At 40.5% G+C, this 72,089-nt stretch overlaps 1 protein-coding gene across 1 annotated transcript; it reads left to right on the forward strand.

Annotated features, from left to right (window-relative positions):
- Positions 1–231: 231 nt before the first annotated feature.
- Positions 232–47,528, forward strand: impa1 (inositol monophosphatase 1). The gene is made up of 9 exons (XM_069922051.1): positions 232–507; positions 7,436–7,533; positions 26,966–27,099; positions 35,943–36,047; positions 36,229–36,274; positions 36,672–36,780; positions 43,124–43,232; positions 43,577–43,728; positions 45,831–47,528. Exons 2-9 carry the CDS (start codon positions 7,453–7,455, stop codon positions 45,947–45,949), a joined length of 855 nt encoding a protein of 284 aa, XP_069778152.1. The 5' UTR covers positions 232–507; positions 7,436–7,452; the 3' UTR covers positions 45,950–47,528.
- The last annotated feature ends 24,561 nt before the right edge of the window (positions 47,529–72,089 follow it).

A 72,089-nucleotide genomic window follows, 5' to 3' on the forward strand; every position in this document is an offset into this window, starting at 1 on the left:
AGGCTGATCTGGTGCTTCTGAGCGCTCTTGTGAAGCAATCCTTGAGAAGAATCTCTGGTGCCTGTCTTGCTTTCACCCCGGTCCTTTAGATTCAGAGGTGACTAATCAGTCCTAACTCAGCAAGATGAGCCGAGAGTTTGTGCGGCTGTTCGATCACCGAAATCCAAGGTAATCGGTATCTTTCCCGCAGGTCACGGAAGTTGAAGGCAACTTTTTCCAAGGAAACTGGGAAAATCCTTAAAAGTTTTCTCCATTCTTGAACTGTATTCCACTGATGGAGTTCAGGATTTAAGGCTCCTTTCAGGCGTCTGAGCGCAGTGCAGTCTGACAGCACGAAGGGCAAGTCTCGTATCCGGCTCGCCGTGGAGAGGAGGTTCCGTTTTCATTTCGCTCTCGCTGCCGATTTGGAGACGCTCCCTGAATGCGCGCATGGGCAGTGGGTGTTGCCGGAAGGGGCTGGTGTGGCAGGACCACTTCGAGAGGACAGGCAGAGGGTTGGTGTTGCAGGTAAGCTTACAGCGGGCTGGAGCGAGGCCAGGACAGGCCCGACCTGGTCCTAACAGTGGCGTTATTATGGACGGATGCCTCCCTTCCTTCAGTCTGTGGCTTCCGTCCAACTCGAACGGTCTTTACTCGTTCAGTGACAAGAGCAAAGGACCTCGATTGTTGCTGGCCCTTTCATCTCAGAGAGGAGGGTGACCTTGACCACCTCCTGGACCTTGAGACCATGAAAGGCAGTGTGGTCTAAAAGCGCCGAGTGTGGGGGTTAGTTAATTAGATGGTGTTTCAGTGATGGATCGTTTGCCCCTAACTTCCATACCACGAGAATGTTACTGTGTAGGGGACACTGCAGTCAGTTGGTGTATTTGATGAAGTTAACCAAATAATATGGACGAGGCGGGAATGTCCTGTAAAACCATCCAACTCAATGAAATGCCTTTTGGAGAATCCAGCAAAAATATTTTGTACACGGATAGAAATGGTTTTCTTGGAGAAAACTTTTTTTTTCTTTCAGATAATGCTTCAGAAATGTTGGGACATCAGGAAAACTTTTTATTTTAAATATTTCGTCATGGTAGAGAATTTGACCCATCAAGCTTGTACTAGCGAAAAGGCTTAGGATCTACATCTGCCAGAAAAATGTGCTGTACTTTTATTTAACACTAGCAGGATACCTGGCGCTGCCTTGGAAATAAAACATTCAGTTGTTAACTACATGGTTGAAACAAAATACCCCAAAAACTTCATGGTAATTCTCAGCAGATTCTTGCTGTCTGCTCATAGAATGCCTAATGGGCCTGGCAAGCTTGGCCCTGTTGTTGTTGTTCCTCAGTTTCCTGCTGCCTGTCCCTTTGTCTGGAGGCCTGAGAGCTGAGGCAGGCCTGGTGTTGCTGTTCTGTTTGCTGTTGCCTGGCTTGTGAAGAGCTTCTGCCAATGTTGCTTTGCTTTTTTGGGGCCCATATTGAACTGGGTTTGGCCACTTATTTTTATTCTGAATTGATGCACAGCCCTGTAATTAATTGAGGTGTCCAGGTGCAAGTTCAATTTTCTTTGAACTTTATATGATCTTAAAGGTTAAATTCAATATGGTCATGACATTCAGCACCATAATTATGGTAAACAGTAATGAAAGTCAGTGCTAGTAAATATTTGTATAACAAACAGTAAAACAAGTCAGTGCAAGCTGGTCAAAAGGCACTTAGAATTTAATCTTTAAGATCATGTGAAGTTCAATGTAGTCATGACATTCAGCATCAAATGTTATCCCTACTGAACTTCGACATTTCTAGAGTGTTCCACATTGATTTGAATGGAGAACAGACATGCATGCACAAATATATACTAGATTTCATTCAAAACATTACATTCTCATGGTGTCATTCTCTCTCACTATGACCTCAAAGAGCAGCCTAGCTTATATGTGCAAGTCTCTTGAATGAACTGTAAAACCTAGCACTATATTATAAGACCATAAGATGTAGACATAGAAATGGACTGTTCAGCCCATCAAGTCCATTCTGCCATTCTTTCTTGAGCTGATCCATTCTTCCACTCAGCCCCACTCCCCTACCTTCTCCCCATAATCTTTGATTCCTCGACTATTCAGATAGCTATCAATCTCTGCCTTAAATAAACCCAACAACCAAAGTACATTGACTTGCATTAACTCAAAGTGGCACTTGAGTGATAGATTTTATATATTAAATGCAAAAACCTTTAAATTCCCTTGCTGCTTTATTCCCAGTCATCACTATTCCACAAATCTTCCTTATTTTCCATTCTAGTTTGCTTGTACTTTTCACTAGAATGCTGCAAAAAAAATGCAACAAAATGCTGGAAATTGATTAAATCCCACACTAATGAATTATTAACATCATATGAAAGAGTTATCCTTTAGTGTGGTTATTCTTTAAGTACAAATGAAAAGAAAAGGTGCATGATTGAACTCAGTTAAATTCCATAACATTGTATTTAATCAGAAACCTGAAAATGAAGCTGCAGTTTAACATAATTAATGGAAACTACTTTTGTACTGCTTGGGGTTTCAGTGAAAAGTTTGCTGCTGAACTGTCTGTAGTTTATGCAGATCTTGCAAAGGAATTATTGCAAAATCTGACCTGTTATTAATGAAGCGAGAACCAACAAATGTTGTTTTCATTGCTCCTATATTTGTTGATTTGGGGTTAAATACATTTGCTACTGCTCAAGACCAAAGATTTTTCACCGTTTTTGCAAACTGCCAATAAACTGAATTTTGACCATAGGGAGGCATGTCTGTTTTGTACATGTAGCATGAAGTACAGTAGTTCTTGTTTCCGCCACATCTTTGCAGAAGTTAACAAGTATTTCAATAAACTATGTGTTGCATTGCAATGTTAATTCTGCATAACATCAAAGTGGGTGAGGCAAATTCACTGGAACACAAGAACAATAAACAAATGTGAGATTGGTCCTCCAGTTTTTGTGTTTTAATTTAGTACTTAAGTCACCTTTAAAACTTGTCTGTGTATACATGACACACAACTTGGAGGCATGATAAATATTCAGTAAAATCATGACTGATCCTGAGATGCATTCATTTTGTTTCCAGATTTTTTTTTAACTGAAATCTCTGATTCCATTAACATTTTACCCTGACAGATCTCTGAACCACAAACTGGTAGCAAACCCTCAAGTCCCATCGTGCTGAGCACGGGCGCACTTAGGCCTGTGTGCTCAACCCTGCTACAGTTTATGCTGTCTCACAATTCCACTGCCAGATTCATTTCCAACAGAATCATCAAATTTGCAGGTGATAGAACTGTAGTTGTCCTCATCAGCAACAATATTGAGTCACATTACCAAGAAGAGATTGAAATACTCATAAAATGGTACGAGAACAGCAACCTGAGTCTCAATGTAGGCAAGGCAAAGGAGATGATTGTGAAGTTCAGGAGGTGGAAGGGCGACCATACTCCACCCACATTCACAGTTCCAAGTGAAATGCAAAAGGCTGCAAATGATGTGATTGTGGTAAAAACACAGAAATGCTGAAGGAACTCAGCCAGTTTTGCGTGGTCCATAGGAGATAAAGATATATTGCTGATGTTTCAAGCCTGAGTCCTCCTTCAAGGAATAAGCAAAGAACAGGAATGCTCAGAATAAAGACAGGGCTGCTTGGGAGAGGAGTCCAGACCAACAAAAGGTGTTGATTGGAGAGAATTTATTTTTGGCTCTGTGAAAGGTGACAGAGGGAAAAGGGAGAAAGACAGAGCTGGGGAAAGGATGGGAAAAGGGGGGCTGGAGTTGGTTTTAACTAAAGCTAGAAGAGTTGATGTTAATGCCATCCAGTTGGAGGTACTCAGATGGAAGCTGTTCTTCCAATTTGCGGAAGGTCTCAGACTGGCAGTTCATGAGACGGACAGACATGGTCTAGGCTGAACTCTCCCATGCAATTTGGAAAGCAAAGCTGGGGTACACACAGATTTACCATCTGCTGTGTGACAGTAGCGACACAAGGCGCATGTGGCAAGTTATCAGAAATCAACCTTGCGAATTAAGGACAATAACACTTCCCTTCCGGACAGATTGATCACCTTCTATGCATGGTTTGATGAGGATAACAGGATGACGCCATGATGAATGGGCCCCCTGCATAGCCACAGCCAAGATATGGAGAACCCTATCCAAGGTGAACCCACACCAGGTGGCGGAACCAGACAACATGCCTGTGCAGATCAATTGATGGAGGTTTTCACGGAAATCTTCAGCACCTCATTACAAGAGTCCATTATTGCCGCAAGTTTCAAGACAGCCACCTAAGAGAGCGACAATAACAGGCCTCAATGACTACTGATCTGTGACACTGACCTCCATCATTATGAAATGATGACCTTCTGGTAATAGAACACATCAGAGCACATCTCCCAGAGATATTGGATCCATTTCAATTTGCCTAAAGAAGAAACCATTCCACAGACGATGCTATAGCCTTGTCTCTTCACTCCGTCCTGACCCACCTGGAAAATGATGCATCATATGTCAGGCTGCTATTCATTGACTTCAGTTTGGTGTTTAATACAATCAGTCCCCAGAGGCTGGTGGAGAAGCTGCCTCTCTGGAACTCAACATCCCTCTCTGTAACTGGATTCTGGATTTCCTAACGGAAGTACCACAGTCTGTCCATGTCAGTGTTGGAATATCAAGCACAGTCATGCTGAATACTAACGCACTTCAGATCTGTGTGCTCAGCCTGCTTCTGTTCACGTTACTGACCCCCGACTGCATCCCCAGTATGCAGATGACACAGCAGTAGTTGGCTTCATCAGCAACATCGTTCGCACTCCAAAGAAGTGGAAAATCTTGTGAAATGGCGTGAGAGTAGCAACATGAGTCTCATCTTTGAAACGATTAAGGAGATGATCTTGGACTTCAGGAGGACTTGGAATGACCACCCTCCACTAAACATCAACAATTCTAGTAGAGACAGTGGAGAGCACCAAGTTTTTTGGAGTTCACTTAACTAGTGACCTATCATAGACACTCGCATCTCCTAGTTTGTGAGGAAGACACAACAATAACTATATTTCCTGAGAAGACTGAAGCAGGCAAGATTACCAACCACCATTAAGTCAACCTTCTGTTGGAGTATCCTGGCTGGCTGCATCACACCATGATATGGTTGCGGTAGAGAAATGGAGCAGAGGTCAATCCTCAGGACCATAAGAGTGGCAGAGAGGATGAATGGAGTTCCCTCTCCAATCCCCCCCCCCCTCATCCCAATGATGGGGTTGTTGTCTTTCAACTGCTCCCATCGGGGGAGAGATGCAGGAATATCAGACCCAGCACCACCAGGCTGAGGATCAGCTTCTTCCTATGAGCAGTGAAAATGCTGAAGGACCAAAAGAACTGCTCACACTAACCATCTGAGACTCTCATATTCATGAAACAATATTTATTTATATTGATTAATCTTGTCCTGCATAAGTACAGTTTGTCTGTATGAGTGTTTTTTCTGGTGGTAGGTCTGCGTGTTTTGGTCCAAGGTTCGGAGAACACTGTTTCATCAGGTTGTACATTCAGGTGACAATAAATTTGGCTTGTCTTGACATGTCAGCAAGGGAATGGGATGAGGAATTGAAATGGATGGCAACTGGGAGATCCATGCTATTCAGTGGACAGAACCAAGGCACTCAATCTCTGAATCTGCGTCCAGTCTCTCTGATGTAGAGGAGACCAAATGGACACACTGGATGTAGTAGATGACTCCTGCAGATTCACAAGTGAATTGTTTCTTCACTTGGAATGACTGTGGCTCCGAATAGGATTAGGTGTGGGTGCATGTGATGTATCTCCTGCGGTCACAGGGATAGGTACCAAAGGGCCAATTAACATCTTTTGTTGGTCTGGACACCTCCCCCAGCCAGCACTGTCTTTGAACATTCCTGTTAAATTTTTTAAATGTTACATTTAGCCATGCAGCATGGTAACGCCATTTCAGCTCATGATTACTTGCTGTGCAATTTACACCCATTAACCTACATCCCCGGTATGTTTTCTTTGCTTATTCCTTGAAGAAGGCCTCAAGCCTGAAATGTCGGCAATATATCTTCATCTCCTATGGACGCTGCAGGACTGGTTGAGTTGCTCTAGCATTTCTGTGTTTTTTTACGTCAGTGGTTCTGCCATGCAGAGAGTGGAGAGCACAAAGTTCCTTGGCATGTAGGTCAACCTGTCCTGGACTCACCACACCTCCATGTTAATCAGGAAGGTGCAGCAGCACTTACACTTCCCAAGGAAGATGAGCAGGGCAAGGCTACCAGCCCCCCATATTAATAACCTTTTACAGGAGCAGAGTTGAGTCTCCTGTCTGGCTGAATCATTGTGTGGTTTGGTAGTTGCAAAGCATCAAAACAGAAGTCTTTGCAGAGGATCATTAAAATAGCCTAGAGGAACACTGGAATCTCCCCTTCCTCTATAGATGACATTTACTGGGAATGTTGTCTAAATAGGGCTCAGGGAATTATAGAAGACCTTTTCCATCTTTAACAAGGAGGTAGAGGACCATCAAAATCAGGACTGCCAGGCAGGGGAATATTTTCTTCCCACAGGCTGTGGGAACAGAGTAAATCATCCCAAATATTTATACATATTTATTTTAATAGTTATGTGATCATTATGCACTGTGCATTGTGTGTTTTTGTGTGTGCACCATGGTCCAAAAAGATACTGTTTCATTGGGTTGTATGTATACAATCAGATGAAAATAAACTTCATTGTGATATTGACATCACCTCTCATTCTTGTGAATTCAAATAATTATTGGACATTTGATTACAAGATTAAGTAATGCAGATATGATAGAAGTCAATGATTTGACTCACAGAGCCCAAAAATATTGCTTAACCTCAGAATACAGAAGAACTTCGATAGGTATATGAATGGGAGAGATGTAGAGGGTTATGGGCCAAATGTGGGTCAGTGGGATTTAGGTGGGAGAAGATGTTCGGCACAGATTAGTAGGGCCGAACTGGCCTGTTTCTGTGCTGTAAATGGTTATATGATTATATATTTGTTCTGCAGATTTGTTCCTCGAGGCTAAATAAGGAAATACTTACTAAGCACAAACATCTTTCTTGGAACATTTACATGAGCATTCCGTAGGAAGTTTAATAATATGCTATGTGAGCTTAAAAATTGTTAAAAGATTGGGTATTGAGCTAATTGGCGGCATTTGTAAAATGTGATGATCATTAATACAAAATCAGAGCTTTTACTGAACTAAACATTTATAAGTCATATTTTACCAAGTCTGAACTAACCTTCAATGTTCAAGGCCAGAAGTATTTCCTTTTCAATAGTTGACACCATTTAGTGAGGATCTTCTTTTCTGGAGCTAAAGGAATGTCAAATCAAAACAATTGTTCAAAATTTCCATGATTTTTTTTTTACATAGGGATTTACTCTTTAAAGATGGCAAATAAATGTGGACCTTCTGATCCATGGAAAGAGTGTTTGGAAGTTGCAATTGATGTTGCCCAGAAAGCTGGCGCAGTGAGTAAAGAATGGAATTTTAATGTTATTAATTTTTATATCCATTCATATTCTTGAGACCTTGCCTATTAAGTTTTTTTTTGCATTTTAAAGTATAATCATTAATTATCCAGCCTAAGATAATTTCATATGGAAAATTAATTTTGGACTCTTACTTTTGGCTTATTTCATTATCCTAGCTCAGAATATATATAATTCATCCTTAGCAAATACAATGCTAAAAGTCCATTGCTTTTGGAAAAAAATAGATTATTTTTAAAACCAAAATCAATGATGATAAGTACAGCAAAAGCTATATGCTTGCTGTAGGAAGATATGGTTTTCTTTTCCTTTCCAGAAAATGTTTTTGTGATTTTATAGTTTCATACCTTCCCCAACTCCTCTATTGTTCTCTTAGTGTTTGGCTCTTTTAATTCATTTTCTTTCAATATGATTGATTTCCTGGTGGATAGTTACCTGCCTCCCAGTAGCACACATGCCTTTTCGTCAATTCTGCAATGCACACATCACCGACATTCTTGTTTTCTCAATATTATACTTGTTATACAAACTTTTAAAGTAATTTCTTTGTAGAGTTTCATTGATAATTGAAAATATTGTGTATCGTATTACCTGATGAATTACCAACCTCTTTCCTCAACACACCCCTGGTCCAAGCGTAGACCAAAGAGCAGAATTTCAGAGATCAGGTAAATCAAACCAGGGTAGGACTTGTACAGTAAATGGTAGAGCCCTGGTTTGATTTACCTCATCTCTGTTGTTGAACAGGGAGATGTGGGATGAAACTGGTGACAGAGCAAGACAACATGGTGTTAAAGGCATTCATCGGAAGGCTATTTGTATGCAGTTTTGATTGCCCAATTGGAGGAAGGATGTCATTAAGCTGGAAAGGATGCAAAAAAAGATTCACAAGGATATTGCCAGACCTGGAGTGATAATGCAGGAGGCTGACGAGTGACTTTATAAAGGTATATAATATCTTGAATTGCAAAGATGAGGTAAATATTCAAATAATTTTTTCCCAGGATAGAGTTGTCCATCACTTTTACAGGAATAATTAAATAAATGGTCTACTGGAAGACCTATTGACACCTATAGGACTGGATAGGAAAGGCTTAAGCCTTAGAGGGATATGGACCAAACTTAGACAAATTGGATGAGCTTATTGGGTAGACAACTTGGTTAGTGTAAGTGTTGGGCCGAAGGGTCTGTTTCCTTAGGTTGTACTGTAGATCACCCAATAGTCAGAAAGAATTGGAGGTGCAAATATATAGAGAGATAGACTGATGTAGGAAACAGAAAGTTGTGATAGTAGGAGATATTAATTTTCCACATATTGACTGGGACTCCCATACTGTAAAAGGGCTGGATGGCTTAGACTTTGTAAAATGTATTCAGGAATGTTTTCTAAATCTTTATATAGAGGTATTGCGACAGATTATGTTGTGCTTGATTGTATATAGATGTCTTTGGGAGATAAATTGGGGAAGGTTTTTTAGTGTAGGTCACATACAAACACTTTAAAACAGATCTTATTTAAAATACTGGAGCTCTGCTCATGCTAGACATGTCAGCCCCAGAGCCTTTGCAAAAGCTTTGGAGAGTCCCCAAGAGACTTCACTACTGGATTGTTGTTTACAAAAAGGCAACAGATGAAAGAACTTGTTGGAGCTCCAGACTCTCTAGAGTGGAACTTTCTGTTCTAGGAGGGTCATGTGGTTTTGCAAGCAGAGAGAGTAAAACAGGTTTTCTCTCAGAGAGAGAGAGAATTCAGTTTTACAGTCAGCAGCAGCAGCTGGCACTGAAACAGGACAAGCTGGCAAGCTTGTGGAAAACCCCATTTGGAAGATGGGTTGTGACATCTTAGTTCAGCCTGGTCAAAGCCCTTGTGGTTCATGCAAGAGGAGAGGACTGGCTGTCTAATGTTTCACTTGAAATAAGAGAAACAAAAAGGAACTCTGTGGTGACCTGAAAGAAAGAGGTTATTATCTGGAGAACCCTGAGGGGGCAAGTTTCTTCGACAAGACACTGAAGTGGCTGATTAAAAAGGAATCCATTGTGGGTGTCCAGCATACAACAAATCTCTCTCTGAAAACGGACAAGAACCTTACTGAGTGGTAACCATGTATCTTTCAAGCACCAAAGCTCGGTGAGCTTTATAAATGTTAAATTCTGTGCAGAGTATAAGAATTGCCTGCAACCAGTGAACTTGGAGGAAGGAGAAGTGAGATTGGACTGTGAACCAAAGAACTTATCTGAACTTACATACATAGAAGTGGATTAAGTTAGGTTAGTTAAATCTATAGTGATAAATTAAAATGTGATTCTGTTTTCATATTCAAAGATAATTAAAAGCAACTTTTGTTTTAGTAACCATTTGCCTTGGTGAATATCTATTGCTCCTGGGTTTTGGGGTTCTCTGGGCTCGTAACAGTATCAACAAGAGAGAGTACAATACTTGATCTTCTATTAGGGAACCAGACAGGTCAGATGACAGAAGTGAATATTTTGGATCCAGTGACCATAATGTCATTAGTTTCAAGTAAATTATGGATAAGGATAGGTCTAGTCCTTGAATTGAGATTTTAAATTGTAGAAAGGCTAATTTTGTGGAAATGAGAAAGGATCTAGGAAGAGTGATTTGGGATAAGTTGTTTTCTGAAGAGCATGTGTTCAGTAAGTGGAAAGACTTCAAAGATGACATTTTGAGAGTGCAGCATTTGCATGTGTAGTGGCCCGCGGCCCACTCCACAGGCTGGCACAACAAACAGTCATTGAACACGACAATCAGGCAGACAGTACGTGGGATGAGACGCCCGGTCCCACAGGCTGCAGGAATAGTGGTGGAATCAGCCAATCATAGCCAATGGATCATATGGGGTCCACTCCGGGCCTGCACATCCAGGACAACCAATCAGCAGCCGGCCTCACACAAGCCATGCCGCAGTGGTGACACGGCTGGCTGGCTATAAAAGGCACTCCCTTGGTGTGCAAGTCTTCTTTCTACCTTGAGCTATAACCCGAGCTTTAACCATAGCAACCCCACTGCAGTGGTGACCCCAACTGGTCCAAATGGCGCTTTGGACCCAATGATGGAGGGACAGCCTAAAATCAACGCTATAGTGTTGAAGCTGCCGAGCTTCTGGACGTCGCAACCAAGGGTGTGGTTCCAACAGGCCGAGGCACAGTTCGCCATTCTCCAGATCTCCACAGATGACATGTGCTATTATCACGTGGTCAGCAGCCTCAATCAGGAAACCGCAGCCCGTGTCATCGACTTCCTCCAGCAGCCCCAGGAGCACGGGAAGTATGTGGCTATCAAGGAGTTATTAACCTGCACTTTCAGGCTCTCAGCCATTACTGGGTGCCGATTTCCTGAGAGCCAACTCGCTACTGGTGGACATTAAGGGACGTCAGCTGGTACACGCCGGACATTTCAGACACTCTCGCTTAATGGCATCGAATTTTCTAACCCCCATCTACACTTGGTGAGTACTGCCAACAACAAATTCACTCAAGTCTTAGCGGAATTCCCTTCCATCACTACACCCCATTTCAACTCAGTGGAACCCAAACACTGGGTGAGACATCAAATTATTATGGAGAGCCCTCCCCTCCTTGCCAGGATGCAGTGTCTTTGCCCCAAAAAACTCAACCTGGCTAGAGAAGAATTTTGAAAGACGGAAGAACTCGACATTGTGCAGTGTTCCGATAGCCCATGGCCTCCCCCCTCCATATGGTACTGAAGGCAGCTGGATGTTGGAGGCTGTGTGGAGTCTACTGCTGCCTTAATGAGGCCACCACATCCAACAGATATTCTGTGCCCCATATCCAGGACTTAACCACTAATCTGCAAGGGGCACGGATATTCTCTAAGGTGGTCCTCATTGGGGTTATCATCAGATCCCAATCCACCCTGATGACATTCCCAAAACTGGCAACATAACCCCCCTTTGAATTTTTCAAATTCCTCCGCATGCCATTCATGCTAAAAAATATGGCTCAGACTTTCGAAAGGTTGATGGATCTGCACTTTTCCTTTGTCTACCTCGATGACATTTTAATAGCCAGCCACACTGCTCACTTAAGACTATTGTTCTCCAGGCTAAATGAGTTCAGTTTAATCATCCATCTGGCAAAGTGCCAGTTTGGCCGAGAGACGATTGATTTCTTGGGCCATCGTATTGACCAACATGGGGCCAGGCCATTACCCACCTAAGTGGATGCTATTCGTTCCTTCCCCAGACCAATGACCATGAAGGGACTGCAAGAGTTTGCAGGTATAGTCAATTTTTATTTTCACTTCATACCTGCAGCGGCCCACATCATGAGTCCGCTATTTCCCCTCATGGCAGGGCCCAGTAAAGATATTCAATGGACACAGAAGGCAACCGAGGATTTCCAAGCAACCAAAGATGCCCTAGCCAAAGCCACCCTCCTTGTGTATCCCAGGACAGATGCTCCGACCACCCTCACGGTAGATGCCTCCAGCACAGCGGTCAGGGATAATTTGAGCAATTGGTGAATGAACAATGGCGACCGCTGGCCTTTTTCATTAAACACCTCAGGCCACCAGAGCTCAAGTACAGTGCCTTTGATAGTGAGCTGTTAACGTTATACTTGGCAATTCGGCATTTCCATTACTTCCTGGAGGACAGGAAGTTCAAAATTTACACAGACTACAAACCCCTTACCTTTGCTTTCAGCAAGGTGTCAGATCCATGGTCAGCCAGGCAATAGCAGCACCTGTCCCACATATCTGAATTTTTGACGGACATTGAGAATATCGCTGGCAACTCCAATGTGGTAACCAATGCCCTATCCCATCCAGCTATCCTAGCAGTGCACGACCCCACCCCAGGTATCGACTATGCAGCCCTGGCAGATGTGCAGCAAGCAGACCCTGACATACCAGTGTACCGAACAGCACTAACCAGCCTGCAACTGGAGGACATCCAGATTGCCCCAGGTAACAACATGCTGCTCTGCAACACCTTGAGTGGTAAACCACGCCCTGTCATTCCAGTCGCATGGAAGAGGCGAGTTTTCTATTCGGTTCACAATTTGGCTCACCCCACTATCAAGACTACAGTTAGAACGGTGGCCAACAGATATGTCTGGCCCAGCCTCCGTAAAGAGGTCACTCAGTGGGCCAAAACATGAACTCAGTGCCAGGCACCCAAGATTCAGACCTACATTAAAGCCCCTCCGCAGCCTTTCAAACCAGCACGCCACCGTTTCAGCCACATGCACATAGACATTGTGGGACCTCTATACCTGTGTCCAGAGATACATGTTATCTATTGACCACAGTCGACCGGATGACTGGATGGCCGTAGGTGGTGCCACTACCTGAAATCTCTACAGAGACATGTGCATATGCATTACTGAACACCTGGGTGGCACATTTTGGGGTCCCTGAACACTTAACATCTAATAAGGGGCCCAATTCACTTCCAGCCTGTGGACCACTTAGCAAATGCCCTGGGGACTCAACTGCACCACACCACAGCATACCACCTGCAGGCCAATGGGCTAGCGGAAAGGTTCCACAGGCTCTGATGGCCCAACTCACTGGACCGAACTGGGTAGATGAATCCCTTGGGTCCTGCTAGGCATCCACAGCACCCCAAAAGAGAATCTTGAAGCATCTTCTGCCGAGTTGATTTATGGCGCTCCCCTAGTCATCCCAAGCGAATTTGTGGCAGCTTCCGAGGACTTGGGGGAGCTTCCAGCAGCTACATTGTCTCGACTGTGCGAGTGCCTGGGCTCACTAGCCCCAGTTAAGTCAAGAGCTCACAAGCAAGCCAGCACCTTTGTCCCAAAAAAAAAACATTGGAGATTGTCACTACGTTTTCGTCTGACACGGGGCCCACTGGCCACCCCTTCAATGGCCTTATGAAGGGCCATATCACATTGTCAGACACAACAGCTCCACCTGCACGTTGGATAATGGTGGCAGGGAGGAGGAGACCTTCACGCTTGACCGGCTGAAACTGTTGTGGTTTTTTGATGTCCAAAAATGAGTCATGCAACGCGGAGAATTCTTCAGAAAAGTTTAAGCCTTTATTTGCAAACAAAGGCTGAAACAAAGCAAAGCATGGACTCTGAAATACCTGTTGCTATGAGACACTGTCCTTTTTTTTATTATATTATAGTCTTGACTTAATCACATTTCTGCACCCAATCATTCATAATCTCATATCTTAACAGGACATCATCCCTTGGCTCGCCACAATTATTTTCATTATTTTCCACCCCTTAATCTAATCATGTTTAGAACCTCATATCCAGCCACCTGCTGCCTTCTATTCTTTACTGTAGCCTTGTGTAGTAAATACATAATGGATTATAACTTTTGTAACATAGTGTGTGTAAATTGTTGCATGGTAATGGATGGTAGTTCATGTGGTTTATTTTCCATAAAACTGCCCATTTGAGCATTAACCAGCTCATTACTCACCCAACCGTACGGCACAGGAGTCGACTACCAAAAGGCAGTGTCCCAATTGCCAGTTCTGGGGGGGGGGGGGGGGAGGGGGAGGGGGAGGAGGGGGAGTGCGTCATGTAGCGGCTCGTGGCCCACTCCACAGGCAAACAGTCATCAAACACAATTGGGCAGACAGCACACGAGATGAGACGCTCACTCCCATAGGCCGTAGGAATAGCAGTCAAATTGGCCAATCACAGTCAGTGGATTGCAGGGGGTCCAATTCAGGACAACCAATCATCAGCTGGCCTTGCTCAAGCCTCGCCCCAGTGGTGACATGGCCGGCTGCCTATAAAAGGCAAAGCTGCAGCCCAATAAAGTCAGTGTCGATTGCACTCCTTTGGGTGTTCAAGTCTTCTTTCTACCTCGAGCTATAACCCAAGCTATAACCGTAGTGACCCCACTACTCATGTTCCTGTCAGAATTAAAAGCAAAGTTAACAGGCATAAGGAACCTTGTTTTTCAAGGGATATTAGCAATCTGGTAACAAGGAAGAGAGAGGTGTATAGCAAGTAAAGGCAACAAGGAGCAAATGAGGTACTAGAAGAGTATATTTTTTTTTCTCACAAACACAAACAAATACAAAAACAAAACAGTTCCTCCCTCCTCCCCTGTTCACCATCTTGTATATATTTTAAGTATAAAGAGTAGAGTTGGGGAAACTATGTTTTTGTATATGTAATAGTTGCTTTTATACTTTTTTTTCCTTTTTATTCCTGTATCAGGGCCCTATGTTGTCCAGGTATGGCTGCAAGACCATTACAAAAGTGTCATATTTATTCTTTAAGTTGTATGTGACTTTTTGTTTTCTCTATAGGTATACAGCTGTTCATTTCCACAGTCCGTCGTCATAAGAGTAGAGGGGAATCGGACTTCCAAGATGATCACAACACATTTTTTTGCTACTGCCAGATCTATTTTTATAAATGAGATTTGATATGCAGTAAATTTGTCACTTGTTTTCAAACTGCACATGAAGGCCACTCCTGTTATCCTGGTTAATGTTTCTGTGATGTCTTGCCAAAATGGCCTCACTTTCATGCACAACCATGCGGCATGTAGAAATGTTCCTGTCTCAGTCCCACATCTGAAACACATCTCTGAAATTTTGGCATTTGATCTGTGTAACTTTTGCGGGGTAAGATATAATTGGTGTAAATAATTATACTGAATCAGTCCATATCTTGCATTTATAATTGATGTTATGCTGTCTCTACACCAATCTGACCAGCTTCTTTTTAAAATCACCACACCCAAGTCCGACTCCCATCTTTCACTTGACTTCTGCAACCCTGGTTTTGAACTTTGGCTCTGGAATGTATAGTATATTTTTGTCATAAATTTGCTTATATTCCCCATCCAGATCGTTCTTTCAGTTTCACAAATTATCAGTGGGGTCAAAGTTGGTCCCCATCTTTCTCTTAAGAACAATCTAAGTTGGAAAAAACAGAAGAAGAACCCATTGGCCACTTGGTATTTGTGTTTTAATTGTTCAAAGGACATGAGTTCCTTGGGCGTAACAGTCTTTAGATTTTTATCATACCCATACCACAAATTTAATATTCTATTGCCCATGTTCATAGGCAATTACACATTTTTACACAATAGTGCTTTTTTTTCCCTATACATTCATTAATTTCTTGCCGCTTTCTAGTCATACGTATTAAAATGGGGTTATCCATCTTTTTTGTTAGTAATTTGAAACCCCATTTATAGGTAAAATCCTTTGCTTCCCCTCCTCCACTGAGCACATTCCCATTTGAACCCAAGACAGGGGGTTGTCATCAGTGAAGAAGGCTGTGAGAAATCTACCCTGTGCAGCTAGGTAATTTTTTTTTAAATCTGGAGGTCTAAGTCCTTCCAGGCCATATCCCATATGACAGCTTTCCAGTGCAATTATTGATACCTTATTATTCCATAGGAACTGTCTAATATGGTTGTTTAATAGCTTAAAAGGTTTTAGGTAATGGAATAGACACTGATTTTAAAAGGTATTGCAGTCTAGGCATCACTTTCATTTTGGCGCAGTTAACCTTTCTCATCAAAGTAATCAATGTCTCTCCATTTCTGTAGGTCTCTTTCTCTCTTCCCAAGAAGAAGAACATAATTTAGTTTGTACAGATTTTGCAAGTTATTGTCAGTTGCTATTCCAAGATATTTTATTCCATCCATCTTCCATTGAAATTGACTTCCTTTTTGGTATCTTTCATATTTAAAATTTGTTAATGGCATTATCTCACTTTTATCCATATTTATTTTGCAGCCTGATATTCTTCCTTTTTTTTAGTGTTCCTTGCAATTTATCCAAAGATTTAGCCGATCCTGATCGGTACAATAGCACTTCATCAGCGAATACACTAACTTTTATGTTCTTCTTGCCCAACTTTGAAGCCCTTTATATAAGGATCTCCTCTTATTATCTCTGCCAGCAATTCAATCGCTAAAATAAAAAGCGCTGGGGACAGGGGGCAACCCTGTCTGCTCGATCTACTTAATGGGAACACTGCTGCCCATATAACCATATAACAGTTTATGGCATGGAAACAGGCCATCTCGGCCCTACAAGTCCTCGCCGGTTCACTCAAACAACTCTGCTAACTCCCCCTGCCTATTCTTCACCCATAGCCCTCTAACCCCTCTTATCCATGTATCCATATATCCAGCCTCCTCTTAAATGAAAGAATTGACTCTGCCTCAACTGTTTCCTCCAGAAGATTATTCCATTTAGCCACCACTCTGAGTGAAGAAGCATCCTCTAATGTTTCTCCTAAAATTTTGCCCCCTTACCCTCAACATATTTCAACCTCCCCTGCTATCAGGGGGAAGAGTCTACTTGCATCTAATCTATCTATTCCCTTCAGAATTTTAAACACCTCTATCAAATCCCCTCTTAACCATCTACATTCCAATGAATAAAGTCCTAACCTCTTCAATCTTTCTCTGCACTCTAGGTATTTTAAGCCAAGAAACATCCTTGTAAATCTTCTCTGCACCCTCTCCAACTTACCTATATCCTTCCTATAATTTGGAGACCAGAACTGAACACAATACTCCAAACCTGGCCTCACCAACACCTTAAACAGTCGCATCATCACTTCCCAGCTCCTATACTCTTAACCACCCCGTCAACATGGGAATCCACCTTCAAGGAATGCTGCACCATAACTCCAATATCTCTTTGTTCTTGTGCATTCCCCAATGTCCTCCCCTTTACTACATATGTCCTATTTTGATTATTTTTACCAAAATGAAGCACCTCACACTTCTCTACATTAAATTCCATCTGCCATCTTTCAGCCCAACTCTCCAGACAAACCAAATCCCTCTATAATCCCTGAAAACCTTCCTCGCTATCCACCACTCCTCCTATTTTCATATTGTATTTACTTACCCAGTTAACCACCCCATCATCCAAATCATTAATATAAATTATGAACAACAGGGGACCTAGCACCGATCCTTTTGGAACTCCACTCATCACATGCTTCCATCCTGACAGACAGTTGTCCACCATGACCCTCTGCTGTCTCTCCTCCAGCCACCTCTGAACCCATCTTACTATTTCTCTATTAATCCCTAGTGACTGAACCTTTCTTACTAACCTTTCATGTGGAACCTTATCAAAAGCTTTGCTAAAATCCAGATAGACTACATCAACTGCCCTACCTTCATCCACCTTTCTTGTCACTTCTTCGAAAAACTCAACAAGTTTCATCAAATGTGACTTCCCCTTCACAAACCCATGCTGGGTGCTCCTGATCAATCCCTGCTTATCTAGATATTGATACACACTATCTCTAAAACTACCCTCCGTGACTTTCCCTACCACCGAAGTCAAGCTTACAGGCCTATAATTACTTGGCCGACACCGCGTGCCTTTTTTAAACAATGGAACTACATTAGCAACCCTCCAATCCCGTGGCACCACATCCTCCTCCAGTGATCGTTGAAAAATCACTGACAGTACCTCCGCTATTTGCTCCCTGACCTCCCTTAACGTCCTAGGGAGAATCCCATCAGGACCAGGAGACTTATCCACTTTTACTGACCCTAAAAGCTCTAAAACCCTCTCTTTACTAATCCCTATCTTTTCCATAACTAAACCATTTGCCTCATTTATCTCACATAGTCCAATGTCCTTTTCCTTCGTGAACACAGATGAGAAAAAAATCATTTAATATCTCTCCCATCTGATATGGTTCCTCGCACAGTTCACCACTCTCATTTTCCAGCGGTCCTATTCTATCCTTAACCCTCCTTTTAGTATTCACATATCTGTAAAAACCCTTAGGATTCACTTTTACCTTATCAGCTATTGACACCTCATACCTTCTTTTTGCCCTTCTAATTTCCTTCTTCAGGTTTTTCCTGCAATCTATGTAATATATCTTATCCATTTTTTGCTTCTTAAATTTAGTAAATGACCCCCTCTTATCCCAAACCAACTTCCTTATTTTCCAGAATTTTCTGCAAATCCCTTCTCATTTCTTCAAATCTAGCCTTCCCCCACTCGAAGACCTTCAACCTCGGACCTGACCTATCCCTTTCCATATTTAAGGAGAAGCTAATGGACCCATGATCACTGACATCTGATTATTTGCTATTATTTTAGCTTGTGGTTTATGATATAAAGTTTTTTTTATCCAATTTATAAATATTCTGTCTATACCAAATTTTTCCAGTGTTTTAAATAAAAAGGGCCATTCCAAACAGTCAAATGCTTTTTTTTTGTGGCTAGGGAGTCTGTAATACTTGGATTTCGTTCATATTTAGCCATGTGTATTAAACAATTTTTTTCTAGACTATTTGAGGATTGCCTTCCTTTAACAAATCCTGCTTGGTCCATATGTATCATTTTTCGGAAGTATTGTCCTAACCTATTAGTCAATGCTTTAGCTAATACCTTATAATCAGTATTTAACAGGGATATTGGTCTGTATGATAAAGTTTTTTTTAGTTAAACACTGTAAAAATCGCAGTTGAGAATGACTCCGGGAGGGCCTGTGTTTCCAAAGCTTGGTCCAGGACATCCATTAAAAGAGGCATTAATAATTCTTTGAATTGTCTATAAAACTCAGCTGAAAATCTATTCTCTCCAGATGATTTTTTAGCCTGTAGGGTGCCCAGGACCTTTTCGATTTCTTCCCTTGTGAAGGGAATATCTAATTTTATCCTTTCTTTCTCTTCCAGCTTTGGAAGTTGACAGTCTGCAAAAATTGTTCCATTTTGTTCTCATGTGATTTGTATAGTTTTGTGTAATATTATCTAATAGTGTCATTAATTTCTTTCTGCTTATGTACTAGAGTGTCTGTTTCTGTTTTTATAGCATTTATCATTCTTGATGACACCTCTGTTTTCATCTGTCAAGCTAAAACTTTGTACATCTGTTCACCCAACTCAGTTTTAACATTTAGTTTTAACATAGCTTTTTCTGCCCTTTATGTTTGTATTGTATTATATCTTGGCTTTTTATTCTCCAGAAATCTGTATTCTTCTTGTAGTCCTGTTCTTTGATTTTTTTTTTCTAATTCTTTAATATCCTCCAAACTGTTTACTTCTGCCATACGTTCTCTCTTAACAATCTTCAAATAGGATATAATTTGTCTCCTTAAATATGCTTTAAGCGTGTCCCATATCAGAAAACTATTATTAGTAGATGGCAGATTTGTTTCACAAAATATTTCTATCTGTCTCTTTATAAATTCACGGAAGTCTGTTCTTTTGTAGTATTGCAATGTAGTATTGAGACACCATCTGTATACATTTTCTTGCTTTTCCATTATTGCTATAGTTAGTGGAGAATGATCTGATAGAAGCCTCGCTAGATATTCTGTTTTTATCATTCTACTTTTTAACTGGGCAGGCATAACTCAGTCCATGTATGTGAGCTGTGCACCCTTGAGTTTAAAAAAAGTAGTCTCTCTCTGTGGGTCTTAATTATCTCCATACATTGATAAGATTTGGATCTTTCAATATGAAATTGTGTTTTTTGCTGCTTTCACCCTTGATATTGTTCTTGCCGATTTATCTAGTATTGGGTCTAAGCAGAAATTAAAGTCTCCTCCAACTAATATGTTTTGTCTTTCCTCTGCTGTTTTTAAGAAGATATCCTTCATATAGGCTTCATTGTCATAATTCGGAGCATAAATATTCATAAATGGCCATGCTTCTCCATAAATTTTACAATGTGCCATTACATACCTTCTGGCTTGATTAATCAAGGTATCTTCTATTAAGACTGTATTTTTATTAATTAGAATCGCCACCCCTCTTGCCTTTGAACCAAAGGAAGACAATATTATTTGTCCCTCCCATCCTCTTTTTAATTTATCATGTTCCAATTTGGTAAGATGTGTTTCCTACAAAAAGATTATATCCACTTTTAATTTCTTTAAGAATGCCAAGACCCTCTTCCTCTTCACCATCCTGTTTATCCCGTTAATATTAAGACTAATAAACTTTAGTGTTTTATCCATACCATTTTTAACATTATTGTATAACAATAATATCCTCCCAATTTTCTAAATACTCTGTCGTAACATTTCCCTATTAAATGACATTTCCAACACATGCATTTCCCCTTTAAAAACACACATACATATTCCTAGCTCTGATGGTGACATTGACAATAATACCTAGAAGTCCGTAAAAAAGCTTGTGGATTCTTCTTCTGAAGAAGAAGCCCTCCCTTTGGCATCATCTTTTAAAATCTCTCCTCTCCTGGCGCCATCTACCCACCCCCCTCCCCCCTAAATCAGAGTTCTCACCTTGCTGCTTTCCTTACCACCTTTCTGTCCTTTCAGAGCTCTCCATATAAACCACAACCTTTTAACAGTGAAAATGAGACGACTCAGTCCTATTGGTATAAATAAAAAGATGTGCCTTTTAGTTAGTCCCATTTTGAAATGGTCTGTTCAGTCCTTTCAGCTGGCAACTTTTAATCATTTCGTAACTTTCTTAAAAATTCTTCCACTTCGTTATTCTTGAAAATTCATCAATTACCTTCTGAGACCATCCACCCTCTGCATTGCTGGACAAATCATTGAATATTTAAAGTTTTTGGATCACATTGTCTCTTTACCTTGTCAAATTCCTTTCTTTGTTTGACCAAGGCAGGGCTGAAGTCCTGGAAAAACATTACCTTTGCATTGTCCACTAATGAGCAATTATTATTTTTTAAATATTCATATGCTGCTCCCAAGATCGCACCTCTCTCCCTGTATCTTAAAAGTCTTGCTGTGACAGGACGTGGTTGCTGTTCGCTGGTTCTTCTGGGTCCGAGGGTTAATTTGTAGCTTTGCATTTAACTTATTTTATCCCAGAATTGGGGGATCCATGCTTCAAAGAAACTCACTGTGTCGTTTCCCTCTATTCCTTCTCTCAGTCCAGTGATTCTTACATTGTTATGTCTGTTGAAATTTTCCATATGGTCGATCTTGTCCATCAGTCCTTTCTTTTCTGTGTCCCATATTTTTACTTTTACTTTCAGTGCCTTCAGCCTGTCTTTTGTTTTGTCCAGCTCAGTCTCTGAATGAGTCAACCATTCATTTAAGTCTTCCACAACTTCTTTAATTTCCGTTATCTTCTCTGATATATCTCTCATCGCTGATTCCACGCTCATAAAATGGCTGCATAAAGTTTCCATCATGTTCAGGATGGTGGCTATAATTTTGGCTGACTCCCCCTAGCTCTGCTGCGTTCATTTGGTCCCAAGGCCCCTGCTGAGTCGCTCCTCATCAGGCTTCCACTCGATGTTCCTGGCTGAGCTGTTACTACTTCAGTTTCTGTTTTTGGTTGCCTTGATCATTTAGCACTAGTTTTATCCATTTTTGCTGATAGAATTCTGGTTTTTGAGCTTTCAATTATCTTTTTAATACTTTTTGTGGAGAGCTCTTTCAAAACACTTCTGCTCAGTTCATTAGCTTGGCCACATCCACTCCACCCCCCCCCCCCTCCCCACTCCCCAGCCTGACATGATATTCTCTCAGATTTTGAGGTAGGCTAGTGTAGAAATTGCAGAGGGCCTGGCAAAAATATTTAAAATGTCCTTAGGCACAGGTGAGGTACCGGAGTATGAGAGGGTAGCTCATGTTGTTCCATTGTTTAAAAAAGACTCCAAAAGTAAACCAGGAAGTTATAGGCCGGTAAACCTGACGTCAGTAGTAGGTAAATTATTGGAGGGTATTCTGAGAGATAAGATATACAAGTATTTGAATAGCCAAGGGCTGATTAAGGATAAACATGTCTTTGTGCATGGTAGGTGCGTGTTTAACTAATCTTGGGGAGTTTTTTGAAGAGGTTACCAAGAAAGTAGATGAAGGAAAGGCTGTGGATGTTGTTGACATGGACTTTAGTTAAGTCTATGACAAGGTTCCATACAGGAGGTTAGTTCATAAGTTTTAGACACTAGGTATCTATGGAGAGGTTGTAAACTGGATTTGAAATTGGCTGAATGGGAGAAGGCAGAGACTAGTAATTGATTATTGCTTCTCTGACTGGAGGCCTGTGATTAGTGGTGTGCATCAGGGATCGGTGCTGGGACATTGTTGTTTGTTGTCTATATCAATGATAATGTGGGAAATTGGATCAGCAAGTTTAATGATGACACTAAGATTGGAGGTATTGTGGACAGCGAGGAAGGCTTTCAAAGCTTAGAGTGGGATCTGGACCAACTGGAAAAGTGGGCCAGAAAATGGCAGATGAAATTTAATGCAGACAAGTGTGAGGTATTGTATTTTGGAAGGACAAGCCAAGATAGAACATACGCAGTAAATGTTAGGGCACTGAGGAGTGCAGAGGAAAAACGGGATCTGGGAATACAGATACATAATTCCCTGAAAGTGGTGTCATGGGTAGACAGTTGTAAAGAAAGTTTTGGCATCTTGGCCTTCATAAATTAAAGTTTAGAGCCTTGGCGTTTGGATGTTATGGTGAGATTGTATAAGATATTGGTGAGGCCAAATGTGGAGTATTGTGTGCAGTTCTGGGCACCAAACTACAGGAAGGATATCAATAAGATTGAAAGAGTGCAGAGAAGATTTACTAGGATGTTGCCTGATTTTCAGGAGTTGAGTTACAAGGAAAGATTAACAGGCTAGAACTTTTATTCCTTGGAGCATAGAAGAATGAGGGGAGATTTGTTAGTGGTTCACAAAATTATAAGGGGTATAGAGAGTGACATTTTATTTTCCCCCCCTCTTACTCCCACCCTCCCCATCCCCTATAAACTTAAAATAAGAATCAAAAACAAAAACAAACAATAAAAGCACAGAAAAAAGAAAATATGAAAAAAGTTGTGTCGTCCATATTTCCATATTTAAGTCTTGTCGTACTTGTATCATATCACTTTAATAGATGGCGGTCTGAAATCGGCAATTTCTAACATATTCTATGTATGGTTCCCAAATTTGTTCAAATAAAGTGTATTTGTCTTTTAGATTGTAGGTAATTTTTTCTAATGGAATACACTTGTTCATTTCTATACACCATTGTTGTATTTTTAAGCTTGCTCTCTGAGCCTTCATTGAATACAAACCACCCTCCCCCCGCCCAATTCTTAGATTCAGATGGGAATATACTCAATGGAGAGGGAAGCAAAGGATTTTATCTATAAATGGAGTGTCAAATCATGAGGGGGAAAAAATACAGATAATCCCATACTAATACATATGATCAGAACATAGCAAGAAATTAATAAATGTATAGAAAAAATGTAAGGATATCAATAAAAGCACCACTGTGTAAAAATGTGTTACTACCTATGAACATAGGCAATAGAATAGTAAATTTGTGGTATGACAAATTTATAAGATATGTTGAAGACTGCTACACGGAAAGAACTCTTGTATCCTTCAAACAATTGAAACACAATGGGTCAATGGGGCCGCCTTCTGTTTTCTCCAGCTTAGATTGTTATTAAGAGAAAGATGGGGACCAACGTTGACTCCATTTATAACAAAAATGTACTATACTCTCCAGAGTGAAAGTGGAAAACCAGGATTACAGTGATCAAAAGAAAGATGGGAATTGGATATGGGTGTGGTGCTTTCAGAAAGAAGCTGGTCAGATTGGTGCAAGGACAGCATGACATCAATTATAAATGTAAGAATAAAGAACTCTGGTTCAGAATTTTTTTTACAGGAATTACTATATAGATCAAAAGCAGAAATATCAGAGATGTGTTTCAGATGCGGGACTGAGACAGGAACCTTTTTACATGCTACGTGGTCATGCATGAAGGGGAGGCCATTTTGGCAAGACATCACAGAAAAATTAACCAGGATAACAGGAGTGGTCTTCATGCATGCCCCAGAGCTCTATCTGTGAGGTAATTTCATGGAAATAAGCAACAAACTGAATAAATGTCAAATCTCATTTATAAAAATAGTTCTGGCTGTAGTGAATGTATTGTGATCACTTGGAAGTCCAACTCCCCTCTACTTATAGCACAATGGACAGCGGAAATGAACCTATGGGGAAAGAAAATCACATACCACTTAAAGAATAAATATGACACTTTTGTAAAGATCTGGCAGCCATATGTGGAGCACATAGGAGCCTAGATACAATAATAAAAAGAAAAAAGAGCTCTAAATGCAACTATTGTATATATATTTTAACGTGGTTTCCCAAATTGTATTCTATATATTTAAAAGATATGCAAGCTCTGATGGTTAGGGATTCATAAGTATGGAAGGGGGAGGGAGGATGGACTGTTTTGTTTTTGTTTGTAAGAAAAAGTTTAATATATTGTGACATTGAAAATTGTATTATGTATATTTTTGGAAAAATCAAAAATAAAATATTCAAAAAAAGAATAAATTGGACAGATACATGGATAGGATAGGTCTGGAGGGTTATGGACTGGGTGCAAGTCAATGGGTCTAGCGGAATAATATTTTGGCACAGACTAGATTGGCCGAATAGCCTATTTTCTGTGCTGTAGTGTTCTATGCTTTCTTGCTGTAAGGCTGAAACAGGGATGACTGCCCTCAGGCAGAATTTGAACAAAGGAAGATGGTTGTGGTTATTGGAGATCAGCAACTTCTGAAAATCACTGCAGTTAATCCTCAAATCACTGTTGTAGATCAAGCCATATTGCTTTGTCAATGACCTCCCTTGCATTGTAAGGTCATAAGTTGAAATGTTCATTGACAATTGAATGATGTTCAATTTCAAGACTCAAGATTCCTTTTATTGTCATGTAATAAAAGCATTGCAATATTACACAGAATTTGGTTTAGTCTTCGCCATCGACAAAAAATGCCTGAAGTGCCTCTTATAGTCAGAGAAAAAGAAGCAAAAGAGACTCCCCTTAGAGTCACTGAGTGTCCAGGGATTTGCCTCCAGTGCTGCCACAACCTCTGCAGCCACTCCAGTCCAAACCATCAGCAGCCTGAGCTTGAGATCAGAACCTCCGACATGATCTGGAAATCTTCAGAGCCCTTGGCACTTTCTCACAACCCGGTTCCAATACCTGGTACCCCTTTCAGCCAGTCTCAAGCCTGTCTCCAGCAGTCCGCCACCTGGTGTGAACCTCTTGACTATAATCACCTGCAGCCTGCCCAGGTTTCTCACCTCAAGATGCCATCAGCCTGCCACCTGTGTGTTCTTAAGTGAATTTCATTCACACTTCCTGAACAAATGAAGCTTGCATGCAGCGAGACCAAGGCAATGTTCAGAGATGGATTGAGAAATAGAAATTAATGTTTATGTCACAAAAATCCCATTTCAACAAGAGAGCCTAGTTATCTACCTTTGACGTTTATTAGCTGAATTTTCCAGCAATCACTTTCTGAGAGGTAGTCACTAACCAGAAACTTGATTGAACAAGCCATGTAAATATTATGGCTACAAGGCGATGTCAGTAACTGGGTATCCTACAACTGAATGCACAGCTCTTGACATGCCAAAACAAGGCAGGAATGGGATGGGATCATCTCCACTTAACTGGATGAGTGCACTCCGAGCAACACAAGCTCAACATCATCTGCCACAGTGTAATCAGCATGGTTGATACACCTTCACCCTAATTCTTTGGGAGCTCCATTACTGGCACATAGTGGTTACATTTTCCCTTCCATACGATGTTTTACAGTTGTTTTCCCACAATACTCTTCACAGTATATCCTAAATCTGTGGGAGCATCTTCACCAGAAAAACTGCAGCATTAAAATGGTGGCTCACAGCCACCTTCGTGAAGGCAATTAGAGAAGTGACACTCTTGTCTGATGAACTGGTAGAGTGAGGATTGGTAGATATGAAGGTCCTCTTACTCTCTGATAAGTATTCAATCCAGACCAGACAGGTGTTTCTAAGGTTGCAAATATGATTTTGGGATCATATTTTCATTTTTCATAGGTAAGGATATCACTGCAGACAATTCTGGACCTGAAAAAATTGTCCATTTCAGTACCAGTGACATAATTAGAAAAGAAATTCAGACACAGAATCTTAAAGGATGTGATCTCTAGGTGACTTCCTGTGTCACACACCAGCAGTACAAAGAGGTAGCACAAATACAGGTGCAGTTGCAGCGATGGCACAGGAGAGAAGACTTTAAAGATCCCAGGGACTTTGGGACCTGTTTTGAGGGTGATGGGGCCTGTGCAGGCCAGGCAAATAGCATCTCATCAGAGCTCATTCAGATGAATTCTCAGGAAATTCATTAGAACTTTGTAGGGAGGCTTACACTAATTTGTCCAGTGAATTGATACTGTGAAATAAAACTGAAAAGCAGTAAGAAAAAAACAAATGGTAACAGAACAATAAATGGATAGGTACAATGTTGATGAAGGTGATTATTGCAGTGCTGGAGATGATTAATAACAGAATTGATCTCTAATTAGTCAGCATTGAATTAGATGGTGAGGAAGAGGAATTTCTTGGTTTAAATAAATATTTCATTAAATTTAGTTCTGTTTCTCCCTCTTTTCACTGTAGATTATTTGTGAAGCTTTGAAAAGCGAACATACTGTTCAGATTAAAAGTTCTCCTGCAGACTTGGTGACTGAGACTGATCAAAATGTAGAGAAAATGATTCTGTGCAATCTGAAGGAAAAATTTCCTTCACACAGGTAAATGATTATTAAGAGAATAAAATTACATTTTGGCCTTTACCACAATAATAATGCAACACACAAATGGACTTGGCAAAATGTTTTCAAATCAACTTTCTTTGTACAAATCCTCTAAAATGTATTAATCTATGTTTGGTTTTATGTCTTGCAAAAGTGCTTGTTATTATATCAAAAAACAAAATAGTTGGGGGAAAATTCCCTGCCCAATCATGGGGATGTCGGATTCACTGCCTGGGTCAGGCCAGATGGCCTACTCATGCTCCTATTTCTTTTGAAATTGTAGAGGTGAGTATTATTTTGTAAATAATCTAATAAGCACTTGATGTCTATGGACCAAGAAAAGGGAATAGACAAACTGATCTTTTTGAACTCAAGGGAACAGGTTTTTCAGCTCATGGTGTTTGCACTGAATACAATCTCAAATTAAACCAAATTTCTTCTGCCTGGGCATGATCTATACTCCTTCATTTCAACCATATTCAAATGTCTATCTTAAAGCCTATTTTAATACCATAATTGTATCTGCTTCCATGCCTACCCTAACATTCTTTCAAGACACTTACCATTCCATGAGCATTAAAAAAAATGGCCCACCCATCAACTTCAAATTTTGTTATTTTCACCTTAAATACATTCCTCGAGTACTTGACATTTTTACTCTCGGAGAAAGATTCTGACTGCCTTTCACAATTTTATCTTCTATAAAATCTCCCCTCAGCCTTCAACATGACCATGAAGGACAGAGGGATAGAAAGGGATACCCTATCAAACTATCAAATAAAATTGATGATTTGGCAGTGTGAAGATAGAGCTTTGTTCCAATAAAAATGACAGGAAATTCTTTCAAAGGCTCACAAATATGCATGTGCAAGTAGCAGTGGTTTAGTTTAATCTGGGCATCCTGATTAGAACATAGAACATGACAGCTTAGTACAGGTCTTTCGGCCCTTGATGTTGTGCCAACCCATGTATTCCTTTTTTTAAAAAAGTTCTAAAGCTACCCTACCCTGTAACTATTTTTTTCATCCATGTGCCTGTCTCAGAGTCTCTTAAATGCCCCTAATATTTCAGCCTCCACCACCAACCCTGGCAAGGCATTCCAGGCACCCACAACTCTGCGTTTATATATATTTTTTTAAAGTACCCTTTATGTCTCCCCTAAACTTTTTTCCCTTCCATTTGTTCATATGTCCTCTAGTGTTTGCCATTCCTGCCCACCCTAATCTTGTAGACTTCTATCAAAACTCCTCTCATTCTTCTAATATCCAAAGAGTTACTAATCTTGCCTCATAAGGCTTGATTTCCAATCCATGCAACATCCTGGTAAATCTCCTCTTCACCCTCTCTATAACTTCCACATTCTTCCTATAATAAGGTGACCAAAACTCAACACAGAGATTTGTAGAGTGGCAACATGTCCTCTCTACTCCTGTACTCAATCCCCCTATTAATGAAGCCCAACAGCTATCCTATCAACCTGTGCGGCGACCTTGAGGTATGAATTTGAACCCCAAGATTCTTCTGTTCATCCACACTCTCAAGTAACCAATCATTAACCCTGTACTCAGCTTTCTGGTTTGTCCTTCCAAAATGCATCACCTCACACGATTGAACTCCATCTGCCACTTTTCTGCCCAACTCTTCATCCTGTCTATATCGTCTTGTAACCTTCAACAACCTTCAGCTCTGTCCACAAGTCCTCCAACCTTCATGTCATGCACAAACTTACTGGCCAATCCTTCATCCAAGTCATTTATAAAAGTCACAAAGAGCAGGGGGTCCCAGAACAGATCCTTGCAGCACTCCACTCCACTCAGGCAGAATACTTTCCTTCCACTACTATTCTCTGCTTTCTTCCTGCAAGACAATTTTTTATCCACAATGTTCCACTGATCCCATGCCTCAACTTTCTGGTTGAGTCTCTTGTTTGGGACCTTGTCAAATGCCTTGCTAAAAATCCATGTAGACCACATCTACTGTCCTACCCTCATCAATTTCTTTTGTTACCTCCTCAAAAAACTCAATTAGGCTCATGAGGGATGAGCTTCCCTTCACAAAGCCATGCTGACTATCCTTGAGTAGATTGTACTTCTCCAAATGCTCATCGATCCTATCCTTAAGAATCCACTCTAATAGTTTGCACACCACTGACTTAAGACTCAAAGGTCTATAATTCCCAGGATTCTCCCTATTATCTTTTTTAAACAAGGGGACTACATTTGCCATTCTCCCATCCTCCAGCACCTCCCCTGCGGCAAAAGAGGATTCAAAGATCATAGCTACTCCCCTAGTTATCTCTTCTCAAAGCAACCTAGGGCATATCACGTTCAGCTCCGGGGACCTCAATCTTGATGTTTTTAAGAAGATCTAATACTTCCACTTCCTTAATCTCCACATTGTCCAGCACACAGGCCTGTTCTGTTTCAACCTCACCCTAATCAAGGTTCTTTTCTCTTGTGAATAATGAAGCAAGTATTCATTTAGGACCTCACCAACCTCCTCTCCCTCCAGGCACATGTTAGCTGTCCCACCTTCATTCTCATCTGTTCTTCACATATACATAGAACGCCTTAGGGTTCTCCTTTATCCTACATGCTAAAGCCTTCTCATGCCCTCTTCAAGCTTTCCCAACTCCTTTCTTAAGCTCCTTCATGGCTACCATATATTTCCCATGAGCCTTTCCTGTTTCCTGCTTCCTATATTTATCATATGCTTCCTTTTTCATCTTAACTAGTTGCCTCACCTGTTTCGTTAACCACTGTTTCCTTTTCCTACCATCCTTTCCTTGTGCCAGTGGGACAAACCTATCCTGAACCCAGCACATGTGGCCCCTAAACTTCCTCCACATTATTTCTGTGCTTTCACCCTTGAAAATTTTTTTCCAATTTATTCTTGCTAATTCCTGCCTCATCCCTTCATAATTAGCCATTCCCCAGTTAAGCACTTTCCCATTTTGTCTGCTTTTATCCTTTTCCATAGCTGTGTTGAAGCTCAGGGACTTGTGGTTACTCCCACCAAAATCCACCCCCCACTGAGAGGTCTGTCACCTGACCAGGTCCATTACCCAGAACCCAATCCGGTATGGTCTCTCCTCTCATTGGTCAGTCCACATACTGTGACAGGAATCCTTCCTGAACATACCTGACAAACTCAGCCCCATCCATCCCTCTTACAGTCATAAGCTACCAGTCAATATTAGGGAAATTCAAATCACCCATAGCTACAGCCCTGTATTTCCTGCACCATTCCAAAATCTGCCTGCTTATCTCTCCTCAATGTCCTGAGTGCTATTTGGGGGCCTATAGACTACTCCCAGCACAGTGATTGTTCCCTTCCTATTTCTGACTTCCACCCACACTGACTCAGTGGACACTCCCTCTGCAGCGTCCTCCCTTTCTCTGGCTGTGATACAGTAATGCTACTCCTCCCCCTTTTCTACCTCATATTCTATTCTTTTTTAAAACACTGAACCCCTGATACCTGCATCAGCCAATCTTGCCCGTCTTCCAGCCAAGTTTCAATAATGGCCTCAACATTGTAGTTCTACATACTAATCCATGCTCCCAGTTCATTCCCTTGATTTCAAACCTAAATGGCTACCTTTATGTTTTGTCCCTGCCTGTCCTGCCTTACCAACTCAGAACATATAGCATCATGCTTTTGTCCTTCTACCCTATTTTCTGTACTCACATTCTGATTCCCACACTCCTGCCAAACTAGTTTAAACCCTCCCTTACAGCTCTAGCAAACCTGCTGGTCCCTTTCCAGTTCAAGTGCAGCCCGACCTTTTTGTACAGGTCTGACTTTCCCCAGAAGAGATCCCAGTGATCCAAAAATCTGAAGCCCTGCCCCTTGCACCAACTCTTCAGCTATTTATTCAACTTATTGTTCCTACCCTGTCTGGTGTGTGGCACAGGCAGCAATCCTGAGATTTACTACCCTTGAAGTCTTGCTTTTTAACTTTCCTAACTCCTTATATTTCCTCTTCAGGACCTCATCCCTATTCCCATCTATGTCATTAGTCCCCACGTGCCACCCTCTTCAGGACCTCATCCCTATTCCCATCTATATCATTAGTCCCCACGTGCCACAACATCTGGCTGTTCACCCTCCCCTCCAGAATGCTATGAACATAATCAGATACATCCTGACCTTGGCACCTGGGAGGCAGCATGCCATCCAGGAGCTTTGATCTTGCTCGCTAAACCTCAAAACTACTCTCCTAACCAATGAGTTCCCAATTACTATAGCTCTCCTCCTTTTCCTTCTGAGCCGAGGGGTCAGCTTCTGTGTGAGAGACATGATCATCACGACTGGTCCCTGGTAGATCTTTCCCCCCCCCCAACAGTATTCTAAACAGTGTTGAGGAGAACGGACACATATGTGAGCTGAAGGGCCTGTTCCTGCGTTGAACTATGTTTTATAAATGTTTGTTATAAGGAAGAGACAGTTGATCTAACTTTAAATACATGAAAATATAGTTTTTGTAAAAATTGTCTATCCTTTTATGATAAAGGAGTGATTGTAGCAGCCCGCGCACAAAGATGCGAACTGACTGACAACCACATGGACCTGGGGGGGGTGACAACAGCCGTCATCCCAGGAGACCTCTACACACCATAGTCAGCACTCCAAAGGTGCAGGCCCCTGATGTAAACAGAGCTGCCAGTGCAATAAAGCAGTCTTCGATTTTGACTCTTCGTGTGCACCTTCCTTCCACACTCGCCGTAGTGCGTACGCTACATTGGTGACCCTGACAGGTCCAACCAGCAGTTGGACCTGAAGATGATGGAACAATCGGAGCCAGCAACCATTCTCGCAGTCTCCCTCAGGCTCCCTGTGCTCTGGGTGTTGCAGCTGCACATGTGGTTCGAGCAGGCCAAGGCCCAGTTCTAGCTTTGCCACATCACTACCGACAACACCCACTACTTATACGCCATGAGCGCCCTCGATCAAGAGACAGTGGCAAGGGTATAGATTTCCTACGGCAGCCTCCAGAGCAAGGCAAATATACGGTGCTCGAGCTACTAGCCCACACTTTCAGGCTTTCCTGATGCGAGCGCACCACCCATTGCTAGATATGGACAGACTGGGGGACAGGGCCCCATCCGCCCTAATGAGCGAGATGCTCGTGTTAACTCAGGGCCACAAGCCTTGCCTGCTCTTCGAGTAGATCTTCCTGGAGCAGCTCCCTGAGGATATATGGTTCTTGCTCACAGATGAGGACTTCACCAACCCTCAGAGGGTCGCCGCCCAGGTGGACATGCTCTGGAGAGTGAAGAAGGATGCCAGCGCTGTTGTAGACCACATCAGCAAACCAAACCAACAGCCCCCAGCGAGGTCAAGGCAAGTGAACATCCCAGAACAGCTATGCTACTACCACCAGTGATGGGGTTTGGAGGCCCATCGATATCACCCACCCTACAGGTTTTCAAGAAATGCCCTGGCCAACCATCATTGATGGCTGCAGTGGTTGGCCCATGTGATAGCCTCCTCCATGTCTAGGACTCACTGTCAGGCAGGCATTTCCTATAGACACAGGCACCAAGATGAGCATCCTACCCCCTGCAGGCCTCAACACCCGCTGCAGCAAACAGAGCCCCACACTAAGGGCAGCCAACCACTGCTTTCGAACTTTCAGGACCCACACTATCCCCCTTTGGCAACAGCCGTTTTACGTGGACCTTTACCCTCGTGGCAGTGGTGCAACCGCTCCTGGGGGCTGATTTCCCACTGGCTGCTGGTCGACCTCAAGGGACAGCACTTGGAGCACAACCGAACTTTTCAGACTCTACTTCTGGAGGAAGCCAAGCTACCTGCCCCCACCTGGACTCTATAACACTCTTGGACAATAAATTTGCCCACATCCTGCTGGAGTTCCCCTCGATAGTAGCGCCACAGTTCTCCACAGCTAAGCCAAAGCATAGGGTAAGGTACTACATACTGACCGAGGGGGGAGGGGGAGGCCGGTCCACACTCAGCCTGGCAAAGGAGGAGCTGGGAATTGTGCAGTGCTCCAACAGCCCCTGGGCCTCTCCCCTCCACATGGTCCGCAAATCACCTGGGGGTTGGAGACCTTGCGGGGACTCCCATGCTCCCGTGCCCCACATCCAAGACTTTGCTGCCAACCTGCACGGGGCAATTGTTCTCCAAGGTGGACCTCATCCCAATTCACCTCCAGGACATCCCCAAGACTGCAATCATAACCCATACGCCCTTCTGTCTAAAGAATGCAGCACAAATTTTCTAGCGGCTGATGGACACAGTGGGCTGGAACCTCCCATTTGCGTTCATCTATTTGGACGATGCATCACCAGCCGCAGCCACAAAGACCACACCGCTCACCTGAGACAGCTGTGCACCCGGCTGAGTGAGTTCAGGATGACCATCAACCCCACTAAGTGCCAATTTGGTCTGGACACCATCAACTTCCTGGGGCACAGAATTAACAAGCACGGGGCCACACTCCTCCCCAAGAATGTTGAGGCAGTTCAGCATTTCACTAAGCCACACACAGTGAAAGGGCTGCAGGAATTCGCCAGTATGATAAACTTTTACCACAGGTTCATACTAGCAGCAGCTAGCAGCGCTGATGACCAGCAAGACAAAAGACATTGCTTGGGATGAAGAATCCTCCAGGTTGTTCCAGAGTGCCATAGATGCGCTAGCCAATGCCACCCTCCTGGTCTACCCCAGTCCGGAGGCACCTACTGCTCTAACTGTTGATGCCGCCAGCACAGCGGTAGGGAGCATACTAGAACAACTCATTGAGGGCCAGTAGCAACCCCTTGCCTTTTTCAGCTGCACTTTCGCTCCCCAGAACTCACAGTGTTTTCAATCGAGACCTGTTAGCACTGTACCTGGCAGTGAGGCATTCCATTATTTTATGGAAGGCCGGCAGTTCAGGGTGTTCACTGACCACAAGCCACTGACTTTCGCTTTTCATAAGGTATCAGACCCGTGGTCGGCCCGACAGCAGGGGCACTTGTCCTACATGCCCAAATTTACCATGGACATTCAACATATCGCGGGAAAAAACAAGGTGGTGGCTGATGCTCTGTCACGCCCCACGATCGCATCGATATACGCCCTGTCCCAAGGAGTTGATTACGTGGCTCTCGCCAAAGCACACCAACAAGACCTTGAAATACGTGCTTACAGGACAGCCGTCTCTGGTCTCAGAGTGGAGGACATCACTGTTGGCCCAGGTAACCTGACACTGCTGTGTAACGTTCCTACCATCAGCCCCGCCCCATCGTCCCAGCCTCATGGAGATGCCAGGTTTTCAAGGCTATCCACAACCTGGTGCACCCTGCCATCTGCACCATGGTCAAAATGGTGGCCAACAGGTTTGTCTGGTATGGCCTCCATAAAAAGGTCAGCCAGTGGGCCAAGACCTGCACAAACTACCAGTTCTTCAAGGTGCAGGTTCACACGAGAGCGCCCTCATAGTCTTTTGAACCGGCACGTTGCAGGTTCAGCCATGTGCACATTGACTTAGTGGGGCAGTTATTGGTTTCCCGTGGGACGAGATTCCTCTTGACCATGGTAGACCACACCATGAGGCGGCGGAGGCAGTCCCACTGCCTAATACCATCACAGAAACCTGTGCCAAGGCACTTGTTGACACGTGGCTGTCCCAATTTGGGGTCCTGGAGCACTTCACCTAGGACAGGGGGCATAATTCACCTCCAGGCTCTCAGCAGTGCTAGCTAACTACCTGGGGATGTATCATCCGCAGGCCAACGAGTTGGTGAAGCGCTTCCACAGGCACCTCAAGGCAACCTAGATGGCCCGGCTCAAGAGTCCCATCTGGGTTGGCAAACTGACTTGGGTCCTCCTGGGAATCTGCACCACCCTGAAGGAGGACTTCAATGGCTCGGCGTGCCTTTAATCATCCCTGGGGAATTCCTGGCCCCTGGTAAACACCTGATAGACCCCACTGCGAACCTCGAGAGCCTGAGGCAGAAGCTGGGATCCTTGGTCCTGTGGCAACTCCCACCACATGGCCAACCCAAGCATAGCATCCTGAATGACCTAAGGACTTGCCAGGACATGTTCGTGAGCAGGTGCGAGGTTATTAGAGGCAATGGTTCCACCTTCGTCCTTGACATCGGCAAAACCTATACCGTCGATCGCCTGAAATTGGCATATCTAGACTGTAATGAGCTGGTCTGCACTTTGCTCCCATTATGCAGGGGCAAGCCACTGAAGGCTACGGACTACTGCCCGGTCACCACTTCTGGGGGGGATTCACGTAGCGGCCCACGCAAGGAGATGCGAACAGGCCTGAAAAATGGCCGACAAACGCAGTGACCACATGGGCCTGGGGATGATATCAGCCATCATCCCAGATGACCTCCGCATGGCGGGAAAATGGGGAACTCTCGCGGAAACACCAGCCAACCCAAAGTCAGCGCTCCGATGACGTGGGCCCCTGACATCAGCGACAGGGTAGCATCTAAGCAAAGCTGCCAGTGCAATTTCAACTCCTTGTGTGTCCTTTCACACTCGTTGTAGCACGTACGCTACATGGTTACTTCTCTGCTAGACTTGACAGATGTCAGTTAATCAAATATGCTGGTTATTCAGTGCGCAGAAGCACTGCAGCTGAACTGCCCCTGTGTCACTCTGGTTACTCATTCCCAAGTGCCAGTTACTGGCATATAGTATTTGTGAAAGGCCAGATCACCAGAATTTTATTGTGTCAGAATAAAGCAGAATTAAGACATTTCCAGGTTCATTATAATGTACTATCAAATGGTGTAATGTTGAAAATCAGCAGAATCCAAAAAAATGTGATTTTGAACATCTCACTGATTATTTTTTGTTTACTTCAGCTTTATTGGTGAAGAATCAGTTGCAGATGGAGCACCAAGTATTCTTACAGACAATCCCACGTGGATAATTGATCCCGTGGACGGAACCACTAATTTTGTCCACAGGTATGAATTTTAGCTGGAAAAAAATATTTTAATGAAGAAATGTATATTACATGAGCAGATTAGGATAGGTTTGTGTTACTAAATCCTTCAATATAATTTTAAAATTGCATTTTGAAGTCTCTTTAAAAAGAATGCAAACCATAGAAATTGAATTAAGCAATTTCTGACTTCTATTTTGCAGGTTTCCTTTTGTAGCAGTTTCTATTGGATTTTATGTGAATAAACAGGTAAATTCAAATACAATGAAGAGAATATAATTTTGTAGTGTTAAATCATTTAACATTGAGAAAATATCATAGCGAGAGTTTTGTTAAATTTGCTTTGAATTAGACAGTAGGCTTTATCTCACAATTAGATTGTGGAACATGTTCAGTAATATTCATCATGAGATTTATCTCATGTAGTCTCACCCCAACAATTACCGAAATGTAAATCCTTATCCTCATTCTATGGTCTAGCATGTGAGTATAGTCTACATTCTTTCAATGGTGACCTCGTTTTCATTCCCACTTCCTTTTTTTCCTCAGTTTTGTTCCTTTAATTTTATACAGGAAATTTAAAACAGATGAAACTAATGTATTGTATAGTGCACTGAGCATATTGTTTTCTGTACCCTGCATTTAGAGTGAAATTGGTGTTATATATAGCTGTATGGAGGACAAGATGTATACAGCACGAAGAGGACAGGGGGCATTTTGCAATGGGCACCAGTTGAGTGTTTCTGGACAGGACAGTAAGTTAATTCTTTTCATTTCTTTCTGGTCATCTTTTTGTATGGGTTTTAATAAGCAACTTCAAAGCAAGACTTTATGAGATTCCCGCACCTTGAAGGATTTCAAAGAAAACATTTTTGTAAGAGGTAGCGATGTCCATAAATGATATTGTTTGTGAAGAGAGGAGGGATAGGTGTGTTGGTTACATGCAGCAAATTTTTAAAAAGCCCAAATAGCAGAATTTACTATCGAATTTCAGATTTATTGTCAGAGAGGTAAAGTTAATATTATTAAGATGAATATTCTGCCTAATTTTTTGTATGTTTTTCAAGCTGTCCCAGTATTTGCTGCTAAATCTTTTTTTTAATTCATTAGATTCACTTATTTCCTCTTTTATATGGAAAAGTAAGTGTCCTCGTTTGAAAAAATGTTTCCTTCAAAATACTAAAAGAAAAAGATCCATCTGGTAGGGGTGGGGGGGGAGGATGGGGGGGGGGGGTGTCATTCTGAAAAAAATTACAAGGGTGGATTTTCCTTAGGATCCGGAATTGTACCTTCTGGTAAACATTATGGTAAGAGTTTTAAACTGTCCAGATACCAAATTCAGTTTGTGAAGGTCACCTTGTCAATAGTCAGGAAGTGTATAGAGGTCACATGGAAGTCCGACTCCCAACTAAACATTACATAATGAAATATGGAGATACAGAGTTTTATTCCCCCGGAGAAAATCACATGTAATTTAAAGAGAAAAAATGGCATTCCTTAGGGTACGGCAGCCTTATCTGCATCATATAGGTATGAAGATATAATTACATCCCTCTGAATAGAAGAAAGGTAAAAATCTGTACGTGCCAATAGTGGAATGATTGAGATAAATGAAGTGAGTCGTGGCACGGATGATGTGCTCTTGTTTCGTGCTATTTTCATTTTATTTTATGTTACTTTGGGTTTATATTTGGTTCTTTTAAGGGTCTGTGACTGTAGATTTTTGGTTCTTTATGTTTGTTTAATTTACATAATCTTTTCCTTGTGGTGTTAGGACTTGGGAGGGAATGGAGAGGAGTGGGAAGGGGGGGAAAATGGACTCTGAACGTAATATATCATTGTTGAGAAAGATTTTATTGTTGTTTTGGATTTGTGTGAGTCTTGAAAAATCAAAAATAAAATATTTACAAAAAAAATACTAGAAGAAATGGGGGCTCGGCATTACCTAATCTGAGACTTTATTACTGGGCAGTGAACATTAGATATATCATTATTTGGATACATCATAATAAATATTCAGGTGCCTTAGAGATTAAATCCATGAAAAGTCAATCTCTCATCTCAATACTTGGAGCACATTTGCCTTTTTTGGTCTCCAAATTAACTGATAATTTGGTAGTTAGACATACAGTGGAACACCATTATAACATGATACTATCGTGAAAAAGCGGGATCGCACTAAATTGGGGTTCAATAAATGGTTGTAGTTACAGATTAAATTGATACACAAATTAAGTTTTATACACTGATCATCCCCACACCTGGCAGCAGCCTGAGGTCCTCGCTCCCAGTGGCACCCCAATGCCTGAGTTCAATGACTCATTGCATTATATTCGGATTTGCATTAAATCAGGGATCCACTGTACTTTGCGCAATTTGGTTCCAATTTAGAAAGCAATTTGGTTATCACAGATTTTTATTAATTAGTCCTATTTTTCATAATTCCTTTTTTATTTTACCTTTGGTCCAAGATATTAGATATATTCAATGGCCAAGGTTGGATATTCAATCTTTTTTGGACTTCTATATAGACCAAATTTTGGCACTTTTGAGCAACTATCTGCCAAATATAAATTAACTAATCATCATTTTTTTTCGCTTTTTACAGATTAGGAGCTTCTTAAATTCCTTAAAGTTGAGGCTTCCCCAAGACTTATATTTTAATCTTATCTGGGAAATAAATAATTTTAGACCTAATTAGAAAGGACTGTTTTCTACCCTTTATGTTCTACTTCTAAGATCTAGTGATAGTTCCTTATCTAACATTGAGAAAGTTTGGGAACGTGACTTTCAACAATTGTTCACTGAAGATATATGGGAGTCTATTTTGAAAAATGTACATTCATCCTCTCTCTGTCCTGGAGATTCCTAAATACAATTTAAAGTAGTCCATAGGAACCAAAATTATTCCAAAATTTAAGTAGCTCAATTTAACCCTAACATATCCTCTAAATGTGATAAATGTACAACTCAGGAAGGTACTTTATATCATATATTTTGGTTATGTCCCTCCCTTTGTAACTATTGGAAAGAGGTATTTAGTACTTTAATTCCTGATTTCAATCTGACTCCGAGGCCTTTTATTGCTATTTTTAAAGTGAATGGACCAATGGACTTAATTTTGACTCCATCTCAATCCCATGTAATTGCTTTTACTTCCCTAATTGCTAGGATGCTCATTCTGCTGCGATGGAAAGATGTTGTCCCTCCTATGCATACACAATGTTTATTGGATTTAATGGCATCCCTTTCTCTAGAGAAAATTAGGTATTCAACTTTTTCAAGGAGTATTAATTTTTATTATCTTTGGAGTTCTTTTTTCAATTATTTCCAAAATTTATAGATCAATTATTTTTTTGTCTTTATTAATTTTCTTTCTTCTTTTTTTATAAACCTATTAGTATCAATTATTAGTAGTTGATGCCTGACTTTGCTAGTAATCATACAAATAAAAGATTGGGTTTAGAAATTAGATTAGTAATAGATGTTTTTTTTTCTTTTTTTAATCAGTAAAATGGATCATACATATCGTGTTTACCATCTGTTATTTTATTTTACTTTTACTTAACATCATTTCATATGTATTTATGTACCTGATACTATTTTTCTCAAAAAACCAATCAAAGATTGAAAAGGAGATTTATTATCAGTGTATTTAAATGGCATCATATACAACCGTAGGATTATTTTTTACTGCAGGTGAGGCAGAATTACCACTTATTGGCAGTGCAAAAAAAAGACTTAACGTACACATGTAAACATACAAATAAATGTAGACAAACTGATTGTGCACTGTAGAGAAAAAAAAATCAATAAAGTGCAAGAGTCCTTAAATAAGTCCCTGATTGAGTTTGTTGTTGAGGAGTCTAATTGTGGAGGAATAACAGCTCTTTCTGAACCTGATGGCACCTATACCTTTTTCCTGATGAGAATAGAGCCTGTGCTGGGTGATGTGGATCCTTGATGATTGTTGCTTCTCTCCAAAAGCAGTGTTCCCTGTAAATGTCCTCGATGGTGGGGAGTGTTTTATATGTGATGTCCTGGGCTGTATGCACTACCTTTTTCAGGGCTTTACACTCAGAGGGATTGGTGTCCCCATATCAGACTGAGATGCATCCGGTCAGCACACTTTCCAGCACACATCTGTAGAAATTTGCCAGGGTTTCTGATGTCACACCAAACCTCTACAACTCCTGAGGAAGTAGAGGCGCTGTCGTGCTTTCTTCACAATGCCTTCAGTGTGTTGAGTACAGGAAAGAACCTCCAAGATAGTGACTCCCAAGAACTTAAATTTGCTCTTCCTCCCCACCTCTGATTTTCCAAGGATCGCTGGATCGTTCACCTCTGGTTTTCCCTTCCTTAAGTCAACAATCAGCTCCTTGGTTTTGGTGACGTTGAATGCGAGGTTGTTGGTGCTCCATTCAGCCAAATTTTCAAACTCCCTCATATGTGCTGTCTCATCACCCCTTTTTATACAATAAAATGTCATAATTTGCATACCTAACAATAAATTTATGGTAATAAAATACTCACTTAAATTGGATTGTTGGATTTGAATTGCTAATCTAAATTTGTTTTAGATTCCTTCTATGGGGTTACATTGAAGAAAATACTGAGTTTGTCTTGTCAAATGAGGTACTTTATGTGTTTTTAACAATGGAAAAGATTTTTAATTGAAAATCTTTTAAATCTCCACATTAAAATCCAGACAATGTGGATTTTACTTTAAATTAATATTACCAGAAAGTTGGGAAAGGATGTTGTCTAGCAGCATGGTAGAACCATAGAACATTACAACACAGAAAACAGGCCATTCGACCCTTCCAGTCTGTGCCCACCAATTAAACTAGTTAGTTCTACTGACCTACTTTCATTCCATAAGCCATCAGACCACTCCTATCCTATCCTAATAAAATATGTGTGGAATTATTTTCATTGAATATAAATGCATGTCAAAGTCTAATCCATTAAAAAATTATAATTATAAACATTTTAATGATATTCAATAAACTTTAATTGTAATTTTATGTTAGATAAAGCACGATAGAAGCCAATTCTCGCCATTTAAACCCATGCTGCCCAATTACACCCAAATTAAACTACAACCCTGTATGTTTTGGATGGTGTGAGAAAACTGGAACACCCGGAGGAAACCCACGCAAACACAGGGAAAATGTGCAAACACATTACAGGCAGCACCAGATTCGAACCTGGGTCGCCGGCATTCTAATAGTGTCACACTAACCCCTTCGCTAATCGTGCTGCCCAAAATTGTTGGGTTTCTTATAAACAATTATTGAATTTCTCTGGCAATAGATACGTCTATGAAGAGAACAGAATTCTATTTGATCACCCTACCTTTTTTCACAAATATCAATTTTATTTTGATAGAAATAATTCTTTATCTGTTAGATTGTTCAGAATCCTTTTGAAATATTATATATTCTAGAACTTCCTATTCTATCACTTCTTTTGTGGAGCCCATCATCACAGAAATGCAGCAACTCAAAACTGATCAACACTGCTTTTTTCAGTGAATTGAGAGATTAGGTAAACCCTCAAGATGCTCCAAAAATGCTTTACTGGCAATAAAATACTTCACATTGTGGTCATTATGTATGGGGATTACTTTTGAACATAACAAGATTTTAGAAATAGTTTTATGACTATGATGTTAAATGACCCATTAATCTGAAGATTGTGTTTAATATTTTGTTTGTTAGATTAAACCACTGACAATGTCAGTCTGCTCCAATAGTGCATTAAATTAACAGTAATTTTCTTATAATCAATAATATAACTATTAAATAATTAGTAGTATCCTTTTTAGTTCCCAGTTATTTCTTTGTGTTTTCCTCGATTTTTGATGTTGGAATTTAACACCAAGAATATAGACAATTCTCCAGTGTGAATTTTATGTGCAGGTTGAGAATTTCAGCAATCTGTTTGATAGCTGAAAGCATTGTAGCCTCATCCAGTCGGCTCACCCACTGTGTTTGCGAGCATGCTTCGGCAAGCAGGAGAATTCTGGCTAAAGTTTCTAGATAAGTTTACTCTCAAATTGTGGCCCTCCAATTGATGTCTAATAACATAGCATGAGGCAGGAAAATAGCTTAATGCCTCATTAGGTTATATATTGACTGTGAAGGTTAAAAACCTAATTTTAACATGTATATTGATCTTTACTGATCTTACAAAGATTAAACAGAAGTGCAGTATGTGCTCATAGACCAGAATTCATTGTTGAGCCATATATGGGTACTACTTCTTGATCTTTCAATGTTTTATTGGAATGTGGTATGGGGCTAAAAATAAAGATCCACATGGAGTGGAGAATTAAAGTAATTGGCAGCTCATAAATCAGGGTCACCCTTGTGAATTAGAGGCATGTTCTACAAAATGTTAACCAATTCTACATTTGGCTTCCCAATGTTAAGCACTGAATGGCAGGCTCATTTGAAAAGGTACATGCAAATTGCTGCATCATCTGGAAGGAATATTTGGGTCCTGGACTGACAGAAAGGAAGAGTCCAGTACACTCAGGTTCCCGTAAGAGTGAAGGGTCAAATTTACAAGTTTAGGGAAGCTCAGAGTCTTAAACCCAGAGAACATACGTTTAAGGTAAGAGAAGAGGAGATTTAACAGGAACCTGAAAGTTAACTTTTTTTTTTAACACAGAAGATTGTATATGCTGCCAGAAAATGTGGTTGAGGCAGCAATATTAAAGGATAATTTGAGCAGTTAGATTGATAGATTTAGAGGGATATGGGCCAAACACAGGCAGGTTGGAGTGGTGTGGGTAGGATATTTTAGTTGGCATGGCCCTAAGAGCCTGTTTCCATGCCTTATAGCTAAATAAATGAGCTGGATTTGGACAGGATTTTTTGAGTCTTGCCAGACATGGGTGCTTGTGGCTTTAAACTTCCATCCTAAAAAGTTAAAAAAAAACTATAAAAATCCGAAGTCCACAAAGAATGTGGAGAAAATGAAATGAAATCTCAAAGTACCTGCTCATTAGTTTCTATTATTGACACATGACTACATTATGCTTGTTTGTTTCCATTATATGGAGTTGAATAATTGCTTTAAATTTTATAGATATAAGTAAAGCTCTTATTGTAACTGAGCTTGGATCAAATCGTTCACCGGAAATTGTGAAGTCAGTACTTTCAAATATGGAAAAACTAATTTTGATTCCAAGCCACGGGTAGGTATCTTTCACAAGTGAATTATGAAATTGATTTGCTGTTCGCTAAAGTAATCTTTTGTTTGTAATAGCCAACATAAGCAAGTTCTTAGTAGATTTGAGCAATGGTCTCGCTTTTGGAGCTAGATTTCAAGACTACCATTGATTCACAATGACTAAATTAATATTCCCAGATCATTAAAAACAATCTTTTACTGAAGTTTTGGGGACTTTACAATTCTGGTTATTTTTGTTTAGTTTTTCTGATGAGTTGCTCTGAAAACTAACTTGTATGACAAAATTGTAGGTACTGGAATGTGGAGCATTAACATTAACCTTAAAGACATTTCCTAAATATATTTCAGAATTCGAACTTTAGGATCTGCAGCTCTAAACATGTGCATGGTAGCATCTGGTGGTGCAGACATTTACTATGAAATGGGTATTCACTGCTGGGATATGGCAGCAGCTGCACTCATCGTCACAGAAGCGGGTGGCGTTGTGCTGGATATAACAGGTAACTTTGTTGTCTTCTATAAATAGTACATTTTAAGATATTTTCAGAGTACAGGTTTTAGAAAAAGGATCTTTTTTCCTGCACACCATTATCTCTAGAATCCAAATTTATCATTATTATTGTTTCTAATCTTTTTAATCCATGTGTTGTTATTGGGCAAGAGTCACCTTTCTCAATGTGTCTGCAGTTACTGCATGGACCCCTATACATTTACTATCCAATCTCTGATGATCTGCAATTTCTCATAGTTTATAACTCTTTACCTTTGCCACCTGAGCCCTCACAATGTCTGAATCAGATTATTATCAGCTTTTTGTCCTGTTTTGACCCTATCTGATGTTTCAAATCTACAGTTGTTGAAACCACTTCCATACCATCTATTTCTCTTTGTAGTAAATCACAAAATTCTGTAGGAAACCGTGGTTGAAGTAAAAGCACAAAATACTGGAGAAGCTCAACAGGTCAAACAGTGTCCTTTATGTAGCAAAGGCAAAGATACAGAACTGAAGTTTCGAGCTTGAGCCCTTCATCAAAGTGTGAGAAAGTGGAGTCAAGCATCTGAACAAAAGGAGGAGGGTTGGGGAGGTCTGAGGGTGGAGGTGAAAGGTGGGGGAGGTTAGAGAGAGGAGGAGGGGGATGGGGAGTTGAGGGGTAGGGAAGGTCAGAGGGGAAGGGCAGTAAGGGAGATCAGAGGGGGAGAGGTGGGTAGAAGGGGTAGCCAGAGGCAAGGGGGGAAGAAATGAGGTCTGGGGGTAGGGGAAAAGAGGAGGGCAGAGAGGGGGAAATGGAGGTGGAGTAGGGAGGGGTGTAGAAGGATGGGGAAGGAGTAGTGAGGGGGATAAGTGAGTGGGATCCAGTGGTAAGGTCAGGACTCGGGAAACAATCTGTGTTGAGAGCCACGTGGTGCAAGTCAGCAAGGGAGGCTCCAGCATCTTCTGCAGGTCCAGTGCTGGATTCGGTAGTCAAGGCATCAGGAGTTGCGGTGAGTAGGGGGTCGGGAATTTCTGCTTTCTGCTTCCTTTTCAGCCCATCTGCTTAAAAGAAAACCTTCATTTATTCCGAATTTCGGAATCATTTTGATTTTGGTCCCTTTAAGCCTGCCCGCCCTAGTTGCATTGCTGTCTCTTTGCCTTTGCCCACTCGAGTCACGCTGCCTTCTCTCCCCCTGCCAAGTCACACTGCCGTCTTCCCACCCGCCTGGGTCGCGCTGCCATCTTCACCCCCCCTGCCAGAGTTGCGCTGCTGTCTCTCTTCCCCCCCTTGCCCGCCCAAGTTGCCATCTCTCTCTTCTCTCACCCACCCCCCCCCCCCCACTGTACCAGCAACAGGGGAACGGCCACCTTCTCGGTTGGTAGTGTGGTTTCAGCTGCATGGGGGATTATGGGTAGCAATGATGGCCACTGAGCTGCCGCCGTCAGGCCGACTGAAAGCGCCGTGATGCTAGACAGGCATCAGTATAAAGCGATTCAGAGGCGCTTATAAAGTAGCGGAACGACATGGAGTATTCCAACATGAGTTAAGCGAGGGTCTTGCTCAGCAGGTAGGGTACTTGTAAAGTAATGGTACCACTAATTAGTGACGCAGAATGTGAAAGGATAGACGGGAGTTGAGTGAGGGTCACATCAGGCCATGTTTGGGGCCAAACTCCATCTTTGATGAGCAGATGTCATCTCCCAAAAAGAGTGCCGGTTTTTGGAGGTTGCCGGTTTTCGGAATCCTGGATAAAAGGTCAGGCACCTGTATTTAATTCCATGTTGTTACTAACAAAACATGAAATTTCAAGAACATCAGCATTGAGATTTATTATCTGCTAGGTTTACACACTGCCTGTAGAAGTAAGTTAAGTCTGAATAAAAGTAGAACACCCTTGAGTTTCTTTGTGTTCCTGGTCACATCTGCACTTTTTTCAGAGATGCTGCTTGACCTGCTGAGCTTTCTCTGTGTTCCCTAAATTTGTTTTGAAATTCTAGGAACTTTTGTTTTTGCTTTTTAAGACCTACAGTACTTATTTTCTTCCATAGTTTAAAGATTAAGCTTAAAAATATGACTCATTGTCTGAATAGTCCTTTTTTTTCAGTCTTGACGTGCTAATTTCTTTTTAGGAGAAGCATTTGATTTGATGTCACGCAGAGTGATTGCTGCAAGTAGCAAAGCAGTTGCAAAAAGAATTGCACAGGAAGTTCAAATAATCCCTTATCTGAGGGATGATCAGGAGAAGTGAGAATAAAATGTATTTTTTAAAGTATATTTAAACTTTAAATAAATGTTCATGTTGTTTGCGTATGTTTGAAGAACATATCTGTGCCCAATAAGAGTAAATGCAAAATTAGTCAGGTTCAATCTCTGATGAAAATTGTGGTTTCAACCATGGTATCATTAAATATTTTACTGTTTTAAAAACTTAGTGCTCCTGCTGAAGCTGATGGTTTGGAGTATTATGATCAAAGTTTGGATCCTTAATATCAGAAACTGTACATGTACTTTCAAGATTTTAGATTCTTTTATTGTCATGTAATAAAACAGATGTCATGTTACACAAAATTGTATTTAGTTGCCGTAAGGCAAAAGATTTCCCCATCAGAAGAAATTGTCGGCGCCCCTTACAGTCAGAGAAAGAAAAGCAAAAAAGAATCAATGACTCTCTGTGGATCCGTGCCCATCGTCTCTGCAAACAGGAGCAAAATGGTATAACAAGACATTTAATTTTTTAATGAGAGGAAATAAGTACATAAATTTGATACAAATGCAGTGTTGAACCAATATAGACATTTATATTGTGTAATGCAAATTGAAAATTGTTACGCCGTGTACTTTTCACATCAGGGCAACTTAATTATCCCAACTTACTGAGCTTGTCATCTGATTCCTAAATTTTTTTTTGCATTGAACAATTTTAAAATGATACTCATAAGACACTTTCAATTGTTTTAATAATTTAAATCGGCTCTTCTGTTACATGTGAAAAGGATTATTAAAGGTTGCTGAAGTTCTAAACTTTTAAGAATTGTTGGCCTTGCATTGTGAATATTCAACTGTTGTAAATTATGAGCAGCAGGACAACATGTATCATACCAGATTAACAATGGTGCACAGAATTTAGTGCTGGCTGTGGTATTTCTACAAGATATGACTGGAATTAAGAACAGAAGTACCAACGGCTAATTCAAATCAAATAAACAATTTGCAGTAAAGCAATTGGAGTTTATTACCAAGCACTTGTTGAGAATAAAGCAAGTCCTTCCTAAAATTTTGTGATGGGTAGTGTGCACCAGGGGAGTCGGAGAAATTTTGGAATGAAGTAATTTGCTCTATTTTTTCAATATAAATGGTATTCTTTTTAATTGGCCAATTTCTAAGTATACAAGGTAGTTTCAGCTTTGATTAATTAGGACAAAAATGTTCAATTTTCTATCCCTGCAAAATAGTCATTACAGCCATTATCATGACTAAACCCTGCCATTATTTTAATTTTCAAAGACAGATCTAGTGAATATTTGAAAGGGTAGATATGCTGGTAACCAATGACAAACTCTGGAGATGTTATGGCTAAAGGTGGTAGGCAAAATTTAGATTTATCAGATTTATTGTCAGAGTACATGCATGACATCACACAACCCTAAGATTCCTTTTTCCTACGGGCATGACAGAATTAGCACTAATTGGTAGTACAAAAAATAAACTGTGCACAGTCTAAACATGTAAACAAATAAAATAACTGTGAATAGATAACAAATGTAAACAATCTGACTGTACAATATAGAGAGAACAAAGAAAATCAATAAAGTGCCCAAGTAAGAGTCCTTAAATGAGTCAAGAATTATTATTGATTCTGATGGTGGAGGGGTAGCAGCTGTTCCTGAGCCACGTGGTGTGAGTTTTGTGGCACCTATACCTCTTATGGGAGCAGCAAGAACAGAGGATATGCTGGGTGGTGTGGGCCTTTGATGAGTGCTGCTGCCCTCTGACACCAGTGTTCCCTGTAGATGTACTCAATAGTAAGGAGAGTTTTACCTGTGATGTCCTGGACAGTGTCCACTACCTTTAGAAGGGCTTTAAGCTCAGGGGTATTGGTGTTCCCATACCAGACCATGATGCACCTGGTCAGCACACTTTCCAACACACATCTGTAGAAATTTGCCAGGGTTTCTGATATCACACCAAACCTCCGCAAACTCCTAAGGAAGTAGAGGAGCTGACGTGCTTTCTTCACAATGCCATTGGTGCGTTGGGTTTGGGAAAATCCTCCAAGATAGTGAGTCCCAAGAAGTTAAATGTTATCACCCTCTCCATCCAATGATCATTGGATGGTGTACCTCAGGCTTTTCTTTCCTGGTCAACAATCTGCTCCTTAGTTTTGGTGACATTGAGTGCAAGGTTGTTGTTGGTGCACCATTCAGCCAAGTTTTCAATCTCCATCCTGTGTGCTGACTCGTCCCCTTCCTTTATACAACCCACTACCATGGTATCATCTGCAGATTTGTAGATGGAGATATTGTCGTACCGAGCTACACAGTAGGTGTAAAGTAAGTGGAGCAGGGGGGCTAAGAAAACAGCCCTATAATGCTCCGGTACTGATGGAGACTGTGGAGGAGAAGTTCTTAACAATCTTCACTGATTGTGGTGTGGAGGTGTAATTGATCCAATTACACAGTGGAGTGTTAACTCCTAGATCTTGGTGTTTCCTGATCAGTTTTGAGGGAATGATGTGTGAAATGCCAAACTCTGGTCAATAAAGAGCATCCTGATGTATGCATCTTTGCTGTCCAGATGTTTGAGCTTTGTGTAGAGCCCGTGAGATGGTATCCATCATAGACCTGTTTCTACAATAAGTGAACTGGAATGGATCCATGTCACCAATCCGACTGGAGCTTCTCCTCCTCTGTTAATTACCCCTTCTCTGTTAACCCATTGAGATAATGAGGTAGCACAAATGTGCTACCTCTTCAATGATTCCTTTTCTATAAAAACACAACCTTTTCAGTTGCATTTCCATTCCTTTGCATTTTACAAGACCACTTTAATCACCCACTATTGACAGACTACTATGGTCTGGAATTCTGATACTATCTTCCAAATCAGTTAAAACTGCTCTCTTTGGTTCAACGAACTCTGGTATTCATCTCTGTGGGACCTCCTCTTCCAAAAGTCCAGATTTGATCATGAATTTATAATGCCCCTATATCACTAAATGGTAAGTGGCCTCAAAATGAGTGAAACTCCAGAAAGTTCAGTCTGGAACTTGGTGATCGGGCAAGGAATGTGAAGTCTTAATTGATGTACTGTACAATTACAGGTTGTACTTCTTTGATCCAACTATGTTGGCACCTGGCCATTGCCAGACCATTGAAAATGCTGGAAAACAGAAATTGACCTTTAAGAGAATGCTTGTGAGCACCATCACCATCTTCTGTGCTTCTTGGTCTCTTGGATGACATCCTGAGGGTTAAAATATAGCTGAATACAAGAAATTAACAGGATTGTATCACCAAAACATTCAGTTGCGGTGTAAACAGATTTGGGTGCATTAGTGTTGCTAACAGCGCCGACCTGGTGGCAGATTCAAACCTTGGGAGTTGCCGAACCACAGTGCGCCAGGATTAGAGAGGTACAACCTGTACATATTTGATATTTAACCTAACATCAGCCTCGAACTATTGAAGATCAAATTTTGCATACCTCTTTGTTCCTCCTGCTTTACTTTCTTTTTCATGACAGGGCGGGGAGTGGTTTCCCATCCTTACTTGATGCTTTTGTCCAGCAGAATATTCATCATATCAGTCTTGACTATCTTTAACAGGGGGTCATCACATCAGCAGATCCACAGGCATAAATGTACATAAAGATTTGTGGTTATAATATTGAAAAGCAGTGCTATATTTTGTGGATGGTTTTATTCATTGGTATAAAATAGAAATTAAAAAAATTTAAATTTAGACATCCAACACGTTGACAGGCCCTTCTGGTCTGGAAGCCCATGCCACCCAAATACCCCAATTAACCTACAATCCCCATATGTTTTGAAAGGTGGGAGGAAACCCGCACAGACATAGAGAGAACATACCACTCCTTACAGACTGCCAGATTAGAACCCAGGTGGCTGGCTCTGTCATAGTGTTGCACTAACCCACCGCTATGCAAACTGTGGTGCCCAGAACTAGGATTTTAAGTCCAGTATTCAACCTGTGTAAGATCCTGCTATCATCTCAAACTAATTCTGAACACCACATTGATGCTATATTTTCACATTTCATAGCAACTCCAAAAAAATGTCAAAATCAATTACAATGTGTCAGAATACACAATTCGACGCACAGAAGCAACAAATAAATAAAAGCTTTATTTAGATTGTAAACATTTCCATTTCACTACTATCTCAGAACAATTTAAAGTCATAAGAGATACAGATTTATAATTATAGATTCACATTGTACAACAAAAACTTTTTGGCCCACCAAGCCATGCTGATTATCAAATACCCATTTGCCATAAACCCAATTTTATTCTCACCACATCCCCAAACTCCTCAGTTTCTATAACTCATCTACACACTAGCAGCAATTTACAGTGTCCAGTTAATCTTGTGGTACAGGAGGAAACTAGAGCGTCTACAGAAAGCTCCAGTTTCCTCCTGTACCACAAGGTCACAGGGAGAACATGCAAACTCCAGACAGTCAGCATTGGAGGCCAATGCCCAAGCAGCAAATCCACCATCCACACACTCTGCCAACGCACAAAATTACTCCAGCAAGCTGTGATATTTTTTTATAAATTTGTATTTTAATCTTCAGTTTCCAAGAGATGTCAATAACAATGTAATCTCAGTACTATTTACTTCTGCATCCCATAATAATACAGGAAATATGGGTGTTACGCTTTGCCTTAAGATAGGGGTGGGCTACCTACAGCCCACAGGCCAGATGTGGCCCACAACTCAATACATTTGCCCAATCACCCTCAGCCGCTTGCTGTTCACCAGTCTAACCTGTCAGCCTTTGCCATTGGTGGCCCCGGGGACTGTGTGCTTGGATTAAATATCCCTTAGCAAAGAAAATACTTTGTTGGTGTATAAATGCCACCTGTTCCTTCAGGGGCAGCAAAATGCATTCATGCGAAATGTTCACTGAAGTCTCTCCACATCGTTATAACCAGGAATCGATTATCAACTGCATCACTTTCTGCCCCTTGAAAAATAACTCACCCTGGCACTTCCGGGAACACGCCTCCCCCTCAAGATGGGCCTGAGGCAAGCTGTGCATCAGTGGCCAGCTCTTGATCCCAGGTCACACCCACTGGTGAATGTAGAGTTGGGCAATCAATGGAGTGAACCTCTCAGAGCATCCCCAAAGCACCCCTTCCTCTCCCCTGAGCTGCTGCTCCCAAATGCCCTCTCCCCGCTCCCCAGAGCCGCTTCCTCTCCCCGCTGCCTGGAGCAGCCCCCCTGTTGTAAGTGTGCTGAATGCTGTGCACTTGTTCTGTGGAATACAAACTTCCACCTCGATAGACCCAGAGAGAAAGAACAGACACCAGTGTTCCCAAATCCAAAGAATGAATCCTTTTATTTACAATTAAAGAACTATTTATAGTATTTACAATACCCTCACTATCCATCTCACGCACGTGACTGGATTAGTTGATTCATGGCTCAAGTCCCAAGAACCAGCAACATCCATTGCTGGCAACAGTGGGGGTTACTCCGTTTAGGGTGTCCTAACACTGCGACCTTTAAGCTGGTTACTCGTATGAGTGGAGTCTGGGATCCACTTGGAAGGATTTCACTGGTCTCTGAACTTTGAGACCCTTACGCATTCCAGTGGTGTAGAGGGTATAGGCTCATTTCCGTGTGATGAGTGTGATTGGTGCTTCAGTGGTTTCTGAAGTACAAATGTGGCCAATGGCCTCCAGGCTGATTTGCACAGGTGTAGTTTCAGCAAGGTTGCATTCAGTTGGTTGTAGCTGGTTGGCATTTCTGGTCCATTGCTCTGGTCTAACATCTCCAATTTTTCTTCGGATTCTCCTCAGCTGACATCTGACATCTCTATTTCTGCACCACTACTCATTGGCCATCATGAAATGTGCTTTCTTTGGATCCATGCCAGCAATTGTACTGTTGTTCCATCTCATAATCTCTCGGTCCAAATTCTGGTCTTTGTGGAAATATGACATCAATGGGGTGCTCTTATTTTTCATACCAAAGAGGTTTTCAGGAGGTGAAGTGACACCTGGAGTTCATGGGTTTGGAGTGATCCTGTAATTTAACAAGATCTGCAGGATCTCCTCTGTTGGACCCTCCACCTTGGCCTTGTTCAGAGCTCATTTGAATGTGTCCGGGGGGCCGTGGCAAGATAGCGTAGGGAACAGACGTGCCTTCCAGACCTCTCCTGACTCTGATTTATTGTTTTGTCTTTAAGTGCCTGTTAAAGTTCTTTTAAAAGTTTATAAATAATAAGAGGTGTTGGATTAGTGCCTAATGGTTTATATGCAAAAAAAAAGGTAAAAGAAAATATCAACAGACTGTTAAAAAACTACATTTTCCGAAACTGTCTGAGCCTACTTGTTTACAAGAAGCCAGGACTCAACGTAGAATGGATCCAGAGGAGGACGTGCAGAGTTCGGCATTGAAGCTTCGTTTTAAGCCGGTGAGGCTCTCTGAAAGTCGCACTCAACAGCTTTCAGAACAAGGGGCTGGACGGGTGCCAGTATTTCACACAGTGGCCACTGCAGGTGTTGTTGCTGAGGCTTTGACAGTTGAATCAGCTGGGGCGCCACCAGCTGGAGAGTTAAAGAGTTGTCATTCGACTGCTATAGTGGTGGCGCTGCAAAATGCATCTTCAATTACAACGGTTTTTCCAGACATCGATTCAGTGAAGATGATTAAAGAGATTTGGCTTAAAGATAACTCTGATCTTCAGTCTCCTGGCATTGCTGGGGGGACTTTGAGAGGGATTTTTATACGAAGTCAAACTGCTAGAAAAGATACTAAATTAAGGGAAGGGACAGAAGATCCCGTGGTCTCTAAGGAACAGCAAGACCCCATTATGCCTGAATCTACTTCTGTTGAAATGTCTGTTAAGGATCTTGAAGATAAGATATATTCTGTATCGAGTCACTTAGCTAATTTTGTGAACCTGTTCATTTCCAAGATTAATGCGATGGCGGAAGTCATTAATAGAGCTTTTAAGCTTGAAACCATTGAAAGATTTCAAATGTGTGATCAAGGTTTAGTCGATGCATAGGATCAACTGCAAGATGAAAATAGAATAATTGAAACATTGCAGATCCAAAATAAAAATTTAGCAAAAAAGGTTGATTATTTGGAGAATCAATCTAGACGGAACAACGTGAAAATTGTTGGTGTGCCAGAAGGCATAGAAGGACCAGATCCAAGAAAATTTTTTACTGAATGGATTCCACGAGTGTTAGGACAGGATAAATTCCCTGAAGGTTTAATACTGGAACGTGCTTATAGAGTTTTAAGAAGAAAATCTTTTTCAGGACAGAATCCAAGATCTGTTTTGATCCGTTGTTTAAACTATTGTGACAGAGAGACTATTTTACGTACGGCTATTAGAAATGCCCAGCAAAATAGATCTCCTTTGATGGTTCAGAATAATCCTGTTTTCTTCTATCAAGATTTGAGTCAAGAAATTATGTTTCAACGACGCGAATTTAATTCTGTGAAAGAACGGTTGTGGAAAAAAAGACATAAGGGAACATTCAGGTATTCTGCAGTACTGAAGATTTTTTAGGATGGAAATTAGCCAAAGTTCTTTGACAATCCTAAAGAGGTTATGGACTTTGCTCAGTCTCTACCAATCATGCAGTTTCAGGAACGATGTAGTCCTTCAAGGTCTCCAAAGAGAGTAGAGATGTAAGGTGGGATCCAGTTTTTTAAAAGAAATGGAAGCAATGGTGACCGAAGTGGTAACGTTGATTTAAAAAAATAAATCTTTTATCTTTTTTTTGAGAAGAGTTTAAATAGTTTAAATAATGATGATAGTTTAATGAAATGGGAGTTGGGAGAGGGAACTGGGTGGGCACTAGTTTCCAGAAGTCATCAGCTACCTGTGAGTTATCTCACACCCAATATTTTGGGGGAGTTACCGCTTTGGGCGGTTTAAACAGGAGGAGGTAATTGTGACCTCCGACCTGTTTTTTTTTCTTTTTAATTTTTGGGTTAAGAAGTGAAGGTTTTTTTTATTATTTTTTTTAAATAAATAATTTTTTTTAACTCTTTTTGTTTTCTGATTGTAATTGAGATGGAATTAGGAGGTTTTTTTTCTCCTTTTTTTTTCTTTTTTTTGGGGGGGTTCTCTTTTTTCTTTCTTTTTTAAGAGGATGTCACAGAAGATAATAAGTCAAAAATTGAAGATGTTGAACTAGATGAAGAGGAAGATGAGGGGAAAGGTGATAAGAAGAAAAAGAAGAAAATTAAGTACAAATACATTGAGGGAGAAGAATTTAATAAAATTAAGTTAATTTCGATAGAGAATTTTGAAGATTTTATAAATGAAGAATATGGAGAATTTTATAAGAGTGAACTTTTTTCTTTTTTTTCTTTTTTTTATATAAGGGGAGGGGAAGGGAATAAAAAGTTTATCTGATTGTTTTTCTAACGGATGTTTTTGTTCTCTCGATGAATTATAAAGGAAACTTGGTATTAATGGAAATTCTGTATTTATGTATTATTAATTATGATTTTTTTTTGAATAACAGATATGTGGTTGATATATGATTTTAATATTTGAACTTAGTTTTAAAGTGGATTTCATTTGTTAAATACATGTATTATGTTTGATTTAAATATATGTTTAAGGGTATTTTAGTATTGATTTTTTTTGTTAGTAATTTTTTTTTGTTGTTAAGTTTTATCCTTTTTTTGTAAGTTGGGTTTTTTCTATTTTATTTACAATATTGTTAATTAATTCTTCACTCTTTATTTTGGGGGGGAGTGTTGGACTAATTTTAAATTAGATGATTAATGTTGTGTTATAATTATTGGGGGGTTAATTTGTGTAGTTTAATGATGTAGTATTCTAATTTTTATTATCTTATTTTTTATTATTTCTTTAAATGTAATTTTTATTTTATTCATGTCATAAAATTTTAAATAAAGTTTAAAAAAAAAGAATTTGTCCATAAAATGTTCTGCTTGACCATTGGACTGAGGATGATATGCAGGTGAGTGAATATGCATGATGCCGTACTGCTTGCAAACCAAAAGAAAATTGAAGCCAGTTACAGTGGATTGTGTCCCATTGTCTGAAACTAACAGGAGAACCAATGTGATTGAATATGGATGAGTTCCATGATTGTAGCCGGTCCAGTTGGTTGGGCTACTTTGATGATCTCAGGCCATTTGGAGTATGTGTCCACTACGATAAGGTAGTACTCTCCATTAATTGGTCCTACATAGTCAATATGAAGATGATTCCATGGCCTGCTTAGTTGAGGCCAGGAATGTAGATTTCACAGCCGAGGCATATCGGATGCATGACTGTGCCAGTTATTCAATCTGGTCATCCATCAGCGGCCAATAATGTAGTTTCATGCAAGTGTTTTCCCTCGATTCATTCTAGGATGTCCACTGTAAAACTGTTTGAGGATTCTAGATTGCAGAGCTTTGGGTATCAAAGTTCTTCCTGCAAACAAAAGGCAGCTCTGAGTGATTGCCAATTATTCTTGGCTTTTGAAGAATGGCTGGATTTCTATTTGTGGACAAGTTTTTGGCCACCCTGAATAATAACACATTAACTCTTGTAGGAGATTGTCATCTCTCGATGCTTGTCTGACTCTGCTGTGACTTGCAGTGAGTTAATAACATCTTTGACTACCTGGTTGACCTCTACCTTGACAGAGTTCCATGACCAGAATATATTCCAGCTCTGTTTCCTGCTCACTAATGAATTGTGACAATGCATCAGCTTGCCCGATACTTGTTGTCGGCAGGTATTAAATTTTGAAGTCATAACGAAGTACCACGGTTGCCCATTTTTGCAGATGGTTTGCTATATAAATTGGAATTCCTTTCTTTGAACCAAACTCAGCTAGGAGCGGCTTGTGATCTGTCAGAAGAGTGAACTGCAGTTCAATTTGTCCATAGTTACACTCTGCTGCTGTTCGAGAGTGTGCTGCGTGTACTATGGTCTTTTGATTTCCATCTAGGAATATGTGAGAAATGACTGCACCCACCCCAGGCTGTGATGCATCTGAAGCTACAACAATCTCCAAGTTTGGATTGTCGTGCATCAAAAGGTTTGCGTTTAGCATTGACTTAACTCGATTGAATGACTCTTGACATTTTGATGTCCATTTGCCACCCATGTTAAGTAGCTTGTTGAGTGGATCACAGAGTTTATGCATCTCCAGCAGAAATGAACTATAGTGACTGATAAGATCCAGGAATGAACGCAACATAGTCACACCTGTGGGTGCAGGCATGCATTTGATAGCATCAGTGTTTTATGGATCTGGCCTTCATCCATGTTCATCATTGATGAAACAAAGATATTTCACTGACCTCAATGAAAAATGTGCATATTTCTGGACGCATTTGAAAACCACTCTTTGATGCGGACAGAACTCAATCAAGAAGATCAAACAATTATCAAGCATGTACACCCATTACCAAGATAACATCGAGGTATACTGAAACTCCTGGAACATCATTCAGCATTGTATCTATGATCTATTGAAAGATAGCTGGAGCAGTCTTCACTCTGAATGGTAGACTGGTGTATCTGAACTAGTGCGTGTTGATGGTTAACAATTCCTTGGATTAATTAGTCATCACCTCCACCTGTAAATAAGCCTCTGCTAAGTCAATCTTAGCAAAGCATTTGCCACCATTCACCTTAGCAAAGAGGTAATCAGGCAATGGCAGTGGGTATTGATTGGAAATCAGCACACAGACATATAGAGCCATTCGATTTTTTTTCACCACCATGACAAGTGCAGCCCATGATGAGTAGTTGGCCTGTACAATTATTCCTTTATGTTGCAGCTGTTCAAATTCTTGCTCCACCTCTTGCAGAACTCTGTATGGGATAGGTCGTTTTGGCTTGAAAATCAGTTTCTCGTTTGGCAGAAGATAGAGTTTTGCTTTCGTTTTAGTGCATTGTCCAAGGCCTTCAGAAAATACCATTACATAGCATTACTCTAGCCGTCCCAGCAACTTTAGTGGAGTATTTGCCACTTGCAACTTGTGGCAAATATTGTTGAGTGGTGTTAGGTAAAAACATCATGAGCTGGGAATGTAGAAGGAGTCACCCAGTGCTGGGCCGTAACAAGATGCAGTTGTGACCTTGTACTCTCAAGATAAGAGTGGGGATGACAAATTGATGTGCAGGAAACTAGCAGAGAAGGATAGCAACAGTTTATTCATTGGACAATGTCATGGTATGATAATTTACTAAGTACATATCCTAAGGTATATAAAAAAACACCACTTGCTGATAACGGCAGAATGCGCCTTCTCCAACTAACACTGTTAGTTGCAAGTGTTACAATCCGGCAATAAAGAACAAAGAACCTTGATTTCGACTCAGTCTGGTGTTTGACTCACTCATTCATGAACAAAGCAGACCTAACAGTGGTCGGTCCAGAAGGTTCAACTTTTCAATCCAATCAAACCATGAGGTAGAGGTTAGGACATTTTACCAAATAACATGTTCCATTTTCTTTCTATGCCATTTAAACAGATGGAAAAGTCAACTGAACTTAACAACGCCAGGATTCACCCTCCGCCCCCACAAGAAGTGCTCAGTGCCGTGTTTTTGGTTGGAGTCACCTCTGGCTGACCAATCAGTTTCCACGTTTTCTTTGATATTAGGGTAATGTCAGACCCCTGTATCAATTTGAAGCCTCACTGGGATGCCATTAATGTGCACTTTCACATATTTCCTGCATTTGACATTGGCCATCTTGAAAGTTGCAGTGGTAGGTTTCACTTTTGAGGGTGAAGCGAACTTATCAGATGTTTTCCATCTTCCAGCACTTCAGCATTCTGCTTTTTTCCCCAGGATCTTACATTTACTGCAGCATTGATAAAAGTATGGGCAGTCATAAGTGTAGTGCCACTCATTTCAGTTTCAACAGTTTGGTTGGGTGGGTCACACTTTTGTTTTGTCTAGTGGAGTCTGCTGACCAGACTGCCTGGACACAACCGCTTGAAGATGGGTGTGCAGCTTCCACCATTTTGCTGTCGTGTTTTAGATTAATTAAGCGTTGGCATTCGGCTGTTAATCTTTGAAGAGTCAAATCTGACTCCTGCTCAATCTTCGCTAGCAAACATGTTCTGAGGTCGGCATCTTGGTGCGACTGCATTCCCGCTACACAGTCTAGACATTTAAAATAGTCTTCAGTAAGCATAGGGAGTTTAAAACGCTCGCACCAAGTTTAAATGGAATTTTGCAGCACTCCAAATGCCTATCTGAAATATTTATATCTAGCAAGGGATGATTTTTTTACTCCTTCTAAGTAATTTGTTCCATGATGGTAAGATTGCTAGCACAACTCCTTGAGATTATGCTATTGGCATCAACAACTAGGTCACCCAATATTGAAATGGTTTCAAACAACAAACAAAACAAAGTTTCCCACTGTCTGTTTTTGGGTTAGTTATTTTCATTGCGACTAATCATTCTCCTTTTTCACTTTTTTTTAATTGAATTGTCATTTTAATGACAAACTCGTGATTTTTGGTGCATTTCCAGATTTGAAGATGCCTTCCCTGACCTGAAATGCATCATCAGGTTTATTCCTTTTATCTATTTATTTATTGAAATCTCCCATCTATTTATTTATTTAATTTGTGATAGCATTAGTGTAACCCGCTATTCAACCACCATCCGGCCCACACAAGGGTAAAAGGCTGCCTGCCCCTGCCTTAAGTGGTACATAGGCGAATGATGCAACCAATGTGCCCCCTCAAATAATACTGGTAAGGCCAGTGTGAAATTATTGCCAAACTCCATTGGAAATCCAGAAAGGTCCACAATATTTTATCAAATAATTCCCATTGTATCTGGTATTTGGTTAAAAAAAAACTGGGGGTTGGCTGGCCAAATGATCTCCTTGTGAAAATCAAAGTTGCCAATGCCATTGAACTTCATTGCCATTTTTAATTTTGAAAATATGAATCCATTTACGTTCATATAATTTAGTTGCTACTTTATGATGATTTCTGTGTTATTTTGTTAACACAATTTTTCTGGAAGGCACCTTCAGATTAATATTGAAGCGACAATTCTTAATTTTCTTTTAGATTCTTGGAAAAACAGTTATTGAATTAGGATATGGTTTTATTCTGTGTGGTAACAAGGGAACAATCACTTTGTGCTCCCAGTGTCACAATGGACTGTTTCAACACTGGAGAAAACTGTTGCCTCCTTCAGCACTATTAACAAGGCCAGCAAACCATGTAATTAAGTGACCATGAGATAAACAGTCAGGCATAGTTTCTGGTTTAGATACTTCTATAAAAAAAGTTAATTTAAAAAAAAACATTCATCTATTGGCTTTCAAGGTTCATTTAAAGATTCACTTTGGAAGTAGTGTCTGAAGGTAGGTGGCGTCTTTGCTCGTAACAACTGCATTATTGCTTTGTAACTGAGAGTAATCTGTAGTTCTCAGTCATTAACCAATCTGAGTCCTTAAGTATAGCATTTATAAACTATTGAGAATATATCTCCAGCCTTGAAATTTAAACTAGAAAAACAAATTAGTAAGAAGTGTAAATAGAAATAGGACATTTAGGTAGGGTTTTCAGATGGGAACAGAACTAATTGAAGAGAAGATTGATGCAGCAGGAAAAATACTAAAAATATTTTCAAAAAATAATCTGGTTAACCACTTATACTGCAACTCACAAACAACTTCCAGATAAAGACAAAAAACCATTCCAGAATGAGAATGATCTTAAGGGCAAATTGACAAATTATGTGGAAACAATAAACAAAATTCCTTCCTCCAAGCAATGTTTTTTGTAGAATGACAGCACAGTACAGCCCTTGATGTTGTGCTCACTCTACAATCTAATCCTTCCCTAGCTCACACCCACAATCCTCTATTTTTCTTAAGTTCATATGCCCATTTAAGAGTCTTTTAAATGTTCCTATTGTACCAGTTTCAACCACCGCCACTCCTAATGCATTCCACAAATTAACTCTGATGTTTCCCCCAAACTTTCCTCCACTCCAATTAAACAGATGTCCTCAGATATTTGCTATCGTCTCCCCAAGAAAAAAGTTCTGACTGTCCACTCTATTTATGCCTCTCAATCTTACATAGGACTGGTATATTGCAGGTTGCAGGATTATGCACTGAGGCTTGGTGCAGCTAACGCGTTCTTCCAGTACTAGGCATTGAAACCAAGGGGAAGCCTCTCAAACAACAGAGGGGGAGAAATGACAAGGTGCCACAGTGCTGGTAATGGTGTAAATAGAAATGAATGCAACAATGTACAGCAATGGAAATACAGGGATGTAACAGCTGTGTAGCAGGCCAAGCAGGCACACAGCGCGGTATCACGAACCGTCGCCGACGTGGCTCTTCAGCAAATGCATGGAGCCGCAGGCTGGACCATTAGGTATTCACCTGGTTAATGGACCGCACATGTGGGGTGCTGCATGGCAAGTAACACTTCCTTCTAGAGGGTTTGGGCCCCCCCACTGTGTTTAATTTAAACCTGCCAGCCCCACGGATCGGCGGCAAACACATAGTGACATCACAACTCCCAGTCAGGGCCTTGGGGTATCTGGTTCAGGAGGAAAGTGTACCCCTCTCCACCTTTGAGCCAGAGACCCAGCCCCCCTCTCCTCTGTCACAAGGGGACTCCCTCACAAGCAGATCAGGAGACCCAAGGAGTCCAAGGTCCCCCAGTGCTAAGGCACTCCACCAGGATCTCTAGACCCATGGACAACTTAAATCTGTAAATTTTTAAATAACTGTATATTTTTTAACCATTTGTTTCTGAACCCACGTTCAATGACTTCATTGACAGACCCTAAATTCTACAGGAAGGGGTAAATGCAGTGAACTGGGATTCACTGGTGGTGGGTTGGGCTGATGGCTGGCCCCGACTCCCAGCTCTGCCTCAATCTTCTCACATTTAACCCTGGTTTCCTGCCTAAACCCAGAACCCTTCCGAAGACTACCATGAAACCCTACTCATAGTCATAAGCTAATAAAAGCATTTGTTCTCCTCTCGTCATGAGAGCTTTTATTCATGTCACCATGCTGTATGTCTAAAAAAATTAATTTAAAATGTAAATTTTAAATTTAACTGTCTAAAGGTGAAAATTACAAATAAAAATTTTCTTAATAATACAATTTTAAAATTAAGCATTTTCATAGTTAAAGTCTCTGAGGCTAGAAATTCACACGATGCAAAAGGCTTTTATCCACTGCACAATAGATTAGCAGGAAAACGCAATTGGCACTTTAATGCACGATATGCCAGGATAAACTGCATTTGTCAGTGGTATGTGCATATATATGGAGATCACTGCAGTGACATCAGCCTGAAACACACATTTAATGTCATTCCAGCGAGTGCCTCATATTTCTGGTGAATTTGAACATATCAGTAGTTTTACTAAAAGGTTAATGATTTTTTCTTTCTTTTGCATAATTTATTATGTGTATCAAGATACAACAAAAACTTTGTTTTGCAGACAATCCAGCCAACTCAACTCATACAGGTAGTGCAATATTAAAAGTACATGATTACAGTTAATCAAAGAGTGTGGGCTATAATGTTACATAAACACTGTGCAGGGTATAAAACAAAGTAGATTTAAAACAGTGCAAGACTATCATCTTTTATCAATGAGAGTATGATAACAGTAGAAAGGAAATAGTCCTTGAATTTGAGAGCTTCCTGTTTTAAGCTCATGAATCATTTCCCATGAGGCACGATATGAAAACCTCAAGGAACACATAAAATTAGAAGTGGGAGGAGCTCATCAAGTCCTTCAAGCCTATCCTGCCATTTAACATGATCATGACTGATTGCAGAAGTCTCAATTCTACTGTGTCATTTCTTCATACCCCTCTAATCCTCAATCTACCAAGGGAAGATGTCTTCTGTGTGACAAATAGGATCTTTTTTGAGGGAAATGGAGTGACTACATCAATCCCTTGACCCCAATGCCCTGCTCTACCAATAATAGAGCCATTATCTATCAGAATTACCCAGGGTCTATCACATCCTCCACCTGCTATTTCAAGGATAAATTGAATCAAATCAACCACACTTGAAACAGTGATTCCCATGATGAAATGTTTCTTTAAGAGCTTCTACCAAGGTAGGAAAATACACCTGATGGTTTGATCAAGTAATATGCAATTTCTGATTGTAACTGTGCAGAATTGAAAACAGTACATATTTATCTTCTTTTTTCTTCTTTGGCTTGGCTTCGCAGACGAAGATTTATGGAGGGGTAATGTCCACGTCAGCTGCAGGCTCGTTTGTGGCTGACAATCTGATGCGGGACAGGTAGACACGGTTGCAGCGGTTGCAAGGGAAAATTGGTGGGTTGGGGTTGGGTGTTGGGTTTTTCCTCCTTTGTCTTTTGTCAGTGAGGTGGGCTTTGCGGTCTTCTTCAAAGGAGGTTGCTGCCCGCCGAACTGTGAGGCGCCAAGATGCACGGTTTGAGGCGATATCAGCCCACTGGCGGTGGTCAATGCGGCAGGCACCAAGAGATTTCTTTAGGCAGTCCTTGTACCTCTTCTTTGGTGCACCTCTGTCTCGGTGACCAGTGGAGAGCTCGCCATATAACACGATCTTGGGAAGGCGATGGTCCTCCATTCTGGAGACGTGACCTACCCAGCGCAGTTGGATCTTCAGCAGCGTGGATTCGATGCTGTTGGCATCTGCCATCTTGAGTACTTCGATGTTGGTGATGAAGTTGCTCCAATGAATGTTGAGGATGGAGCGGAGACAACGCTGGTGGAAGCGTTCTAGGAGCCGTAGGTGATGATGGTAGAGGACCCATGATTCGGAGCCGAACAGGAGTGTGGGTATGACAACGGCTCTGTATACACTAATCTTTGTGAGGTTTTTCAGTTGGTTGTTTTTCCAGACTCTTTTGTGTAGTCTTCCAAAGGCGCTATTTGCCTTGGCGAGTCTGTTGTCTATCTCGTTGTCAATCCTTGCATCCGATGAAATGGTGCAGCCGAGATAGGTAAACTGGTTGACCGTTTTGAGTTTTGTGTGCCCGATGGAGATGTGGGGGGGTTGGTAGTCATGGTGGGGAGCTGGCTGATGGAGTTTTCTTCAGGCTGACTTCCAGGCCAAACATTTTGGCAATTTCCGCAAAACAAGACGTCAAGCGCTGAAGAGCTGGCTTTGAATGGGCAACTAAAGCGGCATCATCTGCAACGAGTAGTTCACAGACAAGTTGTTCTTGTGTCTTGGTGTGAGCTTGCAGGCGCCTCAGATTGAAGAGACTGCCATCCGTGCGGTACCGGATGTAAACAGCGTCTTCATTGTTGAGGTCTTTCATGGCTTGTTTCAGCATCATGCTGAAGAAGATTGAAAAGAGGGTTGGTGCGAGAATGCAGCCTTGCTTCACGCCATTGTTAATGGAGAAGGGTTCAGAGAGCTCATTGCTGTATCTGACCTGACCTTGTTGGTTTTCGTGCAGTTGGATAACCATGTTGAGAAACTTTGGGGGGCATCCAAGGCGTTCTAGTATTCGCCAAAGCCCTTTCCTACTCACGGTGTCAAAGGCTTTGGTGAGGTCAACAAAGGTGATGTAGAGTCCTTTGTTTTGTTCTCTGCACTTTTGGAGCTGTCTGAGGGCAAAGACCATGTCAGTAGTTCCTCTGTTTGTGCGAAAGCCGCACTGTGATTCTGGGGAGAACATTTTCGGTGACACTAGGTATTATTCTATTTAGGAGAATCCTAGCGAAGATTTTGCCTGCAATGGAGAGCAGCGTGATTCCCCTGTAGTTTGAGCAGTCTGATTTCTCGCCTTTGTTTTTGTACATGGTGATGATGATATTTATATAGAGGGGGCAACTCATAGGCAAGATAACTATTTCCTTTACAGCCTGTGTGAAAATGGCTCAGGTCTTCCTGTAGAGTCATGGAAGGATTCATTTTCAACCACATGAGAAATTCTAGTCCGCTATGGTAATTCCACTTCTCACAAATCATTTGACTGATGTGATGCAAGCGAGTCTGAATTCTTGTTTGTTGGTTGTCCACCTTCAGATCATTCAATATTTTCTATTTAAAATAAACCAGATGTTTGTAAGTTTTATATTAAGAAATTGCATGCCATCATGACCTTATTAATACTTGCCCAATTTGAAAGATTTGTCAAAATGAATTTCTCAAGAAAAAAATGCAACCTCTTTGAACCTTCATGCAATGCACATTCAAACTTCTAATGCACTTAAACAGCAACTAGTTAGCTTTTGCTGAATCTTTTTATTCAAATTCAGTTTAAGATTGACCTTTAAATTGCAGTCTTCCAAAACCTTACATTTTAATTAACATTTATGATTGATTTTTGTGGATTTAGCACCACTGGATAAATATTCTTAGAGGCAAAGATAAATGTGACATGGCAGAAGAAAAAATATAAATTAATACCAGATATTCAATATTACCTCAAAAGTCACTGTGTTCAACAGTGACTTGTGTTAACAAGTACTCTATCTTAGAAGTGCAATGTTCTGCCACTAAAATAGAGTGAATTTACCCCCACCAAAGGGGGGGTGAATTTCAAGATAAAAGGACACACCGGAGTCGGCAAGATTCATGGCTATGATGCCTCCAGAGGGACGCTTTTGCTGCTCTTACTTGTTTTAAAGATGGTATTGGATTAAAGGTAAAGGTTTGATTATTGAAATACTATATTAGAATGTAACATAAATGAAATTCTTTGTCTACCATAAGACAGAGTTGCTGCTTTGTCCAGTGCCCCTCACAGAAATGAGGCCCCAGTGAGGAACGAAATCATGGCCCCTGGTTTTACAAGACCAGCATTCTAACCACTAAGCTATCGGACCCTCTGTGTCAGAGGCTCCAATTACTAGTTGACTGATTTTACAGGACAAATAAAGGGAACATTTTTGTACATCTTGCATAGATGTCAATAAATTGAATCTTGAATTTTGTTTACTGTATTAATTCACATTGAAATATTACAGTCTCAATGAGACTCATGAATGACAAACATGTCTCCCACTGTTGTATAAAGATAGATGGGGCACCTCAAACAGCACCATCTCCTCCTTCTAAGACAAGCTCAATAATACCATTTCCCTCAATAACCATGGCTTAAAGGAGGTTTGTGCATCACTCAGAGCTCGCAATACAGCTTTCAGGAAAGGAGACAAGATAGCGCTGAGCAGCAAGGGCTGAACTCCTGAACTCTCCCTTGCAATCAGCAAAAAATATTGTGGGTACGCACAGAGGATCTGCAAACACCGACCACATGAGGCACATGTGGCAGAGTATTCTTAAATTTAAATTTTAAGTTTGTTAAATTTTAAATTTAGACATATAGCACAGTAACAGGCCATTTTCGGCCCATGAGTCCAACCTACACCCCTGGTAAGCTTAAAACAGTGGGAAGAAACCAGAACCCCTGGGGAAAACCCACGCAAACACAGGGAGAGCATACAAACTCATTGCAGGGAGCTTGCGATTCAAACCCTGGTCCAGATTGGTGGTGCGGTAAAGGTGTTGCGCTAACCACTATGTCAACCATGCTGCCCAAACAATAATTTACAACATGTCGACCTTGTGGGTCAGCAACAATGATGCTGACAAGTTGAATACGCATGGGTTGATGAGAAATACAAGGTTCATCTCACTCTGAAGAACAGGTGCCCTTCAAAGCCATGGTTGAGGTAAGGAAGATCCAATCCAACTTGAACCCAAGCAAAGCAGTAGGACCAGATAAATACTTAGTTGGTTGCTGAACATCTGTTTGACCCTAATGAACATCTACAACATATCACTGCAGCAGTCCACTGTCCCCACAGGTTTCAGGGCAGTTGCCATTGTAATAATAGTGATCATGTTTGGATGGCCACTAGCAAAGTCTAAGGATCATAGTTCCTGTTTAATTATACTTGGCTGCCATCAGGGGGCTCACACAGATGGAGAGACTGCTGTATGAGAGATCTTTAATGAAGGTTTGCAGCCTCGTGGCATGTCTCATGGGCTTCTTATAACAACTTTAAAATAAAGAAACTTTTCCTTCATCCATGTGTTGTCAAAGAACTCGCACATATGAATAGAAGATGAAACATGGTGTCAGATGTGGGATGAAGGAAATACTTTAAAAGAAAAAATCTAAAGTCAGCAACTGATCAGTGAAGAGAAACTAACAGAGAAAAATGGAAGGATTACATCCACCAGCGAAACTTCAGTTGACAGGTAATGTGGCTGAAAATTGGAACAAATTCAAACAACATTTTGGATTGTATTTAGCAGTACTCGGAATTGAAGGTAAAAGTGATAAAGTGAAAGTGTCAGTTTTCTTACATGTTGTGGGTGATGAAGCCCTGGAAATGTATAATAACTTCACATTTGCTGTTGAAGGAGACAAAATGAAATTGGAAAAAATAATGGAACAGTTTGAGACATACTTCATAACTAAATGTAATGTGAAATTTGAGAGGCACAGATTTTTCACATGTGCAGAAAATGGAAGAAAGCATGATCAGTATGCAACTGAATTGAGAAAAAGAGGCAAAACGTGAATTTGATGGACTAACCAACTCACTGATAAAAGACAGACTTGTGTGTAGTCTTCTAGATAATAGTCTAAGGGAAAGACTGCTAATAAGCAAAATCTAGACCTGGAAAAACCCATAGCACTTTCTTGGGCTACAGAAACTGTAAAACCGCAGGGAAAAGAGCTGTTCAGTGAAACTAGCTGCAACGTGTAGTGAGCAAGAACAGACATAAAACCATTTAACAAAGATTGCCAAAGTGGAAAGAGGTGTGGCCAGAAAACAAAAATGAAAGGGTCAATAAAAAGCCAAAGAAAGTGTCCAGCATATGGTAAAACATGCAACATGTGCAACAAAAGCAATCATTATGCCCGTTGCTGTTGGAACCAAGTGCAACAAAGCAAGGTTCATGCAGTAAATGAAACAGAGATAGAGGAATTCTATGTAGACATGACTGAAAACAAGAAAGAAAACAGAGACTGGATGTTGATATTAAAAGTGAATGACATATACATTTCAGTTAAATTGGATACTGGAGCATAAATTAATGGAATATCAGAGACTGATTTTAAGAAGATTAGATCCAGACTAAAGATGTATGGAACAAAAGTGAAGGCACATGATATTCAGGTACCGATATACCAGTGCAAGGAGAATGCATGGTCAAAGTGAAACACAAGGACAGAGAGCATATGCTAGCATTCATTGTGGTACCAAAAGATGAACAGACCATACTAGGTTTAACAGCCTGTGAGAAAATGAACCTGCTAAAAAGAAGTCCTCGTTGTGGAAAGTGCAGGAGAGGCAGTTTAGGATGAACTCATGAAAGAGTACAATGACCTATTTCAGGGTCTAGGCTGCCTTTCAGGAGAACACACGATCAGAATGGATAAGCATGTGCCACCGATAATACATCCATGCAGAAAAGTTCCATTTGCATTTCAAAAGTAACTAAAGGCAGAGTTGGACAGGATAGAAAGCCTGAGCGTGATTCAGAAAAAAGACGAGCCAACTGAGTGGGTGAGTTCACTTGTCGATGTGGACAAAAAGAAAAGAAAGCTTAGAATTTACCTGGATCCAAGAGATCTAAAGAGAGCAATAAAGAGAGATCACTTTAAGCTTCCGATGGGTGAAGAAATCATTTCACAGTTTGCAAATGCTAGGTTTTTCATAAAGTTAGATGTATCATAAGGATTTTGGCAGTTAAAATTGGATGAAGCAAGTTCAGGACTGTGCACATTCAATCGTCCATTTGGCAGATAGAGATTCCTTAGGTTACCATTCGGAATCGCCTCAGCTCCTGAAGTGTATCACAAAACTATTCATATGGTCTATGAGCACCTGGACGGAGTTGACACCTCAATGGTTGACTTAGAGAGGGGAACCACGAGATTGAAGCATGATGAGAGACTAAGGAAAGTGCCGGAAGCAGCAAGGAAAGCAACCCTGAAGCTGAATAGAGAGAAATGCCAGCTTGGGGTGATAGAACTAACATTTGTAGGAGATATTATTGGCAATGAGGGCATCAGACCAGATCCCAGAAAGGTGTCCGCCATTGGAAACATGGCAAGGTCACAATGCAAAAAGGGCATACAAAGGTTTAATGAAATGATCAACTATATGAGTAAATTCATATCCAACCTTTCAGAAAAGACGGCTCCATTGAGAAGGCGAACAGAAAAGAACATTGAATGGGAGTGGGATCATGGGCATGAAAAGTCATGGAGGGAACTAAAGAAACTGCTCACAGAGGAACCAGTTCTGAGGTTTTACAACCCAGCGAGACCCTTCAAGATATCATCAGACGCATCATATAGTGGGGTCGGTGCAATTCTTCTGCAAAATTATGATGACTGGCAACCCATTGCATATGCATCAGGATCAATGAGAGACGCGGAGACGTGATACGCTCAAATTGAAAAGGAGCTGCTCAGCATCACATCCGCCTGTGAAAGATTTAATCAGTTTGTGTCAGGACAAGCAATTAGTGTGGAGACTGACCATAAGCCTTTGATTGCATTGTTCCAAAAGCCATTAAATGAATGTCCAGTTAGAATACAAAGAATGATGATTAGGCTGCAACGCTATACACTGAATGTTTTGTACACTCTGGGTAAGCTAATGTACACAGCAGACACGTTGTCTAGAGCTGCTGACACGAGAGAGACGCAAATACCAAAATGGATGAAGACATGAACACATTTGTGGACATGATCACAAGTGCACTGCCCATATCAAATGCAAATGTGGAGCTCACAAAGTCAGAGACAAACAAAGATGAAACACTGAGACAACTGAGAAAAAAACCCCATCTTGCATGGATGGCCCAACATGAAGCAGGACTGCTCACCTGATATTGCAGAATACTGGAACTGCAGGGCGGAACTATCAGTGGTTGAAGATATCTTCTACAAAGGAAGTGAAATCCTTATCCCAAAAAGTCTGAGAAATGAGATACTTAAAAAGGATCCATGGAGAACATCTCGGAATCAAAAAGTCTAAGAAAAGAGCACAAGAGGTGATGTACTGGTCAAGAATCAACAATGATATAACAAATTAAGTGTCAAACTGTACAATATGCCAGAAATATCAATCAAGAAATCCTGAAGAACCACTAAAGCCACACCCAGCATCATACAGACCTTACCAGAAGGAAGGCACTGACCTATTCGTATGTCAAGGGAAGGACTATCTTGTAGTCACAGACTATTACTCTCTGTATCTAGAGGTGTGTAGACTGAATACCACCACTCCAGATGCTGTAATAACATGTATGAAAGCCATATTCTCCAGACATGGCGTGGAAAGTGAGATCTTCACAGACAATGGACCCCAGTTTTGCAATTCAAAGTTCCGACATTTTGCAAAGAGTGAGACTTTGTCCAAGTCTAGTGGAAAAATCAGTACAGACAGGCAAAAGACTGATGTACAAGGCAAAAGACAGCGCAACGGACTTCTACCAGCGCATAGTAGTATACCGCACAACACCACTCGAGTGTGGTATGTCACCAGCACAGCCTCTTATGGGATGTAGGCTAAGATTAAACTTACCCATTCAGGAGAACCTCCTAAAAACAAGAGGGGGAGAAAATGAGGAAATTCAAAGAATAACAGAAAGAATAACAAAAGTATTACTTTGACAGAGAAACAGAAAACCTACCAGAACTCTACACTGGTGACCAAGTAAGGCTAAAAGACAAAATGAACCTATGGACTCAGAAGGAATTCGTCCTTAGTGAAGTCCAACCAAGATTATACACCATTCAGACAGATGAAGGTGCTGTTCTGCAAAGAAATCATCAAGATCTTCAAATGGGACCAACCACAATAGATGGAAAGATGAATACTGTTGAACAACCTGAATACATGGGGGGAGTAACATGATGCTGTAGGGAATGCAGTGCTTCATTATGACTCCCGAGGACTTTAATTTAAAAAGTGTTAATTAAGTTATCTTTTCATTATCAAAAATATTTCAAAGTCTTTTTTAAGTATTGACAACTCTAAATATAATGCCACCGAAAAAAAGAAAAAACTACTTGGAAAGAAAAATGCATATCGAAGAAAGAAAAAGAACACGGGCCTACCTCTTCAATGAAGCCGGCCATCGGACTTCTTCCTGGACCTTCTGCAGATAGCCCTAGGGAGGGACTGTCCCATGGGGCCATCCCTGCAGCTCTCCGCAAAGATGGTGCCATCCTGAAATTTACTTGTACCGCCTATGCATGCTGTGGATGAAAAGAATTAAAGGGAAAAAAAATCTTCATTCCTCTTAAAGGGCCAGCCCAGAGCTCCAGGTCTACAGGAAGAAAAAGACTTACCTCGTATGGAAGATAATTCTAGTGATTCTACAAGTGAAGAGGAAGATATAAACACAGAAGAGAAGAATTCAAAGGCAAGGCAAAGTTTTTAAAGGAAAAAATGGATAAAATTGAGGCTAAAATTGATAAACTTGCAAATGCAATGGAAAATCATTTTAAATTTTATTTTCATAACTTTATTTATTTGTTCAACAAAGTTATTACATACAATAAGAAAAATACATATTATGAACGATAAAAAAAATTTCTTATAAAAAAGAAAAAAAGAACGCCCCCTCCCCCGTTTAGCCTACTCTCTTTAGGAGAGCCAAAGAAAAAGAAAGCTGAAATATATTTACTAAAATCTAATCAAGGTAAATCTAAATGTAAATATTCTAAATATAAAGACCAGTTATTAAAAAAAGAATAATTATCATGTAAAACATACGTAATTTTTTCCAATACTAAACAAGTTTTCATCTCATTATGCCATCTGTTAATATTAATCACATTAGCATTTTTCCATGTACTTGCTATACATTTTTTGCAGCAGATAAAGCTAAATGCACAAAAGCAATCTGAAATTAATCTAATGCTAAATCTTTCAAAGGATTCAACTCACCCAACAAAAATATTGTCGGATCCAGAGATATTTTGATCTTATACAAACGTTCCAAAAACAATTGAATTGCTTTCCAAAAAGATTGCATATGTACACATAACCAAACAGCATGAAAAAAAGTTCCAACTGAATTACCACACCTAAAACAAGAATCTGATTCACAAGCCATTTTTTTTTTTAAACTTTTCAGGTGTTAAATACAATTGATATAAAAAAAATTGTAATTAACCATTGCATAATGAACATTTGTCAATCTAGTAACACTATCATGACAAATATCTAACCAATCTAACCAAAAAGTTAAGTTAATATCCCTTTCCCATTTAATCTTAGATCTATTCCATCCCTTTTTTTTTCCATACTTTCCTGTAATATTTGATACATCAATGAAATATATCCCTTCTTTGGTGCAATCACAAGAAAAGATTCAAATTTAGTCAATTTAGGTAAAATCATATTTCTACCAAATATTTGTTTTACTAAAGATCGAAGTTGATAATAAACAAATAAAGAATTCTCATTAATACCAAAATCTTCCCTCATTTGATTAAATGATAAGAATTGTCCTTCTTTAAAACAATCCTCCAAGTTTTTTATATCTTTAGATTTCCAATGTAATAAACATTGATTATACATTGAAAAAGGAATAAGTTGGTTATTATATAATGATGTTAAAGTCAATAATTTACCCTTAAAACCTATCATTCTATTTTTCCATCATCCATAACTTCATTAAATGTTTTAGTTAAATGTTAAGTAAAGTCCAAAATTCATTAAAGATCTTACAATTCAACTTAAAAATACGTCCTGCATTCATTTCCATTGATTGTAATTCAAAAGATAAATTTTATGTATCAAAATTGCTGCTCCCTTAGCTTTGGAATTAAATGAAGAAGAAAAAAACATGTCCAACCCAATCCCTCTTCAATTTCATACTTTCATTTTCATTCAAATGCATCTCCTGTAAAAAAAGCCATATCAATCTTCATCTTTTTAATGTAAGCCAAAACTCGCTTACGCTTGATCGGATTATTTAATCCCTGAACATTAAAGGTAGTAAATTTCAAATTCAACGTATCTAATACAATTGCTAAATATCAAAAATAGTCACAAAATTAATAATAACAAAGAAAAAAAAGAGAAAAAAATTAATTTTAATTTTTTTATATATATAGAACCCTCAAATTAAAATATATAGGCCCTCCAAATAAAAATAATATTCATTAATGAGAGAGAAAAAA

The sequence above is a fragment of the Narcine bancroftii genome, chromosome 2 (assembly GCF_036971445.1).
Source record: "Narcine bancroftii isolate sNarBan1 chromosome 2, sNarBan1.hap1, whole genome shotgun sequence".
Taxonomy (NCBI): domain Eukaryota; kingdom Metazoa; phylum Chordata; class Chondrichthyes; order Torpediniformes; family Narcinidae; genus Narcine; species Narcine bancroftii.

Bases quoted from the DNA above. Each gene is read 5' to 3' on its own strand.
- impa1 (XM_069922051.1), top strand. From the start codon at position 7,453: ATGGCAAATAAATGTGGACCTTCTGATCCATGGAAAGAGTGTTTGGAA. The intron at 7,534-26,965 runs GTGAGTAAAGAA...TTTTCACTGTAG, and splicing joins TTGCCCAGAAAGCTGGCGCA to ATTATTTGTGAAGCTTTGAA. The intron at 27,100-35,942 runs GTAAATGATTAT...TGTTTACTTCAG, and splicing joins GAAAAATTTCCTTCACACAG to CTTTATTGGTGAAGAATCAG.